Below are 60,948 nucleotides of genomic sequence, written 5' to 3'. Positions count from 1 at the left end.
AGAAAGAGCATTAGGATCTCTCACCTCCACACCCACCTAATCCAAATGTCTCTGCTCTATTGGTTTCATTCTGTTTCCTTTTCACACAAGGTTTCGTTGGAATAAAATATGCTGAGGTTAAGAAAACAGCATGACAAACTTTCAATCAGGAGTCTTCTTTCGCAGATGAGGAAACTGAACCCTTAACAGGGCCTTGCACAGGAGGACTCAACTCGTGAATAAAGCCAAGCCACGGGCCGACCATGCTGACAGCCATGGCCAGAACTACATGGGGAGCATAATCCAGCCTGGCCTTGTCTGGCTGATCTCTTCACGTGCACAGTGAGGAGCGTGGATGTGAACACTGTGGAGCAGTGGAAGAGTGCGTGCAGTAAATGGAGTCAAGACATTGGAGCATCTGGGAGAATGTACCCAGGCGTGATGCTGCAGCTCCCGCATCCCATCCTACTCCTCTCTTCCTTGCACCCCAAAGGGATCCACATCTGCTTGTCCAGGGCCCTTAAGAATTTCCCGCCTTCACCATCAAAAACGATGAGTTTGTGTCCTTGGTAGGGACATGGATGAACCTGGAAACCATCATTTTCAGCAAACTGACACAAGAGCAGAAAATCAAACACCGCATGTTCTCACTCATAGGTGGGTGTTGAACAGTGAGAACACATGGACACAGGGAGGGGAGCACTACACACTGGGGTCTGTTGGGGGGAAATAGGGGAGGGACAGCAAGGGGTGTGGAGTTGTGGAGAGATAGCATGGGGAGAAATACCAGATATAGGTGAAGGGGAGGAAGGCAACAAATCACACTGCCACGTGTGTACCTATGCAACAATCTTGCATGTTCTTCACATGTACCCCAAAACCTAAAATGCAATAAAAAATAAATAAATAAATAAATAAAATGAATTTCCTGGATTCATTTCTACATCCCCTGGTGGTGAGGCTTACATGGTGGGATCAAAGCTGCCCCTGCTGCCCAGGACCCTCTCCTTGCTGTAGACCACAGTTTGCTGGGGAGAACATTGCTCCCAGTAGAGATAGCACAGCACAGCCAGCAGCCGCTGTGGGTAGAGCTCCTGGACTGCCCACCTGGCACACAGACCCTGAAAGCATGGCACGTTAGGCACAGGATGCCAGGGGGTAAGCAGCATCAAGTGGGCCAGGATCTCTCACACTGAAAGCCCAGCTGCAGTCCCACCCTGTCCTCCCAATGGGCACAACTCACTGTGACTCAGGCTGTAAGACACATCCAAAGACTGAAAAGCCACAGCTCATCGCCAGGAAGCCAGGGCACATACATGCAACCTGCTTTCCCTTCTGCGAACTGGATATTAAACAGCAAAAGGGGCCAGTTCGAAACGTTCAGCCGAAGATGCTGTGTGACATGCTTTTGTCCACACCAATGCCAGGCGGCCAGATCTCCCCCTTTCCCATCTCCCATGGGACTGCACCAGGCCGCCAAGAAAATGAGGCCTGCCCTGAAATCAGAGGAGAGAAAAGGCTGATGACTGCTTGTCAGTGTCCTCGTTCAAAGGATGATATTGCTCCCTGCCCTTTCTCCAACACACAGTTCTTAGATACCTCGTACAAAAACAAGGTGAGTCACAGCACGGGTGATTCTAACGTAAACCCGCTGCTCAGTGCCCTTACCCACCACCTGCTTAACCTCTCCAAGGTCAAACTGAGGGACTGTGTTAACTTCTCTCCCCGGGTCCACAAGGGGCGTGGTTTCAAAGGCGGGAATTTCCCAGCACCATACCTCTATTCACTCCCCCATCCGGGAGCCTGGAGTTCTTTGTCTAACTTTCCCACGCGCAGGAAGGTGGACAGACCAGGTGAACTTCCTTTGTTTAAAAAGATTGCCAAAAGCCTTTGAAGAAGAGGCATGATGAGGAAGGCAGGAGAGAAGAGTATATCTCCCCAGTTACACCTTAGGGGCTGGGAGAAATACAGGGAGACCTGGTGCTTGTTAAGTCTCTCCCCTCAGACTCTCCCTCTCTAGACCCATGTTGGGAAGGACAGTTTTTGGTTATTCTGTCTACCCCAGTGGCAGTTAAAGTGGTGGGAATTGACTCGTGGATTCATCACACGCGGCTGAAGCCTTGGACACCTGGAGAAATCAAGGGCCCTCCACTCCTCAGCCTGAAGTTCCAGGAGACGACCCTTTGTACACCTGCGAGCCATCAGAGGATTTACGTTTGCTCTTCTGACAAGATCCCCAGGAAAGCCGCTGCTCATGAGTCTAAGTTACATCCTGGCATTAACAGGACTATCACTGTTGACTCTGCCAACTCCGATTATGTCTTTCATAGTGGGGAAGGGGAAGCTGGAATGATAGGAAAACTTGGTGCTGGCATTGGAGAAGTTACTACCTCTACTCAGTTTTAATATAAGCGATCTCGGGAGTTAATAACATGAGAAGGTTGCTAATTCCCTCTGCAGAGGGAGCTCACTCTGCAGAAACAGCTTAACTCTTTAGCTGCCATAGCTCTTCAAGGTAGGAGGGCCCCAAATCTGCTAACAGCCAAGAGAGAAGAAACCTGTCTCTTTCTAGGAGGAAATGCTGCTACTTTATAAACCAATCAGGTATTGTCTTAAACAAAATTAAAGAACTCAGGGATCAATCAAACACAGGGCTAAAAACCTTCAAGAAACAGTATTGTGGAGCTTGATTAACAACTGGCTGTCCTGGCTCAATCCCTTCCTAGGTTTATAACCATTCTGTAGTCGTTGGTCTCTGGTCTTCTCATCTTTAACCTTCGTGTCACGTTCTTTTTTTCTAGAATTAAAACCGTAAAGCTACAAGTGATCCTGCAAATGGAACCCCAGATGTCCTTGGCTCATAAACTCTATCGTGGATCTCTGGATCAACTTGCACCCCTGAGAAGCTCCCCTCTAGTGGAAAGCTCAACTGCAGCGTCCCTTCTATGCCCCCATTCAGCAGGAAGTAAAGAGTGGTCAATGACTGTGACCAAACAGCAGTTAAACTTTCCTGTTCAGAGGGGCACTGACGGACTATGTTAATTTCTCTTCCCCCATCCACAAAGGACATGGTTTCAAAAGCAAGAACTTCCCAGTGCCATACCTCTATCCACCCCCCACCCCATCTGGGAGCCTAGAGTTCTTTGTCTGACTTTCCCACGTGGAAAGGTAGACAGCCCAGGTGAGCTTCCTTTGTTTAAAAAGACTGCCAAAAGCCTTGGGAGGAGGGGCGCTATTGCAAGCCAGGCAGCCAATCCCACATCAGAGTCAAAGACCAATCACTCCAGAGGAAGTTTGGAAAGCTCCTCTCACTGGACAAGGACTTGAATGGGGTGGAGTAACTCCCAGGTTAAAATCCCCCCTACTCCCTTACCTATACAGACTCCATCTCTGAATCCCCTCCCACAATAGCATGGGAGCTCGTGCTTTCTCTCTCTACTTCTCTCTGCCTAATAAATCACGTTCGGCAAAACTCTTTGGGTCCGATATTTACTTGAATGAGCCCACTGCACCTCCAGGACCTTTTCCCCCATTCCTGGGGCAGGGGAGGCCAAGAACCTGGGTCACTCCATTACAGAAGGAAAAAAAAAATGTTAAGGGCAACGATTGAGAAAGGTCAGGTTACCCACAAAGGGAAGCCCATCAGACTAAGAGTGCATTTTTCAGCAGAAACACTTACAAGCCAGAAGAGAATGGGGGCCCATATTCAACATTCTTTTTTTACCTTAAAAACATTTTTTATTATAAAGTTCGGAGGTACATGTAAAGAACATAAAGGTTTGTTACATAGGTATACATGTGACATGGTGGTTTGCTGCATCCATCACCCCATTATCTACATTAGTTATTTCTCCTAATGCTATCCTTTTCCTCTCCCCCCAACTGTCCTGCTATCCCTCCCCTATCCCTCCACCCCTCAACAGGCCCTAGTATGAGATGCTCCCCTCCCTCTGTCCATGTGTTCTCATTGTTCAACTCCCATTTACTGTTCTTGTGTTAGTTTGCTGAGAATGATGGTTTCCAGCTTCATCCATGTCCTTGCAAAGAAGATAAACTCATTCGTTTCTATGGCTACATAGAATTGTTACTTCCAATTATGTGATCAATTTTAGAATAGGTGGGATGGAGTGCTGAGAAGAATGCATATCTCTGGATTGGGGGAGGGGAGTTCTGTAAATGTCTATTAGGTTCGCTTGGTCCAGATCTGAGTTCAAGTCCTGGATATCTTTGTTAATTTTTTTTTTTTTTTTTTAGACGGAGTTTCGCTCTTGTTACCCAGGCTGGAATGCAATGGCGTGATCTTGGCTCACCGCAACCTCCGCCTCCTGGGTTCAGGCAATTCTCCTGCCTCAGCCTCCTGAGTAGCTGGGATTACAGGCACGTGCCACCATGCCCAGCTAGTTTTTTGTATTTTTAGTAGAGACGGGGTTTCACCATGTTGACCAGGATGGTCTTGATCTCTCGACCTCGTGATCCGCCCGCCTCGGCCTCCCAAAGTGCTGGGATTACAGGCTTGAGCCACCGCGCCCGGCCTGTTAATTTTTTATCACATTGATCTGTCTAATATTGACAATGGGGTGTTAAATTCACCCACTCTTATTGTGTGGGACTCTACGTCTCTTTGCTGGTCTTTAAGAACTTGCTTTATGTGTCTGGTTGCTCCTGCATTGAGTGCATATATATTTAGGATAATTATCTCTTCCTATTGCATTGATTCCTTTACCATTATGTAATGCCCTTCTTTGTCTCTTTTGATTTTTGTTAAAGTCTTTTTTTTATCAGAGACTAGGATTGCAACCCCTGCTTTTTATTGCTTTCCATTTGCTTAGTAAGTCTTCCTCCATCCCTTTATTTTGAGCCATGTGTGTCTTTGCACATGAGATGGGTCTCCTGAACACAGCACACCAATGGGTCTTTACTCTTTATCCAGTTTGCCAGTCTGTATCTTTTAATTGGGGGATTTGGTCCATTTACATTTAAGGTTAATACTGCTATGTGTGAATTTAATCCCACCATTATGATGCTTGCTCATTGTTTTTCCCATTAGTTGATGCAGTTTCTCCATAATGCTGATGATCTTTACAATTTTGTATGTTTTTGCAGAGGCTAGTACTGGTTGTTCCTTTCCATGTTTAGTACTTCCTTCAGGAGCTCTTGCAAGGCAGGTCTGTGGTGACAAAATCTCTCAGCATTTGCTTGTTTGTAAGGGATTTCATTTCTCTTTACTCATGAAGCTTAGTTTGGCTGGATATGAAATTCTAGGTTGAAAGTTCTTTTCTTTAAGAATGTTGAATATCAGCCCCAACTCTCTTCTGGCTTGTAGGGTTTCTGCCAGGAGATCCCTTGTGAGTCTGATGGGCTTCCTTTGTGGGTAACCCTACCTATCTCTCTGGCTGCTCTTAGCATTTTTTCCTTTATTTCAACCCTGGTGAATTTGTTGATTATGTGTTTATGTGATGGAGAGAATGAATGCAAGCTGGAAAACACTCTTCAGGGTATTATCCAGGAAAACTTCCCCAACCTAGCAAGGAAGGCCAACATTCAAGTCCAGAAAATACAGAGAATACCACAAAGATATTCCTCAAGAAGAGCAACCCTAAGGCACATAATCATGAGATTCACCAGGATTGAAATGAAGGAAAAAATGCTAAGGGCAGCCAGAGAGAAAGGTCAGGTTACCCACAAAAGGAAGTCCATCAGACTCACAGCAGATCTCTCTGCAGAAACCCTACAAGCCAGAAGAGAGTGGGGGCCAATATTCAACCCTTAAAGAAAAGAACTTTCAACTTAGAATCTCATATCCAACCAAACTAAGCTTCATAAGTGAAGGAGAAATAAAATCCTTTACAAACAAGTAATTGTTGAGAGATTTTGTCACCACCAAGCCTGCCTGACAAGGGCTCCTGAAAGAAGCACTAAACATGGAAAGGAACAACCAGTACCAGCCTCTGCAAAAATGTACCAAATGGGAAAGAGTATTGACACAATGAAGAAACTGCATCAACTAATGGGCAAAACAACCAGCTAGCATCTGGCAGGTTCAAATTCACACATAACAATATTAAACTTAAAGGTAAATGGGATAAATATCCCAATCAAAAAACACAGACTGGCAAATTGGATAAAAAGTCAAAACCTATCAGTGCACTCTATCCAGGAAACCCATCTCAGGTGCAAGAACACACATAGGCTCAGAATAAAGGAATGGAGGGAGATTTACTAAGCAAATGGAGAGCAAAAAAAAAAAAAAAGCAGGAGCTGCAAGCCTAGTCTCTGATGAAATGGACTTTAAACCAACAAAAATCAAAAGAGACAAAGAAGGCATTACATAACGGTAGAAGGATCAATGCAACAAGAAGAACTAACGACCCTAAATATATACACACCCAATACAGGAGCACCCAGATACATAAAGCAAGTTCTTAAGGACCTACAAAGAGACTTAGACTCCCACACAATAATAGTGGGAGACTTTAACACTCCACTGTCAATATTAGACAGAACAACGAGACAGAAAATTAAAAAGGATATCCAGGTATTGAACTCAGATCTGGACCAAGCAAACCTAATAGAAATCTACAGAACTCTCCACCCCAAATCCACAGACTATATATTCTTCTCAGCACCATGCCACACCTACTCTAAAACTGACAACATAATTGGAAGTAAATCACTCCTCAGCAAATGCAAAAGAACGGAAATCATAACAAACAGTCTCTCAGACCACAATGCAGTCAAATTAGAACTCGAGATTAAGAAACTCACTCATAACGACACAACTTCATGGAAACTGAACAACTGGCTCTTGAATGTTGACTGGATAAACAACGAAATGAAGGCAGAAATAAAGATGTTCTTTGAAACCAATGAGAACAAAGACACAATATACCAGAATCTCTGGGACACATTTAAAGCAGTGTCTAGAGGGAAATTTATAGCAATGAATGCCCACATGAGAAGTGAGGAAAGATCTAAAGTTGACACCCTATCATCAAAATTGAAAGACCTAGAGGAGGAAGATCAAAAAACTCAAAAGCTAGCAGAAGACAAGAAATACCTAAGATCAGAGCAGGGCTGAAGGAGACAGAGACACAAAAAACCCTTCAAAAAATCAGTAAATCCAGAAGCTGACAATCAGAGATTACTACAAACAATTCTATGCATATAAACCAGTAAATCTGGAAGAAATTGATAAATTTCTAGACACTTGTACACTCCCAAGCCTAAACCAGGAAGAAGTTGAAACACTGAATAGACCAATAACAAGGGCTGAAGTTGAGGCAGCAATTAGTAGCCTACCTATAGAAAAAGCCCAGGTTCTGCGGTGGCTCAAGCCTGTAATCCCAGCACCTTGGGAGGCCGAGGCGGGCGGATCACAAGGTCAAGAGATCGAGACCATCCTGGTCCACATGGTGAAACCCCATCTCCATTAAAAATACAAAAAATTAGCTGGGAATGGTGGGGCGTGCCTGTAATCCCAGCTACTCAGGAGGCTAAGGCAGGAGGATTGCCTGAATCCAGGAGGTGGAGGTTGCGGTAAGCTGAGATCGCACCATTGCACTCCAGCCTGGGTAACAAGAGCGAAACTCCGTCTCAAAAAAAAAAAAAAAAAAAAAGAAAAAGAAACAAAGAAAAAGAAAAAGCCCAGGTCCAGATGGGTTCACAACTAAATTCTACCAGACATAAAGAGGAGCTGGTACACTCCTTCTGAAACTGTTCCAAACATTCCAAAAAGAGGGAATCCTTCCTAAATCATTTTGTGAGACCAACAACATCCCAATACAAAAACCCGGCAGAGACTCAACAAACAAAAGAAAACTTTAGGCCAGTACCCATGATGAACATAGATGTAAAAATCTTCAATAAAATACTGGCAAACTGATTGCAACAGCACATCAAAAAGCTTATCCATCACGATCAAGTAGGCTTCATACTGAGGATGCAAGCCTGGTTTAACATATGCAAGTCTATAAACGTAATCCACCACATAAACAGAACCAAAGACAAAAACCACATGATTATCTCAATAGATGCAGAGGCGGCCTTGGACAAAATTCAGCAGCCCTTTATGCTAAAAACCCTCAATAAACTAGGTATCAGTGGAACGTATCTCAAAATAATAAAAGCTATTTGTGACAAACCCACAGCCAATATCATACTGAATGGGCAAAAACTAGAGTCATTCCCTTTGAAATCTGGCACTAAACAAGGATGCCCTCTCTCACCACTCCTATTCAATATAGTACTGGAAGTTCTAGAGAGCAATCAGGCAAGAAAAAGAAATAACAGATATTCAATTAGGAAAGGAGGAAGTCAAATTATCTCTATTTGCAGATGACATGGTTGTATATTTAGAAGACCCCATCGTCTCTGCCCAAAATCTCCTTAAACTGATAAGCAACTTCAGCAAAGTCTTAGGATACAAAATCAATGTGCAAAAATCACAAATATTCCTATACACCAATAACAGACTTAAAGAGAGCCAAATCAAGAATGAACTGCCATTCACAATTGCTACAAAGAGAATAAAATACCTAGGAATACAACTAACAAAGAATGTAAAGGACATTTTCAAGGAGAACTGCAAACCACTGCTAAAGGAAATAAGAGAGGACACAAACAGATGGAAAAACATTCCATGCTCATAGTTAGGAATAATCAATATTGTGAAAATGGCCATGCTGCCCAAAGTAATTTATAGATTCAGTGCTATCCCCATCAAGCTACCTATGACCCTCTTCACAGAACTGGAAAAAACCACCTTAAACTTCATATGGAACCAAAAGAGAGCATGCATAGCCAAGACAATCCTAAGCAAAAAGAACAGAGCTGGAGGCATCACGCTGCCTGACTTCAAACTAAACTACAAGGCTACAGTAATCAAAACAGCATGGTACTGGTATCAAAACAGACATATAGAGCAATGAAACAGACCAGAGGCCTCAGAGGCAATGCCACATATCTGCAACCATCTGATCTTTGACAAACCTGACAAAAACAAGCAATGGGGAAAGGATTCCCTGTTTAATAAATGATGTTGGTAATCCCAGCACTTTGGGAGGCCGAGGCGGGTGGATCACGAGGTCAAGAGATCGAGACCATCCTGGTCAACATGGTGAAACCCCGTCTCTACTAAAGGTGCAAAAAATTAGCTGGGCATGGTGGCGCGTGCCTGTAATCCCAGCTACTCCAGAGGCTGAGGCAGGAGAATTGCCTGAACCCAGGAGGCGGAGGTTGCGGTGAGCCGAGATCGCGCCATTGCACTCCAGCCTGGGTAACAAGAGCGAAACTCCGTCTCAAAAAAAATAAATAAATAAATAAATGATATTGGGAAAACTGGCTAGCCATGTGCAGAAAGCAAACTGGACCCCTTCCTGACACCTTACACTAAATTTGACTCCAGATGGATCAAAGACTTAAACATAAGACCTAACACCATAAAAACTCCAGAAGAAAACCTAGGCAAAACCATTCATGACATAGGCATAGACAAGGACTTCATGACTAAAACACCAAAAGCATTCACAACAGAAGCCAAAATAGACAAATGGGATCTAATTAAACTGCAGCGCTTCTGTACAGCAAAAGAAACAGTCATTAGAGTGCACCGGCAACCAACAGAAGGGGAAGAAATTTTGGAATCTACCCATCTGAGAAAGGCCTACTATCCGAAATCTACAAAAAGCTAAAACATATTTACAAGAAAAAAACAAACAAACCCATTCAAAAGTGGGCAAAGGACATGAACAGACACTTTTTAAAAGAAGACATGTATGAGGCCAACAAACATATGAAAAAATGTTCATCATCACTGGTCATTAGAAATATGCAAATCAAAACCGCAATGGAATATAACATATACACCATGGAATACTATGCAGTCATGAAAAACGATGAGTTTGTGTCCTTTGTAGGGACATGGATGAACCTGGAAACCATCATTCTCAGCAAACTGACACAAGAACAGAAAATCAAACACCGCATGTTCTCACTCACAGGCGGGTGTTGAACAATGAGAACACATGGACACAGGGAGGGGAGCACTACACACTGGGGTCTGTTGGGGAAAGTAGGGGAGGGACAGTGGGGATTGGGGAGTTGGGGAGGGATAACATGAGGAGAAATGCCAGATATAGGTGATGGGGAGGAAGGCAGCAAACCACACTGCCACGTGTGTACCTAGGCAACAATCTTGCATGTCCTTGACATGGACCCCAAAACCTAAAATGCAATTTAAAAAATTAAAAACATTTAAAAAGGCGTCCGGCCGCTTCTCTCTGCTGGTCGCAGACCGCCAAGGAGGCGCTGCCCCAAGTTTTGACATTTCGGCGGCGGAGGCGCGCGCGGGCACCCTCTGGCCGAAGGCTCCTGCGTTGGCCCACGCTCCAGGGCCCCTTAGTCTCGCCTCGCCGCGCCCTCCAGCCCTCGCTCGCCCGCCCGGCTGCCGCAGCCCGGAGGAGGCAAACCGGCTCACAGAGAGCACCTAGCGGTGCACTTAGGTTGGGGCGGGGTCCCCCTCCCAAGTTCTTGGAATCAGCGACACGCTCTGGCCTGGCTGCCGGGCTTAAGCCCTCCGGGACCAAAGACACAAGCTCGAGTTTCCTCTGAGAAAAGAAAGCGCCCAAGAATGTGGGGGAGAAACTCCCCTGTAATTAGGATCACCAGAATGTTATGGAACAGTTCAATCCTGGGCCTCGAAATTGAATAAACCCAGGGAAGAACTATGAGAAAGCCGTAAATGCTATGATCGCGGCAGGAGAAGTGGCCAAGATTGGTGAGATTGCCACCGGGTCCCCCGTGTCGACTGAACTGGGCCATGTCCTCATAGAGATTTCAAGCACCCACAAGAAACTCAACGAGAGTCTTGATGAAAATTTTTTAAAAATCCACAGAGAGATTATCCATGAGCTGGAGAAGAAGATAGAGCTCGACGTGAAATATATGAAAGCAACTCTAAAAACGTACCAAACAGAACACAAGAGTAAATTAGAGCCTTTGGAGAAAACCCAAGCTGAGTTGAAGAAGATCAGAAGGAAAAGCCGAGGAGGACGAAACGCACTCAAATATGAACACGAAGAAATCGAGTACGTGGAGACCGTTCCTTCTCGTCAGGGTGAAATCCAGAAATTGATTGCAGATGGTGGCAAAGCTCTGCTTGAAGAGAAGAGGCGCTTCTGCTTTCTGGTTGACCAGCACGGCAGCTTTGCAAACCACGTACATTATTATCACTTACAGTCTGCAGAACTACTGAATTCCAAGCTGCCTCGGTGGCAGGAGACCTGCGTTGATGCCATCAAAGTGCCAGAGAAAATCATGAATATGATCGAAGACATAAAGACCGCAGCCTCTACCCCCGTGTCCGGGACACCTCGGCCTTCGCCCATGATCGAGAGAAGCGATGTGGTTAGGGAAGATCACGACACCCTTTCTAAATGCTCACCGAAGATGCCCCCCTCTCCTTCAGGCCGAGCGTATTACCAGTCCTTTGATCGATATGTTTAATAACCCAGCAACGGCCACACCAAAATCAGAAAGGATAAATAATTCAACAGATGCTTCCGAAGATCCCACTTCACAAAGATCAGTTTCGGTTGCAACTGGACTGAACATGATGAAAAGGCAGAAAGTGAAGACCATCTTCCCGCACTCTGTGGGTGCCAACAAGACCTTACTCAGCTTTGCACGGGGAGACGTCATCACGCTACTCATCCCCGAGGAGGAGGATGGCTGGCTGTACGGAGAACATGAGACGTCCAAGGCGAGGGGCTGGTTCCCGTCGTCATACACCAAGTTGCTAGAAGAAAATGAGACGGTGTATATGTGCCACATTTTCCCTGTCCAGTCTATAATCGATGGGCATTTGGGTTGGTTCCAGGTCTTTGCCGTTGTTGTAAACAGTGCTGCAATGAACATTCGTGTGCATGTGTCCTTATAGTAGAACGATTTATAATCCTTTGGATATATACCCAGTAATGGGAACGATGAGTTCGTGTCCTTTGTAGGGACATGGATGAACCTGGAAACCATCATTCTCAGCAAACTGACACAAGAGCAGAAAATCAAACACCGCATGTTCTCACTCATAGGCGGGTGTTGAACAATGAAAACACATGGACACAGGGAGGGGAGCACTACACACTGGGGTCTGTTGGGGAGAAATAGGGGAGGGACAGCGGGGGGTGGGGATTTGGGGAGGGATAGCATGGGGAGAAATGCCAGATATAGGTGATGGGGAGGAAGGCAGCAAACCACACTGCCACGTGTGTACCTATGCAACTATCTTGCATGTTCTTCACCCAAAACCTAAAATGCAATTTTAAAAAAATGAGATGGAAGCCATGACTGTGCCCACGCCAAGCCCCGAGCCCGTGAGAAGCATCAGCACCGTGAGCTTGGCTGAGAGCAGCAGTGCGGTCATCCCCCACCCGACTGCCTGGAATGCTTGTCCCTGGGGGCAGCTGCCGACAAGGGGACAGACGCGGCCAGCGCTACATCCACCTTCAAGTCGCCGACGTCCAAGCCAGAGACCGTGGCTCCTAACGATGCCAACGGGACTAGGAAGCCACCTTTTCTCAGCGGAGAAAACCCCTTTGCCACCGTGAAGGTCCGCCCGACCATGCCGACTGATCGCTCGGCACCCATCACTCGATGAGAAGACAGCCAAGGACCCTCCCGGGCCTCTCCTGTTCCCCCTTTCGGAACGACGGCCACGTCCTGTCTGCCTCGCGCTGTCAGTAAGCTTCAACGCAGGGGCCTGACTCCAGTGTCGCCTGCCTGAGCAAATCATGCTTCTGTATCACATAGTTGGGTTGACATGTTTCTGCCTTTAAGATAAATGAGTCATAGTCTAATAACCAACTCAATCGTTTAAAATATTTTCTTCTTACTCTGTTCAAGAAGCAGTGAACATGATTTCAATCTTTACTGTATTTTTTAATGAATTTTTTTCCTTAATAAAGCCAGAATAAGGGATTTTTAAAAATCAAGAATAAAAATAAGGAAAGAGACATTGAAGAAGGTAGGAAGGACAGTCTTTCGCTGTCTACAATGCCCACCCCCAGCCTCAGGCAACACAGCACGGAGAGAAAATCTGTGTATTTGGGGGAAGGAGCCGGAAGTGAGTGTGAGACTTTGCATTGGAGCTCAGTGGCATCTTGTCACAGTGGAACTCAACATCAGGGAGCATTCTGCCAGTGCCCATTTAGACCAGCACCGGGCCAGAGGGGACTCCTTCATCCCAAAGAAAGGAAACTGAGTTCCAGCCAGCTTCACCACAGCCTGACTACAATGGCCTGGTGCCCTTAATAAATTCAAGTGGCAGTCAGCCCACAGTGACTGCAGTCTTTGGGCAAAGCTTGGTGCTGCACTGGTCTTGGAGACAGTGGCCTTGGAATATGACCCAATGTGACACCAGCTGCGGTGGCCATGGGAGTGCCTACGTCACCTCTCAACTCAACTCCAGACAGAGAGTAGATGGAGAGACCCCTTCCACTTTGGGAAAGAAGACGGAGGAATATCGAGTACTTTGGCAACTCAGGTATCTGTTGAGCCACAGTAAAATAAAGCACCAGGCAGATTCCTGAGGACCTCACTTCCAAGCCTTTCCTCCTGAATCGCATTTCTAAGCCCACCCAGGCCAAAAGTGAATCCACTGTTCTGATGGGACACACTCATCCATAGCAGAATTCCCCACCTGCTGACTAAAGTAGCCTTGGGTCTTCAGTAAACGTCGGTGGTAGGCAGGTGGTAGTGTCTGCAGACCTTGGGTGAACCCAAGCACTGTGTTGGTCTAGGAGGCCATTGGCCTCAGGTGTGACTCAGTGTGATGCCAGCTGTGGTGGCCATGAGAGTGCCTGAATGATACCTCCCACATCTCCGGGCAGCCCAGCATAGAAAGAGACTCATGCTCCGGAGAAACTGAAGGAAGACAGCAGGAGACTCCACCTGGGAACCCAGGGAATTCTCTTTTATCTTCCCCAAGTCCACGAAGTCTGTGTATCTGAGTTTGCAAAAATCATAGTGTTCTGGCCGGACGTGGTGACTGACTCCTGTAATCCCAGCACTTTGGGAGGCCAAGGCAGGCAGATCACCTGAGGTCAGGAGTTCAAGACCAGCCTGACCAACATGGTGAAATCCTGTCTCCACTAAAAACACAAAAATTAGCCCAGCATGGTGGAGTACACCTATAATCCCAGCTACTCGAGGGACTGAGGCAGGAGAATTGCTTGAACCCAGGAGGCAGAGGTTGCAGTGAGCTGTGAGCTGAGATCGCGCCATTACACTCCAGCCTGGGCAACAGAGTGAGGCTCCGTTTCAAAAAAAAAAAAAATTGTAGCATTCTGGGGCTTATGGTGCCCCCTCGTGCTGAGAGGCTACCATGACCACAGATTTAGGTAACAACACTCAATCCTCTTTGAATTCTCTTATTTATTTATTTATTTATTTATTTATTTATTTATTTATTTATTTTTGAGACGGAGTTTCGCTCTTGTTACCCAGGCTGGAGTGCAATGGCTCGATCTCGGCTCACCGCAACCTCCGCCTCCTGGGTTCAGGCAATTCTCCTGCCTCAGCCTCCTGAGTAGCTGGGATTACAGGCACGCGCCACCATGCCCAGTTAAATGTTTTGTATTTTTAGTAGAGATGGGTTTTCACCACGTTGACCAGGATGGTCTCGATCTCTTGACCTCGTGATCCACCTGCCTCGGCCTCCCAAAGTGCTGGGATTACAGGCTTGAGCCACCGCGCCCGGCCTTGAATTAAGTTTAGGGTTACACGTGCAGGTTTGTTACAGTGATAAGCCTGTGTCCTGGGGGATTGTCCAACAGCTTATTTCGTCGCCCAGTTATTAAGCCTAGCACCCATTAGTTATTTTTCCTGATCCTCTCCTTCCTCCCACCTTTCACCTTCCAAAAAACCCAGTGTGTTTTGTTCCCCTCTATGTGTCCACATGTTCTCGTCATTTAGCTCCCGCTTATAAGTGAGAACGTATGGCATTTGGTTTTCTGTTCCTGCCTTAGTTTGCTAAGGATAATGGCCTCCAGCTCCGTCCCTGTTCCTACAAAGGACATAGTCTCACTGCACAGAATTCCTTGGTGTATATATATTACATTTTCTTTATCCAGTCTTCCATTGATGGCCATTTAGGTTGATTCCAAGACTTTGCTATTGGGAATAGTGTTGCAATGAGCACACACGTGCATGTGTCTTTACAACAGAATGACTTACAGTAATGGCATTGCTGATTCAACTGGTATTTCTGTCTTTAAGGTCTTTGAGGAATCACCACATTGTCTTCCACAATGGTTGAACTAATTTACACTCCCACCAACAGCATTCTTTTCTCTCCACCATCTTGCCAGTATCTGTTTTTTTTGTTTTTTTTTTTTTTTTACTTTTTAATAATCGTTTTGACTGATGTGACATAGTATCTCATCGTGGTTCTAATTCGCGTTTCTCTACCCATTAGTGATATCGAGTTTTTTTTCATATGCATGTTGGCTGCATGTATGTCTTCTATTGAAAAGTGTTTGTTCTCGTCTTTGACCAGTCTTTAATGGGGTTGTTTTCTTCTTGTAAATTTAAGTTTCTTACAGAGGCTGGATGTTACACCTTTGTTAGATGCATAGTTTGCAAACATTTTCTCCCATTCTGTAGGTTGTCTGTTTACTGTCTTGATAGTTGATTTTGCCGTGAAGAAGCTCTTCGGCTAGATCCAATTTGTCAGTTTTTGTTTGTATTGCAATTGCTTTTGGCTTCATCATAAAATCTTTGCCCTGCCCATGTCCCGAACTGTATTACCTAGGTTGTCTTACAGGGTTTTGTTTTTTTAAGTTTTAGGTTTTACATTATTCAAACCAAATAAGGAAAAATATATAGTGCTGTATACGCAAATGGAAACACTGTCAAATAAAAGACATTATAATATACTTAGGAAACTCTAGAAAAAATTAGGAAGCCCATTTAGAAATTAATAGAATCAAGAAAAAAATAGTTAACACATACTCAAATCAGTAATATTCTTAATTATTTATTTAATTCCCTTGAAAGTCTCATATACACCATTAAGTAGTCACATTCACAACCTTAACTTTCATAAATTCAGCAGCAGTCTTAGGAACACTAGGAGAAGAAGAACTCCATAGAAATGCAACTGTAATAGTCAATGAGGGAGGTGAATTTCTGCTCCATTCAATAGTCCAGGTCTTCATCAAGGTATCTTCAAGGCTGAACTAAAACCATAAATAGAAAAATGTCATTTTCCTCTTCAGATGCATGTAAGAATTCATTATATTATAACACAGAGACAGACTCACTTATGTTAAAATTATACTACTTTCCTGATAAGAAACCTTAAATGCTTGTTTTTTTTTTTTTAACTTCCGTGTGCATGAGAATTACTTTTATTCCATGGAAATACAGAGAAATTAACAAATGTCATTTTTAGAAGCTGGCAAGATGGCCGAATAGAAACAGCTCCAGTCTGCAGCTCCCAGTGAGATCAAAGCAAAAGGTGGGTGATTTCTGTATTTCCAACTGAGTGTGGTGCCTGGAACCCCAGGGAGACAGAACCATTCAGTCCCCTTTAAAGGTGGCTAAAGCCAGGAAGCCAAGTGGTCTTACTCAGCGGGTCCCACTCCCACTGAGCATAGCAAGCTATGAGCCACTGGCTTGAAACTCTGCTAGCACAGCCGTCTGACGTCAACCTCGGACAATCAAGCTTGGTGGGGGAGGGATGGCTGCCATTACTGAGACTTGAGTAGGTGGTTTTTGCCTGAGAGTGCTGAGGAGAGTAGGGGGTCCTGGCAGAGAATTGTCCCAGCACAGCAAGGGAGCTCTGCTGGGGACACACTGCCTCCTCAGGTGGATCCATCACCATACTCCCCATGCCTCCAGACTGGGAGAGACCTCCCAACAGGAATCAACAGACACCTCATATAGTAGAGCTCTGGCTGGCATCAGGCCAGTGCCCCTCTGGGATGAAGCATCCACAGGAAGGAACAGGCAGAAATCTTTGCTGTTCTGCAGCCTCCACTGGTGACATCCAGGCAAATAGAGTCTGGAGTGGGCCACCAGCAAACTGCAGCAGACCTGCCACAGAGAGGCCTGACTGGTAGAAAGAAAACTAACAAACAGAAAGCAATAACATCAACATCAACAAAAAGGAATGCACACAAAAACCCCAACCAAAGGTCATCACCTCAAACATCGGAGGTAGATAAATCGATGAAGACAGAAAAAAAGCTGTGCCTAAGTGCTAAAAATTCCAAAAACCAGAACGGCTCTTCTTCCAAATGGTCACGACTCTCCAGCAAGGGCAAGAAACCGTGCAGAAAATGAGTTGGATGAATTGACAGAAGTAGGCTTCAGAAAATGGATAATAACAAACTCCTCCAAGCTGAAGGAGCACGTTCTAACCCAATGCGAGGAAGCTAAGAACTTTGAAAAGGGTTACGGGAACTGCTAAGTAGAATAACTAGTTTACAGAAGAAACTAAATGACCTGATGGAGCTGAAAAACACAGCATGAGAACTTTCTGAATCATACGCAAGTATCAATAGCTGAATTAATCAAGTGGAAGAAAGAATATTAAAGACTGAAGAACAACTTACTGAAAAAAGGCATGAAGACAAGATCAGAGAAAAAAGAATGAAAACAAACAAACAAAGCCTCCAAGAAATGTGGGACTATGCGAAAAGACTGAACCTATGATTGATTGGTGTACCTAAGAGTGACAAGGAGAATAGAACGAAGTTGGAAAATACACTTCAGGATACTATCCAGAAGACTTTCTCCAAACTAGCAAGACAGGCCAACATTCAAATTCAGGAAATACAGAGAACACCACAAAGATACTCCTCAAGAAGAGCAACCCCAAGACCCATAATCATCAGATTCACCAAGGTTGACATGAAGGAAAAAATGTTAAGGGCAGCCAGAAAGCTTCCTTGCATTGGGTTAGAACATGCTCCTTTAGCTTGGAGGAGTTTGTTATTACCCATTTTCTGAAGCCTACTTCTGTCAATTCATCAGACTCATTTTCTGCAGTTTCGTGCCCTTGCTGGATAGGAGTTGTGATCATTTGGAAGGTCAGATTACCTACAAAGGGAAGCCCATCAGACTAACAGCAAATCTTTCTGCAGACACCATACAAGCCAGATGAGAGTGGGGGCCAATATTCAACATTCTCAAAGAAAAAAATTTCAATCCAAAGTTTCATATCCAGCCAAACTAAGCTTCATAAGGAAATGAGAAATAAGATCCCATACAGACAAGCAAATGCTGAGGGATTTTGTCACCACCAGGTCTGCCTTACAAGAGCTCCTGAAGAAAGCACTGAATATGGAAAGGAAAAACCAGTACCAGCCACTGCAAGAACAAACCAAAATATAAAAGCCAATGACACTATGAAGAAACTGCATCAACTAATGAGCAAAATAACCAGCTAGCATCTTGATGACAGGATCAAATTCACACATAACAATATTAACTTTAAATGTAAATGGGCTAAATGCCCCCAATTAAAAGATACAGACTGGCAAATTGGATAAAGAGTTAAGACTCATCAGTGTGCTGTATTCAGAAGACCCATGTCACATTCAAAAACACACATAGGCTCAAAATAAATGGATGGAGACTTAACAAGCAAATGGAAAGAAAAAAAAAAAGCTAAGGTGGCAATCCTAGTCTCTGATAAAACAGACTTTAAATCAACAAAGATGAAAAAAGACAAAGAAGGGCATTACATAATGGTAAAGGGATCAATGCAACAAGAAGAGATAACTACCCTAAATATATATGCACCCAATACAGGAGCACCCAGTTCATAAAACAAGACCTTAGAGACCTACAAAAAGACTTAGACTACCACACAATAATAGTGGGAAACTTCAATACCCCATTGTCAATATCAGATGGATCAATGAGGCAGAAAATTAACAGCTCTGGACCAAATGGACCTAATAGACATCTACAAAACTCTCCACCCCAAATCAACAGAATATACATTCTTCTCAGCACCACATAGCACTTTTTCTAAAATCGACCTCGTAATTGGAAGCAAAATACTCCTCAGCAAATGTGAAAGAATGGAAAGCATAACAAAGTCTCAGACCACAGTGCCATCAAATTAGAACTCAAGACTAAGAAACTCACTCAACAACAACAAAAACACACACACGAAAAAAAGAAAAAAAAGAAACTCACTCAAAACCACACAACTGCATGGAAACTGAACCACCTGCTCCTGAATGACTACTGGGTAAATAACAAAATTAAGGCAGAAATAATGAAGTTCTTTGAAACCAATAAGAACAAAGACACAACATACCAGAATCTCTGGGGCACAGCTGAAGCAGTGTTAAGAGCGAAATTTATAGCACTAAATGTACATATCAGAAAGCAGGAAATATCTAAAATCAACATCCTAACATTACAATTAAAAGAACTAGAGAAGCAAGAGCAAACAAATTCAAAAGCTAGCAGAAGACAAGAAATAACTAAGATCAGCAGAACTAAACTAAATAGAGACAGAAAAAAAACCTTCAAAAAATCAATCAATCCAGGAGTTGATTTTTTGAAAAGACAAAATAGACTGCTAGCCAGACTAATAAAGAATAGAAGAGAGAATAATCAAATAGATACAATAAAAATTGATAAAGGGGATATCACCACTGATCCCAGAATTAGAAATTACCACCAGAGAATACTACAAACACATCTACACAAATAAGCTAAGAAATCTAGAAGAAATAGATAAATTCCTCAACACATACACCCTCCCAAGACTAAACCAGGAAGAAGTAGAATCTCTGAATAGAAGAATAACAAGTTATGAAATTGAGGAAGTAATTAATAGCCTACCATCCAAAACAAACAAACAAACAAAGCCTAGGACCAGATGAATTCACAACCAAATTTTGCCAGAAATACAAAGAAAAGCTAATACCATTCCTCTGAAACTATTTCCAAATTAGAAAGGGACGGACTCCTCCCTGACTCATGTTATGAGGCCAGCATCATCCTGATACCAAAACCTGGAAGAGACACACACAAAAAAAGGAAATTTCAGGCCAATATCTCTAATGAACACTGATGGGAAAATCCTTAATAAAATACTTGCAAACTGAATCCAGCAGCACATCAAAAAGCTTATCTACCTTGATCAAGTTGGTTTCATCCCTGGGATGCAAGACTGGTTCAAAATACACAAGTCAATAAATGTAATCCATCATATAAACAGAACCACAGACCAAAACGACATGATTATCTCAATAGATACAGAAAAGGCCTTCGATAAAATTCAACACCTTTTCATGCTAAAAACTCTCAATAAACTAGGTATTGATGGAACATATCTCAAAATAATAAAAGCTATTTATGACAAACCCATGGCCAATATCATACTGAATGGGCAAAAGCTGGAAGCATTCCTTTTGAAAACTGGCACAAGACAAGGATGCCCTCTCTCACCACTCCTATTCAACAGAGTATATTGGAAGTTTTGGTCGGGGCAATCAGGCAAGAGAAGGAAATAAAGGGTATTCAGATAGAAAAAGAGGAACTGAAATTACCTCTGTTTATGGATGACATGCTTGTATATTTAGAAAACCCCATTGTCTCAGTCCAAAATCTCCTTAAGCTGATAAGCAACTTCAGCAAAGTCTCAGGATACAAAAATCAATGTGCAGAAATCACAAGCATTTCTGTATACCAATAATAGATAAGCAAAGAATCAAATCATGAGTGAACTCCCATTCACACTTGCTACAGAAAGAATAACATACCTAGAAATACAACTTACAAGGGATATAAAGGACCTCTTCAAGGAGAACTACAAACCAGTGCTCAAGGAAATAAATGAGGACACAAACAAATGAAAAAAACATTCCATGCTTATAGTTAAAAAGAGTCAATATTGTTAAAATGGCCATTTTGCCCAAAATTATTTACAGATTCAATGCTGTCTCCATCAAGCTACCATTGACTTTCTTCACAGAATTAGAAAAAAACTACTTTAAATTTCATATGGAACCAAAAAAGAGACTGTATAGCCAATATGATCCTAAGCAAAAAGTACAAAGCTGGAGGCATCACGCTACCTGACTTCAAACTATACTACAAGGCTACAATAACCAAAACAGCATGGTATTGGTACCCAAACAGTTATAGACCAATGGAACAGAACAGGGGCCTCAGAAATAACACCACACATCTACAGCCATCTGGTCTTCAACAAACCTGACAAAAACAAACAATGGGGAAAAAGATTCCCTATTTAATAAATGGTGCTGGGAGGATTGGCTAGCCATATACAGAAAACAAACTGGACCCCTTCCTTACACCTTATACAAAAACTAACTCAAGATGCATTAAAGAATTAAACATAACACCTAAAACCACAAAAATATGAGAAGAAAATCTAGACAATAGCACTCAGTACATAGGCATGGGCAAAGACTTCAAGACTAAAAACTGAAAGGAATTGCAACAAAAGCAACATTTGACAAATGGGACCTAATTAATCTAAAGAGCTTCTACACAGCAAAAGAAACTATCATCAGAGTGAACAGGCAACCTACAGAATGGGAGAAAATGTTTGCAATCTATGCATCTGACAAGTCTAGCATCCAGAATCTACAAGGAACTTAAACAAATTTATAAGAAAAAAACAATCCCATCAAAAAGTGGGAATATGAACAGACACTTCTCAAGAAAAGACACTTACGTTGTCAACAAACATATGTGAAAAAGCTTATCATCACTGATCATTAGAGAAATGCACATCAAAACTGCGATGAGATACCATCTCATGCTAGTTAGAACGGCGATCATTAAACCGTCAGGAAACAACAGATGGTGAATAGAATGTAGAGAAATAGGAATGCTTTTACACTGTTGGTGGCAGTGTAAATTGGTTCAGCCATTGTGGAAGACAACACAGCAATTCCTCAAGGATCTAGAACCAGAAATACCATTTGGCCCAGCAATCCCATTACTGGGTATATACCCAAAGAACTATAAATAATTCTATGATAAAGACACATGCACGTGTATGTTTATTGCAGCACCATTTACAATAGCAAAGACATGGAACCAACTTAAATGCCCATCAAAAATAGACTGGATAAAGAAAATGTGGCACATATGCACCATGGAATACCACCCAACCATAAAAAAGGATGAGTTCATGTCCTTTGAAGGGACATGGATGACGCTGGAAACCATCATTCTCAGCAGACTAACACAAGAACAGAAAACCAAACACTACTTGTTCTCACTCATTAGTGGGAGTTGAACAATGAGAAACAACACATGGACACAGGGAGGGGAACATCATACACCAGGGCCTGGGAGGGGGTGGGTGGTAAAGGCGGGGAGAGCTTTAGGACAAATATCTTATGCATGTGGGGCTCAAAACCTAGATGATGTCTTGATAGGTGCAGCAAACCACATGAAACAAACCTGCCTGTTCTGCACATGTATCCGTAACTTAAAGTCAAAGTTTTTAAAAAAAGAAACAGTATTTTCAAAATCACCCTTGTGATTCTGAAGCAGTTATTAAGCAGTGATTACTCCTTAAGGAAAAAGTAGTTCGATTATTATTTATCACATCAGAAAACATTCACATGCTTTGGATTATAAATCTAAACTTATTCATAGTTCTTATTTTACAACACTGCTAGAATATTTAGCTTCTTTATGCACATATAAATGCATAATTTTATAGATGTAAACATTATATTTAATTATAGCCGACATAGAAATAGAATCATGTTGTCATATTGTATAGGTGATTTTTCCTTTTTTGATTGGATAAATCATAATTTTTCCAGCCACTACTCCATCAAGCAGCAATCACTTTGTTTCTAGGTTTTTGCCACTATCAACAACATTGCAAAAAGGAATCTTCGTATATTTGTCATTACATACTAGTGACTTTATTGGTATTGGAAGAAATTCTCAGAGATAGAATTGTTGGGTCAAAGGATCTGTGAAGCTTTGAAAATAATTGTTCCTGTATGAGGCGGTTTTTTGGTTACGCAGTCGCCTGGAAGCCGCTTGATAAGGCTGTCTGCGGAGGCCGGGCTGCGCTCACTCCGGCTTGGCCCGGCTGCTGGGTGGTCTTCCTCTGGGTTTGGTTTACACTGGTGAGGTTAGACCCGCCTTCCCAATGGCGGGCGTCATTCCTCCCACCAAGCTCCATCTTCCCGGCTGGAGTTCGAACTGATGAGCTGGCTGCAAAACTCTAGCAAGACGGCTTCCGTTTGCTGGACTTTGCGGGGTGGGACCTGCCAAGCCCTATCTCCGATTTCCCTGCTTTCAACTCTCCCTTTGTTGCCTGATTCCTTTCTCCAAAGGTTACCGTATCTCACACTTCCAAGAGCAGTGTTTGAAATGACCTTTTTCTCTGTATTCCCACCAGTAAGCAATATTAATGATATTTTATATTTTTGTTAGTCTGTTTTGTGTAACGTGATACCTCGTTGTTAATTATAATTTCAGTCCTCCGGGACACTTAAAAATATCTGTCATTTGAAATTCATTTTGTGCAAATTGTCTTTTCCTAACTTTTCCCAATTATCCATTGGATGTTACACATACACATACATACAATTTACATTCACATATATTAACCCTTTTGTGCTCTGTACAGTTTATAAGAACTCCATGTATACGTGTGTGTATGTAGTATATAAAATTGGCTCTGCATTTTAGAGATGTTCACAATTTACATTTTGTATACTTTGTCTCATCTATATTCCTTATATGCCATAAATAATATTTCTATAAGAAATACTTTTTCTGCATTTCATTTCTAGATGTAGTTGTCCCCAAATTGTCATTTTAAAAACAGAGAATGTATCCAGCAACACATCTCACAATCTTTTTCTTTTGATGTATAGCTTAACTGTACATCTGGTTCACATTTTAAATTTTTTCTCTTTTGTGTTTTTCTCACGAAAGCAAGTTGTAAAATGCAATTCTAATCATCTTGTCTCATCTGAAACTTTCAAAGCTCTTCACCACCTCAACAGACCCCAAAATGAAATATGAACATAAAATACAGCAGGTAAGACCATTCATTATAGGGCTCTCTGCGGCCTTTTCAGCTTAGATTCTCACCACCTATTTCTCTCCACATGACCTCTTCAGATTGCCACCTATAGACTATGATATCTTTTATTAAACAATCATGTCTTTGCCAATAGTATCTTTTATCTCTGTCGCTTGAGTGCTCAAGGTACTACTTGTTACCATAAATATGTTCAATATGCGTACTTGAATAAAAAACTTATAGTTCCCTAAAGGCGTGGTTCTTTTTTCTGCCTCTAGTTTGCACATACTGTGTCCTTTCTTTGGAATTGTCTATTTTTCAGTCATCTTTAAAGTTTACCTTAAATATCACATCATCTTACAGCAACCCCAAATTTTCTTAGGCAAACTTTCTGCATTCTTGTAGTGTCTTGAATAATCATTGCCATAGCATGTATTATACAATGCAGATGAATAGTATGTCTTATCTTTTTCCTTAAATGATACCTGTAATGTCTTCAAAAGATTTATTTACATTTGTTTACTCAGTTTCTCCTTAGCTCTATGGATGTGTTATTATTGCTTACTATATATGTGTGTATGTATAATTAAGAGATGAATGAGTTATTTTATAATAAACTTTTACATATTCTCAATATAGATATATACGTATACAAACATATGCACATAAGCATATAAAACACGTATACATACATTCTTTCTTTCTAATGCCAGAGGAGTTTTCAGTACTCAAAAGAAATGTAGCTGTTTTGAACAATGACTAATAAATTCTCATCACTCACCTCATCAGGTTATAAATTCCCATTCTCCTTTTCAGTGTGCCTCCGAATGGCCTTCTTTTTCATTCCAGAAATAGGAAGAAATTTAGACACAGAAATTAGTTCAGCAGCATTGAAATCAGCTGACTCATTGGAATTTTCTGAAAGGAAGAAAATAATTACTGGGAAATAAACCAGACCTCTCCTCAAGTAACTGTGAGCCTCTTTGAACAACTAAAAACACTAGCCACAGGCATGTGTGATTTAGAGGGCAGATAGAGTCTCTCCTATGCCTTTCCTTAAATATGCTTCCTGACAAAGTAACAGTACATGTTTCTTATACTTTAAATATGATCCCTGACACAGTAGCAGATGCATAATTCTTTGGATTGAAGAAGTGAGGAAGCCCCCTCTCAGAAGGTCAGGGACCCTTCATGGATAAAGACAATAGATTTTTAGATATTTTTTCCAACTCAGTAAATTTATGCTGCCTAGAGGCAGAATTAGTGCATCCATGCTAAATTGAAGTTCAAGGACAAAGCAGCATGCTGTGATGAAAAGTAAGCCCAGTCCTGTGGATTTTGATGGTTTCTCATGCAATAAAGATATGGAAAGTTTAAGCTTTTCGACTTTTAGGGAAAATATAATGAATATCAAGCTATAGAAAAAAAGTAACCGGAAATGGAAATGCAAGAAACTGTGAAAAACGTACTTAGGTCAGAGGATACAAAGTAGCAGATATGTAGGATGAACAAACAGTCTAGAGGTCTAATGTACAACGTGAGAATTATAGGTACTAAAATTGTACTGTATATAGGATTCGGGGCAAGTCAGGAGGTTTTAGCTGCTCTTGCCACAAGAAAAACACACAAAAAGTAACTATGTCAGATGATAGATGTGTTCATTTGCTTCGCTTTAGTAAGCTTTTTACTGTCTATATACATCCCATAAAATCTTGTTGGATACTTTAAATATACACAACAAAATTTGTTATTTTATCTTTATTTATTTTTTTTTTTTTTTGAGACAGAGTTTTGCTATTGTTACCCAGGCTGGAGTGCAATGGTGCGATCTCGGCTCACCGCAACCTCCGCCTCCTGGGTTCAGGCAATTCTCCTGCCTCAGCCTCCTGAGTAGCTAGGATTACAGGCACGTGCCACCATGCCCAGCTAGTTTTTTTGTATTTTAAGTAGAGACGGGGTTTCACCATGTTGACCAGGATGGTCTCGATCTCTTGACCTCGTGATCCACCCGCCTCGGCCTCCCAAAGTGCTGGGATTACAGGCGTGAGCCACCGCGCCCGGCAACAAAATTTATTTAAAGAAAAAAGTTAAACTGTCACTTATGACAATCTTTTGTAAGATTAATATAGATTAATATCTGTTTTAATAAAAGGAGGACCAGCTCAGAATATTCTGCCGCATGGTTTTTTGCATGCCTCTGTCAGAAATAATCACAAGCCTGTGAAGCTAAAGGCCTCCCTATGATTGCAATTTTGGTATTCACTAAGAATAATTTTCAGTCATTCTTGTCCCTTCTGTGCATCTAAGCTTCCTACTACAGTTTTAGATTTTTTAAACTGTTTATCAAAGTAAAATGTCTCGGCCTCAATTGAGGCCACTGGTCTGAGCCCCAGGGCGATAGACCCTCCAAGAACCTACAGACCTGAGGAATTAATTAAGTCCAGATCATCTGCATTCAGGCAAGAATTCATCTCCCGGTATTGAATTTGGTGGACAACATTCTCTCCTCTTGAGGAAACTGACAACAGAGATCGTAGGTTAGAGATCAGCCATCACAACGAAAATGTTCTTTCCTGTCTGTGTGCTTTTTCCCAGCGCTGCAAACATACCTCGTCTTTATGCATGCTATTGTTTCTACCCCATTCTACCGCACGCTCTTCCCGTATAATGCCACACACTCAAATGAAATAGGCACAAGGCTCAATCGTCCCCACTGCCATTGTCGTACTGTAACAACCCACTTTTCTTCCCCAAGTAAGCCAGCAGTCTTCCATAACTCACCGGAGCTTTGCTTAAGTCTCTCTAAAAGTCTTCTCTCTCCCCTCCGTTCTCACTGTGATTTTAGTACCTTTCATTTCTCACCTCAACTGTTAGAAAATGCCATCCCTGTCAGTCACGTGGTTTTCCTTGAATCCTTCATACATCCTGTTGCCAAAAGAGCTTCCCAAAAGACCTCTGACCATGTCACCCCCCTACATAATACTCTTTAATGACTATGAATCTTACTGTGAAACATAAGAACTTCGTAATTTGTGCCTTTTCTCTTCAGACTAAGCAGCCTCTCTCTCCTTGCACTCAACTTTTACTCCCCCCGCCCCACGGAAAAAAAAAAAAAAACAACAAGAAATGCTTCATCCTTTAGGCTTCTCTACACTTGCACATCTTCTTTTCTAGAATGTTCCTCACCCAATTCTCTGAGCCTCTATGTTCCAAATTAGTCTCCCAAGCCTCTTTGAAGCTTCCAGCAACGCCCCTCCCCTTTCAGTTAATTACTCCCTTCTCTGTGGCCGGTTTGTTCCTTATTCCTATTAATGCATAAGTAGAATGCTACATTGTAGTGTATTTGTGTACGTATGTATCTCTTCCACTAGACTTGAAGCTCCACCAAGATGTATTGCCCATGTCTGTATCTTCAGAGCCTAATACCTTGCTCAACAGAACAGCGAAATTTCTAATACGGCGATTGATTCCAGTAAGAGAAAATAACTGTTGAGGCAAAATGTCATCCTAAACAATATATAAGATACTCATTCTGAACTTTCAATTCTATAATGCTCTAATTAAGCATGTAGATAGAGCACAAGAATCATCAATGCAACCTAAAGCCCCATTTCTCCTCAGAAATCGTATTCCCTCTATTTAAAAAAAGAAAAAAAAAATCTGTAGAAATAGGGCTCCATGTGTTGTCAAGGCTGGTCTTGAACTCCTGGACTCAAGTGATCCTCCTGCCTTGGCCTCCCAAAGTGCTGGGATTACAGGTGTGAGCCACCATGCCTGGCCCTTCCCTCTATTTTGAGAAACAGCTCAAACTTCTTTTAGATTCCATCTTTCTGGCCATTAGACTTGAGTCTAGTATTTTTTTTTCTTCCCAAGAACTACCTTATCCTGTAGACACATTAGATAAACCCTAATTTGACTCAAACCTGCAAGCCGCTGTCTTTGTCTTCGCTTTCGAGTCAAGAAGAATAATGTGACGAAGATGACCAACAGAACAGCCCCAAGGATCCCGAATGCAATAAGGGATGGCTGACGGGATGAGTGACCTAAGTAAATATCAAGAGATCGGATTATGTCTTATCGAAAATACCAAGGTCCCTAGTCACTGACTCTCTCTCTTAGGTCAAATACAGGATCTCTTACGTAAATATCAAATCCGCAGAACCTCTTCCGACCTAAAATTTCTAAACAACAACAACAAAAATACTATGTATGCAGATAATTAGTCCCATGATCATTAACGCCATACTATACCTGTTGTGGCCTTTTGTGGGTTTTTGTGCTCTGAAATATCTGTAGGAGAAAAGAGAAAGAGGCTTAATTCTTTGAGTGATATATAGCACAAACATTTTCATTTCCTCCTCTGAACTCTTAGTCCGTCTCAACCAAGTAAGTAACTCTTTCCCATCTAAAACTAGAGTCTTCTAGTCTTTTTTTCTCTGCACAATGGATATAGGTCATACGCTTTTCCTTGGTCAAGGCCAGTATATAACAATTGTTTTCATCATTCTTTCAGTAGAGACAGTATGCTTTTCTAATGAGAATCCCAAACAGATCCCTGTGTTGATAAGTCTGGTTTTTTACACAACACACATCACTGCCCAACCCCGCTTTGCTGCCAGAGATTACAAGCTCAATCCAGGCTTCTGGCACTTACTTGTACAATTCACTGCAGCGTCTTCCTTGTGCCCACATTCACTGTGGCCCCAGCGTCTGGCAGGACAATCCCACAAGGAAGACTCATTCCCTTTGCACTTGACTTCATTGAGCCATATGGGTCCAGTCCCCTGACCAAACTCTGCTTCTTTGAATGCCTTCAAAGCTGGACCACAGCCAAGTTGTTGACACACCACGTGAGCATCGTCCAAGTCCCAGGAATCATCACACACCGTCCCCCAGGAGCCCCCATGCCAGATCTCCACACGCCCGGAACAGGAAGTAGGTCCTTCTTGAAGTCTTATCTTGTCTGAAAAATCAGAGACATGTAGGCTATTTCTAAGATTTCTAAAAGCTTCGAAGAGTTCACAGGGGAAAATAGAGATTTGAAACTTAAAAAATAAAAACGATTTAAAATGTTACTGAATGTGCATTTTTAAATTTCTATTTTTACAAAATTTATCTTTTATGAGAGGACTTGTCATTTCAGCAAACTAGGTGTATTTCATCCTGCATGTAAGATACATGGTGTGACTCAGTAAATGTTAAATGATTAAAGTTAACATTATAAATATGTGATGTCAGTTTCTTTCAAGTAGACAAGATCTTGGGAAATTGCCAGGTTGATAGAAATCTTACATTTCAAGAAGATGTCGAGTGTAGAAATACTTCAGGACTGATCTTTCTGACTGCTTTTCTCCTTATATTAGTGTAACGAGATAATATTTGAAAAATGGGAAAGGTAAAGTAGACCATTCCACAGTCAAATATTAAATTACATATTCTCTCCTCCTCAGACAAGGCAATTGAGAAAATCTTTCCAGCAGACCATGGGAAGTATGATCTCCTTTGGAATAATAATCACTGGTCCTGAATATCTACAGGTCAAATTAAATAAAATCAACTACACCATCCAAGTAGAATAGATATTACCCACAGGTTGCCCATCCTTGCTTAATTAGATCTAACACCTTAAGCCAGTATGCGAATAGAAAAATAAAATCCAATGTGCCTTATCAGAAGATGAGAGTGGGGCTGCAGAATGGAATTTTCATATGGGTTAATGGATACTCACTGTCACATGTGATCCAGGTCTCCTCCAAGGGGTTGGCCAGTCTCTGCTCCCATGGAGATGACAGGCATTGCCACAGTGTGTCGGGTCCTTTTGGGCACTGAACATTGTCCACCCACATGGGAATGGATGTTGCCTTGTCTAAAGAGGCAGCATTGATTTTCCCTCTGTCTGCACAGCCCAGCTGCCTGCACACCACACTTACAGTGGTTTCAGACATGCCACTCCTACCAACACTGCCCCAGGCTCCATGGTAAAAAACTTCCAAACGCCCTGCACAGGCTTCTCTGCTGGCTTCACTGGTCAGTCTCAGAGACATGAACTCTGCAGCGAAACACAGAATCAGTAGTTTTGCATCTTTCCTGAAGATTTACAGACTCCTTCCCTTTACCTTGATGTAAGAATGGCTTTAAAAATACGTATAATATGTCAGTTACTAATAATTCTTTAGTAACTTCTGCATAAGTTCATAGATGCTATTAAAATAAGAGTGTTTATTCTACAAATATATTACAGTTTTTTAGTGTGAGGTTTTGTACTCAGGGACCTCTTTAGATTACGCTCAGTGATTCTAAGAGGCTTTCCAGATCTCAAAGGCTCAGAGCCTGTTTCAATTACATAGTTTGGATTTTTTTTTCCCCAAAAATACTCTGGTGGTGGTGGTCATTTTGCAACTGTCTTTGACAGTTAAAATTGTTAGACACTTCGGAACTAAAATCAATGTTGTGAGTACATGTCTTAAAATGACATAGTTCATTTGCTGACACTTCAGTTTTGCGGTGCATGCCTTCTACCAGACTCATGTCATTAAAATAGGAATGAATCACTTCTGGCATACAGAGTTTTTCACTTCCTTAAGTTACTGACTCATAGTACTGTTTCTCCCTATATATTATGAAATAGTACATTTTTAAATTTCAGAACGTTTTCTAAAACTCCTCATGTATACAAAGCAAGGGCAGTCATCTCATGTTAATTTTTGTTTCTATGACAAGTAAACTCATTTATCTGCCATGAAAAATTGCTTGTGCATGGTAATTATCTTTTTTTTAATTAATTGATTAATTAATTTTTTTTTTTTTTAAAGATGGGGTTTCACCGTGTTGGTCAGGCTGGTCTTGAACTCCCAACCTCAGGTGATCCACCCGCCTTGGCCTCCAAACTGCTTGGATTACAGGCGTGAGCCACCACGCCCGGCCGGCGGTAATTATCTCTTTTTCCTGTAGAATGATGCACCATGTGTATTTCTTCTTGTCCCGTTAAATCTGCTTCTTTATTAATACCGTAATTATCAAGAGGTGCCATTGGATCGCTATCTAATATCCAGCTCCAAACAGATCTATTAAAAACCTTCCTTATGAACTCCGTTGTCATCTTCATTATCTACAAGACCATGTCTGGTCTTTTCTCTTTACAATATCACGGCACGTTGCGCATGGGGCAGCAATGACACATCGAACTCGAGCTTCCGGTATCCTGACTCCTGCGCTCATTCCTTTCGGACGTGCTTTTCAGGAAAGTCTTTCGGATGAATATCCCTCACGACCCTTCTTCAGTCCTTTCTCTGTGGAACTGTGACCAGAGGTTATCCGCATGACTTACCTGAGCAGATGACTCCCGCGTCCTCCTTGTGCCTGCAATTCTGCTGCCCCCAGCCGTGTGAACGGCACTGCCAGATGCGGGATTCTTTTCCACTGCATTTCATCTCGTCCAGCCAGATGGGCCCCGTTCCTTCCCCAAAATAAGCAGAACCCGTGGCATTCACGGCCTCCCCGCAGCCCAGCTGTCTGCACACGACATGAGCGTCACTCAGGTCCCAGCTGTCATCACAGATGGTGCCCCAGGAGCCCTCATGATAGATCTCTACTCTCCCGGCGCAGCGACCTCCTCCGTTTACCAGGCGAAGCTGACCACTCTCTGCAAAGAGAAATGGAAGTGTTAATAACAAGCATTCCAAAGGATGGAGGGATGCGTGTTATTCATATCTTCATAGATGGGTCACAGAGTCTCACCTATGCAGGGCACAGCGCTTTCTTCTGGAGTGGTAGGCCCTGTCGGGCCCAAGGATGATGAATTGCATGGGGACAGCGTTTGGGACTGGTTCCCTGCAAACACCAAAGTACTCAGTCATATGAGATGCAAAAGGTTGGAGGGGTCAGATGGCACGTTATCTGCATGAGTGAGGACAAAGAGCTTAGAGAGAGGGGGGAGGGTGGACGATCAACAAGTTTGAAATAAATCAGGTGCTTTGAGATGGGCTTGGCACACAGTAAGCATTGGACACCTATGACTCCATCAAAATGAGGTTTGCTCACTCTCTGAAAAGACAAATGAGGTCAATATTCTGAAGCATGAATTCGTATTCATTCTTCTCACGACCCTTCAGAACGAATCACTGCCTTTCACTTTTGTTCTTCATCCCCTATGTACAACTGCTCTTAATTCACTGGCTGCCCTTCATTCTCTTACCTGAGCAGATCACGGAGGCCACTTGCCCGGAAGGACATAGCGAAGCACCCAGAGCAGTTACAGGACAATCTCCTATGTGCCGCTCAGTCCCAGTGCAGTAAAACATGTGCCTCCAGACCTGACCATTTCCTTTTCCAAAACGTGCTCCTTTTGGGGTAGAAAGGGCGACTCCACATTTAAGCTGCTGGCAAAGAACGTGGGCATCTTCTATGTCCCAGTGAGAGTTGCAGAGGGATCCCCAGGCCCCAAGGGTTTTGAGCTCCACTCTGCCCTCGCATGGGGTCTTTCCATTCACCAAGCGAATTTCCGTGTATCCTGCAAGGAGACACGGCTTTAGAAAAAGTCAGCTGTGACTCCCTCACCCTGTCCCTTTCACAGGATGGGAACCGATTCAAGATGTTATCTGGGTCTTACTTGAGCAGACTACTCCAACATCCCTGCTGTGGCTACAGGTTCCGTCTGGGCGGGATGCTACGGGGCAGAGTGAAAGATGGGACTCGTGTCCCTCACACTGGAATTCTTCAGCCCAGATCTGTCCAGTTCCCTCCCCAAAGTGAGCTCCGCCCAGGATAGAGACAACTGTGCCACACTGCAATTCCCTGCATAGCACACTGGCGGCTTCCAGAGAGAAATCAGAATCACAGACGGAGCCCCACGAGTCGCCATGCTTCACTTCGACACGTCCAGAACAGGGGATGTCCCCTCCAACCAGTCGGGGTTCCCTGTGGGCTGAAAAATAAATATCATTTCAGTGGGAGACAACATGACTCCCAGATTTCCATTCACGATGAGGGTGAGGAAGGCGGTGAGAAGTGGGAAATGGAGACCAGAGTGTGTTCAGTGATTTCTTACACTCGTTTGTCTTGGCTTTTCCGCCTGGAGTTGGGTATGGATAATTCTAGAATTATCCATATGCTACCTCCCTATGCCTAGCTGAACTCGTCCATCTGGGAGGATTCTGAGAATTTACCTTGTGCAGTCGACCATCCTCAGAGCCAATGATGACTCTGTTCTTCAAACGTGTTGCTTAATTAATTCATAATAACATTAGAGAGCACAAACAATATATATATACTATCTCTATCTCAGTCTTGCACTCGTTCCTCCAGGTGCTGCAGTCTGGGGTTTGCTCAACCTTTTTGAATTGTTGTATGTAAAGTTTTTTCAATATACTGCTAATTTTCAAAATGAACATCAGACTTCTTCCTTTTGACGCCTGTTACACTTGGTATACGTGACCCTTCTTTCTCCCATTTTCTCTTCCCTTTCTGACGGTGCTTTAGGAAAATCTGTCATGTATTCCTTGAGTCAAGGGTCTGTCCCTAACCTTCTCATCTGCTCAATGGACATGTCTCAACTGCCAATCAATATGTTTTCATCTATACTTTTTTCTTTAATTTTAGATTCACAAACACACCTGCTTGGACATGTGGAATTTACAGTATTCAAAGTTGAAGGAATTCTTGTATGACAAGTCCACTATAGTATTTACTTAATTAGTGCTATCTAGACCAAATTAGAATCACCTAAATTGAACCCCTTTATTTCGCCACAAATAGCGGTAATAATGATAGTAGTGAACATTGAGTATCTATTATATTATAATATAATAATGACAGTAGTGAACATTGAGCATCTATTATATTATATATATGGCATTCCAATGAGCATTTAACAAACATTATTTCGTTTAATCCTTAAAACTGCCTTAGGAGATAATTATTAATATAATTCTGATTTTATAGACAAGGAATCTAAAACATAGAGAGGTGGGGTGTAGTGATTTGCTAAGGTCGCACAGCAAATTACTTCAGAATTAGTAAGGGGACAGAATTTGAAGTCAGACTGTATTCCAGAGCCTACAGTGTTGACCCTCGCAATACATTACACACATAGAAAACCACCCTATCTCTCGGTCCTCCAGTGTATTTCTTCTTCCCCATATTTATTGCTATTTATTGTCATAAGGTGATTTGTCATCATCTGTCAGGCAGACCTCTACAACAGCTTCCTAAATTGTTGCCTTTCTCCAAGAAATTTATGCCATGATTATAAATATATATCAATAAATTTCAAATATCTTCATGTGATGTTTTATCTTTCGATGACTTAGTTTCCTTACAATTTATGCAATAATCTCTTACATGATTTCATATAATTATGTATACATTAATTAATCCAAAAGTATCATTGTAATGGCTTATAATGTAAGTCGTCTGACTCTCCTTTAGACATTTGAGGACGGGTGGGTTAAAAAGACTGCCGACCGGGCGTGGTGGCTCAAGCCTGTAATCCCAGCACTTTGGGAGGCCGAGACGGGTGGATCACGAGGTCAGGAGACCATCCTGGTCAACATGGTGAAACCCCGTCTCTACTAAAAATACAAAAAATTAGCTGGACATGGTGGCGCGTGCCTGTAATCCCAGCTACTCAGGAGGCTGAGGCAGGAGAATTGCCTGAACCCAGGAGGCGGAGGTTGCAGTGAGCCGAGATTGCGCCATTGCCTGGGTAACAAGAGCGAAACTCCATCTCAAAAAAAAAAAAAAAAAAAAAGAGACTGCCACAAAGTTCAGTCTGTCAGTGAAGATAGATAATACTAAAAACAATCATTATAATCGTATTAGCTGACGTGTTTTTATAGCTCACTGTGTAATTCCTGTGAGGTGGGTCCTATCACTATGCCCATTTTTCTTCTGAGCAAACTGCAGCATGAAGAGCTTTCATAGACTCCCTAATTTCATCCGGCAACTAAAAGGTAAAATAAGGAGAGATGATAAACACTAATTCCTTCGCATACTCGCTGACCTTATCTGAGGGACTGTCCTGCCACCTAGCCCCAGCCAGAGTTCAGTCTTGGTGGAGCTGAGGGCAGCAGGATTCGGGAGGGAAGGGAGCCAAAGGATGGACAGCTTGTCTTTTTTTTTTTTTTTTTTTTTTTCTTTGAATAAATGTCACTCTTTGAGGCAAAAGAAGGAACCATGAAGACCGGGCATGGTGGCTCACGCCTGCAATCCAAGCACTTTGGAGGCCAAGGCAGGAGGATCACCTGAGCTTGGGAGTTCAAGACCAGCCTGACCAACATGGTGGGAAAAAAAAAAAAAAAAAAAAAAAGAAGGAACCATGAAAAAAAAAAACCCAGCACCTATTACTTTATCAACCAAATCTGATGCTCCAGCCTAAATATGCTTGGGCATGCCGTAATTTTCATGCATCTGTGCCTATGTAGAAACTTTTCTCTCTACTTAAAATGTATTTCCCTACCTTATGTACCTAGGAAAAGGCTACTTCTTTTCTGTTCAACTTCTTACAAACAGCCTTCTCCTCCATGACCACAATCCTTAAAGACTGTTTCACACACTGTGTATTTGGCAAACTCCTTATCTTTTTCCAAAACCCAATTTAGATTTATGGTACTCTCTCCTACATAGCCTAAATCAGAGTGGATGACTCCTTTATTTGCTAGTTTTTATATCTAATACATATTTCTATTTTTGGATTCATCACTATTAAAATATGTCTATCTGCAGTAAACTGTGTTTGCGGAGGAGATGTCACCGAAGAATTATAAGTAACTTACTGCAGCTGACATTTAAAATACAAAGAAAAGACACACCAGAAATAATAAATGGAATTTATATTATGAAGGTGCTCTTTGTCAAGTTAAGAAACACAACCATCAAGATAAGTGAGTTTCTTTGAAAATACTCAGAGGCAGTATAAATTACCTAAGAGGTAAAAACTATTTCTTTTAACTCATTTTTTAAAGAAATGAAGAAAATGCAGTTGAAAACTAGACCTTCTAAAGATCTTAAGTTGTTTACAGATATCTATCGAATATCAACAATTTTTGTAATCTCTTGATGTTACTATCACCTCGATATAGACACACCACCAGCTCTTGCCATTCTGCATACTCTGATGTCCTTTCTTCTCTCATAAACCTATCACCTTATAATAAAAAGTCTTAGAAAATGTTTTGCATGTGACATATTCTGTACTACAGCAATACATAATACCTTAATATGTCAAAGTTTCACCAGTTATCCATTAAATCTGCAAAAACAAATCCCTATCCAAATTCAAGATGAAAAAACATGTCACTTTCTGAACATAGCTCAGAGTTTAAAGTCGGTAACACCTCTACGACATAATTAATGACCCTTGAGTTGGATGGTTCTTCATTTCTTCTTTTTGAATCTTTATTCAAGCATGAAATTTCTCTTAAGATATCATTAAGTAGTATTCATATGATCCCAATCCCTTTTGGATGCCCTAAATCTTTAAGTAAAGGCATAGGTCGACACAAACTCTGATTTCTTGTAAAATCTCACTCTTTCGTTTGGATCCACCTTGAACAAAATAAAGTAAAAGAAAACCAGTAAAAAACAAACAAACAAACAAAAAAAAACCACTTTCTTTTCCATTGTCAAAACGCAATTAAGCATTTAAAAACAAGTCCTGGGCCAGGCGTGGTGGCTCAAGCCTGTAATCCCAGCACTTTGGGGGGCCGAGGCAGGTGGATCACGAGGTCAAGAGATCGAGACCATCCTGGTCAACATGGTGAAACCCCGTCTCTACTAAAAATACAAAAAATTAGCTGGGCATGGTGGCACGTGCCTGTAGTCCCAGCTACTCAGGAGGCTGAGGCAGGAGAATTGCCTGAACCCAGGAGGCGGAGGTTGTGGTGAGCCGAGATCGCGCCATGGCACTCCAGCCTGGGTAACAAGAGCAAAACTCCCTCTCAAAAAATAAAAAATAAATAAATAAATAAAATAAAAACAAGTCCCTTCTATAAATATTCTCTTGTTTTCTTTGTCCTAATATATTTGAGTCAGGGCAGAGAAGGAAGTCTCCCACTCAGAAAGTGACTTGGAGACTCCACCCTTAGCCTTTATTTTGTGAATCTGCTAGTAACATATTAATCTATCCTACAGGTTGCTTTCCTTATATTATTACTCTTTAGACATGGTTAGAATATTGGAAATTTATCTCTTCAATGGATTTTTTTCCTGCTAATCTATGACTGTGCTTTTATATAAAAACCATTAAGTAAATGTCTGCACCTGGATTTAGCGACATTGATCAACAACTTCAGTTTTCCTCTGGCATAAGCAAACAAATCTGTTTTTCTTTCTTTCTCTAGAAAAATGAATAGCCAATAAGACATAATTAACTAGAATTATTTCCTTTTGTTTACTGATAAAATATACAATATGATTTAAAGAAGCATTAATGTATTTTCAACATTTAATGCTTTTCAGACTCTAAGGAAATATAGATCATCATAATGTCAGAATTATTTCTCAATCCTAAGTTAAAATACAGCACAGCTCAAATGAACTGTTGCTTAAGGTCAGATGTCCTCTACAGTACATATACAGATAACACAAAATGTTTGAGATTCAAAGTAATTTTGTGACCAAAATTTCCTAGGCCTTTCTCTGTCAACAATGTATCTTAAATTGTTTCCAGTTGTGGTGCTTAGTTGAATTCTTCTGGTTCTTTTCAGCTATATAGCCCTGTGCCATATAAAAGTTAAAGAATTTAAACAGATTATCAAATTCGTAGCTTGAATTTGGCAGGCACAGAGACAGCATGTCCGTCATTGAAAGAGACTGCATGCCATCACGGAAAGCGTCAAGTAAATAAAGAAACAAAATTACAAACTCTATTACTAACAAAATACGTAAAACGCTAAAAACCAATGCCCCCAACATAGGTCAAAGAACTTCCAAAACCTACAGAAATATAACACAAGGGTTTGCAAAAGGAAGCAAAAAGGGCACATGGCAAATAGCAAATAAAAATACAGCTCTGTGAAGCAAGGAACCCATCTTAAGTGGCAAATTTATGTTATTTATGATTTCCCTTATATGCAGCTAAATAGAATCAAATAATTCAGAACATGTTGCCATAACTAAGGGATTCTAGTAATGCAACCTAAAATATGGGTGTGGTTGAATGGAGTTGATGGGCAGAATGGACTAATGACTGAGATATGAGAGGCTGAAAAGCTAATGAGTCTTATTACACATGGTAAAAGTTTTGGGCAAACCTCACTTTGAAAAGAAAACCATGTGCTCGCTGAAGCTTCAAAAATGCAGTTTGATGGGCCGGGCGCGGTGTCTCACGCCTGTAATCCCAGCACTTTGGGAGGCCGAGGCGGGTGGATCACGAGGTCAAGAGATCGAGACCATCCCGGTCCACATGGTGAAACCCCGTCTCTACTAACAATACAAAAAATTAGCCGAGCATGGTGGCACGTGCCTGTAATCCCAGCTACTCAGGAGGCTGAGGCAGGAGAATTGCCTGAACCCAGGAGGCGGAGGTTGCGGTGAGCCGAGATCGCGCCATTGCACTCCAGCCTGGGTAACAAGAGCGAAACTCCGTCTCAAAAAACAAAAACAAAAAACAAAAAACAAAAAAACAAAAATGCAGTTTGGCCAGGGCAGTGGCTCATGCCTATAATCCCAGCACTTTGAGACGCCAAGGCAGGCAGATTACCTGAGGTCAGGCGTTCGAGACCACCCTGGCCAACATGGTAAAACCCCATCTCTGCTAAAAATGCAAAAATTAGCCAGGTGTGGAGGCGGGTGCCTGTAATCACAGCTACTCTGGAGGACGAGGCAGGAGAATTGCTTGAATGTGGGAGGCAGGAGTTGCAGTGATCTGAGATCGTGCCACTGCACTCCTGCCTGGGTGACTGAGCAAGACTCTGTCTTAAGCCGAGGAGAGTGGATCACGAGGTCGAGAGATCGAGACCATCCTGGTCAACACGGTGAAACCCCGTCTCTACTAAAAATCTAAAAAATTAGCTGGGCATGGTGGTGCATGCCTGTAATCCCAGCTACTCAGAAGGCTGAGGCAGGAGAATTGCCTGAACCCAGGAGGCGGAGGTTGCGCGGTGAGCCAAGATCGCGCCATTGCACTCCAGCCTGGGTAACAAGAGCGAAACTCTGTCTCAAAAAAAAAAAAAAGAAAAGAAAAAAACAAAATGCAGAATTTATTGGGCAAAGTAGAAGAAAAGAACTACAAATAAAAATCAGAGTCTTCACATGACGTGGATCCTCCTTGCCAATTTTAGCATTTACAAGAGAGATGAGGAATTCAGACTATAAGTAGTCAGAATGCAAGCAGAAATAGGAGGAAAAATATCCATTTTATAAGGAGGTATGGTCTGCCTGCAGGTGTTGTATATAGTTAATCAAGAGTCCTATAATTTGGAATTGAAGAATTGAAGAAAAAACTCTAAGTATCCTGTCCCCCAAACTGAGGTGGTGGTAAAACCGTAGCCTTATCAGAAGATGAAATTGATGCTCCGGATAGAAAGACAATGAGTCTAACAGGAAAGACAGAATTTAGGTCTTGTCCTTCCTCCCAAATCCACAGTTTCAAATGGCCTTAAGGCAGTGGTCAATAATTAAAGAGAAGGGCTAGTCACAGCATAGATCAAAGTGTATTCATATGCTCTTGGACTATAGTTACTTTCACATGGCATTGGATTATAAAGCAAGTAGACCAGAAGCTTAGAAACTTTGGAAAGAACTTTTCTGTTGAATTTGAGGGTAGCTGACATCAGCCCTTGATTAGTCAATCTTTAAAGTAATCCCAAGGTCCCTAAAACAATATTAGCAGAAAGTGGGTTGTGAAAGTTGCGTTGTCGTTAGATAGAAATACTCTCCAAACCAAACTAGGATGTGATGATGAAGAATAATGCACCAGGAAGAACTGCCCTGAGAGCAACACGGGGCGGTGAAGGACAATGTGCAGAAGACACCTTCTCAGATGACACATTGTCTACTAGATGGCTTTCCAAGGAACTCACTGAGCTGCAGGGTGGCTCGTTCTTCCTGTCCAGTAGGATTTAGTAATTATTGCAGCAAATCTATTCTGGGTGTTTCTTGATGACAACAGAGCCGCCAAAACAGCCTTAAACTGCTTACCTATTTGACTAATTTTAAATGAGAAAAAGTAAACACTGCCTTTCTTCAGCCACTATTATTTGTTTCTCTTTAGATACAGCAGAACTTAATGCTAATCAATGTGAAATACAATTAATAATATACAAACCTTTGTAAATTAGAAGGAAAACCTATAACCTAAAATATTTGTATTAGTAAATCGGAAGAAATAAAACTTAAGATTCAACTCAAGAAGTTAGGAGCCAAAAAGAAATCCAACTTTAAGAAATCTGAAGAGAATTATTAGAAAGAAAAGTAAATTTTAATGAATTAGAAAGCAAATAAAGGTAACATTAAGTTTTTAAAATTCAAATGACTATTTTTTTAAAAAAATTAGCCAAAAGAATGGCAAATTTTGTCAGGTAAAAGAAATTAAAAGAGTAAATGAATACACGTGGCAAGAAGTGATAAGAAGAGAAATGTTATAGACACAGAAGTAATTTCAGGAAGCTCTTCAAATACTACTGTGAATTATGATCAAGAAATTTTACTAAATGAATATTTAAGGTACAAACAATTTCTAAAACATGACACCATTTGCATAATAAAAGTGAATGATAGCTATATATAGATTTGCTTGTATCTTCTTGTATTTACATGAAATATCTCAAATAATATACAAATATTCCAAACACACAAATTGTCTGTGAGGAAAAGAATTGGGTTGTAGTGGCGGAAGAGTATATACTTTTTTATTTTAAAGTTTAAACCATATGATTATATTACCTAGTCAAGGATATTTTTCAAAAAGCAATATGGCAGTTTAAATTTATGTCTTAAATGATTGCCTTTTTTCAATCGGAGAATAATTTCCACTTAGCTAAAGGTAAACGCAGTTTGTAACGTCAGGGAAATGCCCCTTGCTGCATGCATAGGTTGAGAGATATCTGGAGCCACACTGTTGGTTAGAGGAAGTACAGTATATGCCAATTTTCATGCTACGAGGTCGCTACATGTTTAATGGTTTCCTCGTATACCAGGTCTTCTAAAACCTTTTTGTTGCATGAATAAAAGTTACATTTACTTTAGAGTGATTTTAAAAAGCATCGCTTTTTAACAAAGTTAGCATTTGTATAAATATGATTAGCATAAAATACTAAAGATTATCCACAAACCTAACCAGTTCGCAAATCATTTTTGAGCTTTTTGAAGAGGTTGCCGTGAAATAGCCACAGGTTTTCAAAAAGAAGAAAATTCTTTCACAGTAAAATAGAGGGAGCTAAAGGTTATGTCAGTTTATCCAACAGCTATTTTTTAAATCTTTTGGTGACATCCTGTGAAAAAAGTATGGAATTCTATTTTTTAAATTTTAATCCTCCTTAATCTCTTATACCTCTATTGATTTAAAAATTACTCAAAACCCAAAGTGAGCAAAACCCAAGCACTTCTATCCAAAGTACAACATGGATTGTAAACTTAATCTGACTCTCACAGTGGAATCTGTGTAGCTATTTTCTGGTTTCTTAAAAGTGATCTAGTCATAAGGATCAATGTTTCTTTTGAATTTCAAAGGTATTACTGGAAATTTACACCCCTCTTTTTTTTTTTTTTTTTTTTTGGAGACGGAGTTTTGCTCTTGTTACCCAGGCTGGAGTGCAATGGCACGATCTCGGCTCACCGCAACCTCCGCCTCCTGGGTTCAAGCAATTCTCCTGCCTCAGCCTCCTGAGTAGCTGGGATTACAGGCACGCGCCACCATGCCCAGCTAATTTACACCCCTCTTCTTAACAAGTTGATTGCAAGTCATACCTGAGCAGGTAATTTTGGCTTCTTCATAGTGATCACAGTTAAGTCCACCCCACTGCCAGTTCTTGCGGTCCCAAATCGAAGTTTCGTTTCCATTATAGCTGCTTAGGAACAGCCATGTGCTTGTCGCCTGGATTTTGGAGTACACTTGATAGGATGTTTTCAGGGCAGATCCACATCCCAGCTGCCTGCAAATCACATTAGCCTCCTTCAGTCCCCAGCCTCTGTCACACACCTTCCCTAATAGTCTCTGAATCTCCACCTCAACTGTCCCAGCACAGCGGCTGCCTCCACCTCTAAGTCTTAGTTCCAGATCTGATCCATCTGCAAAAGAAACATGAACTTAAATCATTGATACGTATGGAGGTTAGCTTTCAATTTTTGTTTGTCTTTCGTTTTCTCTGATACCGATACATTGGAAATTATGGCTTACCGATTTTCTGACTTTTTAAGAAACAATAATATAGGCCATAAATTTTTGTTAGAAATGGGACTATAGTTTCAAGAGTTTATAAAAATCATCAGTGGCAGAAAAAATATGAGCAATTTAGCTTTAAAAGAGATTCCTCAAAAAGTGGGCAAAGGATATGAACAGACACTTCTAAGAAGACATTTATTTATGTGGCCAAGAAACACATGAAAAAAAGCTCATCATCACTTGTCATTAGAGAAATACAAATCAAAACCACAATGAGATACCATCTCATGCCAGTTAGAATGGTGATCATTAAAAAGTCTGGAAACGACAGATGTTGGCAAGGATGTGGAGAAATAGGAAAACTTTTACACTGTTGGTGGGAGTGCAATTTAGTTCAACTATTGTGGAGTGGAAGACAGTGTGGTGATTCCTCAAGGATCTAGAACCAGAAATACCATTTGACCCAGCAATGCCATTACTGGATACATACTCAAAGGATTATAAATCATTCTACTATAAAGACACATGCACAGGTATGTTTACTGAAGCAATATTTACAATCGCAAAGACTTGGAACCAACCCAAATGCCCATCAATAATAAACTGGATAAAGAAAATGTGGCACATATACACCATGGAATACTATGCAGCCACAAAAAAAGGATGAATTCACGTCTTTTGCAGGCACATGGATGAAGCTGGAAATCATCATCCTCGAAAACTAACACAAGAACAGAAAACCAAATACCACATGTTCTCACTCATAAGTGGGAGTTGAACCGTGAGAACACATGGACACAGGGAGGGGAACATCACATACCAGGGTCTGTTGGCGGGGTGGGGGGAAAGGGGAGGGAGAGCATTAGGACAAATACCCAATGCATGTGAGGCTTAAAACCTAGATGACAGGTTGATAGGAGCAGGAGACCTCCGTGGCACATGTATACCTATGTAACAAACCTGCACATTCAGCAAATGTGCTCCAGAACCTAAAGTAAAAAAAATAAGTAAATAAAAAAAATTTTTAGGCCGCGCATGGTGGCTCAAGCCTGTAATCCCAGCACTTTGGGAGGCCGAGGCGGGTGGATCACAAGGTCAAGAGATCGAGACCATCCTGGTCAACATGGTGAAACCCCGTCTCTACTAAAAAATACAAAAAATTGGCTGGGCATGGTGGCGCATGCCTGTAATCCCAGCTACTCAGGAGGCTGAGGCAGGAGAATCGCCTGAACCCAGGAGGCGGAGGTTGCGGTGAGCCGAGATCGCGCCATTGCACTCCAGCCTGGGTAACAAGAGCGAAACTCCGTCTCAAAAAAAAAAAAATTCAAAAAGAGAGTCCTATGAATTTTTGTCTCTCTGAGCTCCAGGTAGATTCTGAGTTTGAAACATGCTCCATAACAGCAGTCTGAATAATTATTACAGAGAATAACATTACACAACCCTCCAAACTCGTTGCATAAAGAACATGTCAAAGATTACAAGTATTAAAAAAAAAAAATTCCAGCAAGGAATTTCCTAGTCATTTCTACTTCTTACATCTATTCTTACTCCTAAGGTGTGTAGGGCTGTCTCTTTCTGCTTTTCTTTTTGTTCAGTTTTTTTGTTTTGGTTTGGTTTTAACTTACCAGAACATGTCACACCAGCATCTTCAATGTGATTGCAATAATGCTTTCCCCATTCGTGGTGTTTACATTCCCAGATAGCAGATTCATGTCCCTGGCAAGAAACACTGTCAAGCCAGATGTGTCCCGATCCCTCACTGGCATTAACTCGGCCAACAGCGGTGATGGCAGTTGGACATCCCAGTTGCTTGCATGCCACAGCAGCATCATTAGTATCCCAGCCATCATCACATATTGTCCCCCATTCTCCTTGGAATCTCACTTCTAATCTTCCAGAACATTTATTGACTCCACCTATCAGTCTCAAGCTCAGATCTGCTCCATCTGTAAAAAAGACACACAACAGGTCTGGGATAAGGAAGCAAGAACAAGAGACTGTAAATAACTGTACCTGAGATGAATTAAAGAAAAAGGGAGAGATATAAGTAGAGACAGAGAAAACTGTGACGTTCACCACTGGAAATCATTCAAGATGGGAGAAGGAGTGGATCAGGCAGGAAGATGGGACTTTCCAGTGTAGACAGCACATACTACAGGAAGTGTTCCTAACGGGAGATCCAAGCGCTGAGTCTCATCTGGAGACCTGCTTATTTGACCACCATAGAGTTCTTCTTAGAACTGTTTACTTTTCCTGGTTAAAATATATTTGCATGTGTTCAGGTGGCACCCACATCCTTCGGTTTGCCTCCATACTTAGCACTCCCTTTTGCCTCTGACTGTGCTCTCCATTGATACTACCTAGTCTGTGTTGTATACCTGAACCTTTTCTGACCACTTCCTTAGATTAAAAGCAGAGCAACTTTGGGAGGCCGAGGCGGGTGGATCACGAGGTTAAGAGATTAAGACCATCCTAGTCAACATGGTGAAACCCTGTCTCTACTAAAAAATACAAAACATTAGCTGGGCATGGTGGCGCGTGCCTGTAATCCCAGCTACCCAGGAGGCTGAGGCAGGAGAATTGCCTGAACCCAGGAGGCGGAGGTTGCGGTGAGCCAAGATCGCGCCATTGCACTCCAGCCTGGGTAACAAGAGCGAAACTCCGTCTCAAAAAAAAAAAAAAAAGCAGAGCAAAGAGAAAGAAGACTTCATTACTAAAATTATTGCCTTCCTCAAATAAATATTCTTCAAAGGACGGACATGAATTCTGAAGAATATTCTGTAATCAAATTCCTCTGGCAGTCCAGTTTTCACTCCCACAGTATTATTGATTGTGATTCCTCAGCATGTGCTGACTGGGAGCCTAGAGAAATTTTGATGGGTAAAAAAGAATGGAAGGTACAGCCTGTGTTTTTTCTACTCCAATTCTTCACATTCTGCAGCTAATAAAATCTGTCTTTCCTTAGGAGTTCCATTCATTATGGTTCAGGCTATAGCTGATTACATTGTTCAGTAAGAAAAAGACTGTTCAAGACATGGAGATAGAGCTAGAACCCAGATGACGTTGTTCAAAACCTGAATCCAACCATGCATGAAGCTAACTATACCCTCTGGATTTCCCAGTTTGGGAAGCCAGTATTCTCTTCTTTTTAAATGAATTTGAATCGATGTTCCTTTATTTGCAGAGAGAGAGAGAGAGAGAGAGAGAGAGGGAGAGAGAGAGGAGAGAGAGAGACCTGGTGAAGATAGGGATTTTTTGCTCTTACTTTCCTAAGTGTTCTCTGGGGTTCAGGACACAATCTCCTTTCATACTAAGAATTCAACTGAAAAACGAAGAGTGGTATCCCTGTACACAAAAACCCACCATCCCTGCCCCCAGTCTGAGTATACAATGTGAAAGTCTCTAGACAGATACAATGCATGTTAGTATAAGTAAAGTTTTAGCGGGAAACCAGTGTCTATTTTTTTTTTTCGAGACGGAGTTTCGCTCTTGTTACCCAGGCTGGAGTGCAATGGCGCGATCTTGGCTCACCGCAACCTCCGCCTCCTGGGTTCAGGCAATTCTCCTGCCTCAGCCTCCCGAGTAGCTGGGATTACAGGCACGTGCCACCATGCCCAGCTAATTTTTTTGTATTTTTAGTAGAGACGGGGTTTCACCATGTTGACCAAGGATGGTCTCGATCTCTTGACCTCGTGATCCACCCGCCTCGGCCTCCCAAAGTGCTGGGATTACAGGCGTGAGCCACCGCACCCGGCACCAATATCAATTTTTAAAAAGTGATTTGATTCTGTGAACTTGAAAAATGATTTGGGAAGCAGTGGGTTAATGCAGCGAAAAAGGAAGCTTTTGTGGGTTAGAGGACAGCTGGAGTGGTTTTCTCTTGAAACTCCCTCATAGAGCAAAATTTCCTAGCAAAGCCCTTCCGTCCTTCCTTTTTCCTCTTTCTTTTTGGTCTCTCCCTTTATTTATGGGCTTTTCTTAAACACGTTCTTCTTTTCTTATGATCTGGATCTCAGTTTCACCTTCTTCCCTAACCTATTTCTCCTAATTTCAGTCAAGGTATAAAGTCCGCAGGTATCAGAACTGAAACTGGAAGTGAAGAGTTCAGGCTCTGAAGATGCATTACCCGTTACTTTTGTCCCCTCCTGGAGAACAGAATGAGCCAAGATCAGTCCTTACTTGAACAAATCACTCCAGCATCCTCAGCATGATCACAGTTATGCTTTCCCCATCCTTGATGTTTGCAGTTCCAGAGAGTTGACTCATTTCCATTGCATACAAGATCATCAAACCAGATTGGTCCAGAGCCTTCTCCAAAATGAGCTGAACCAGAGAAACTGATAGCACTTCCACATTCAAGTTGTTTGCAAACCACAGATGCATGATCCATGTTGAAGTTATCATCACACACTGTTCCCCACTGTCCCTGGAATTTGATCTCTATTCTTCCGGAACACTTGTTGCCTCCATTCATCAGCCTCATCTCCAAATCGGATCCATCTGGAGCAGAGAAAAGACCAGAGTTCAGAAATGACATTCATTTAGAAGTTATTTTAGAAAATAAGTTTCCTCTGGAAACTTGGGATTTGATGTTGTCCTTAAAATGGTGCCTGATTATAGATGTTGCCCAGCTCCACGCAGTGGAGAACTTTCATATGATACAGTCTAGGAAGCAATTAGGATTTTTATCTATAACTACTCACAAAGGAAAATGTTTTACAAATTAAAAGTTTTTAAACTTTCTCTTTTGTTTTGTTTTGTTTCCTTCCATTACTAGGACAGATGTAAATACTCTTTAAATAGAAATAGATGAATTTGGCCGGGCGCGGTGGCTCACGCCTGTAATCCCAGCACTTTGGGAGGCTGAGGCGGGTGGATCACAAGGTCAAGAGATTGAGACCATCCTGGTCAACGTGGTGAAACCCCGTCTCTACTAAAAATACAAAAAAATTAGCTGGGCATGGTGGTGTGTGCCTGTAATCCCAGCTACTCGGGAGGCTGAGGAGGGAGAATTGCCTGAACCCAGGAGATGGAGGTTGCGGTGAGCCGAGATCGCGCCATTGCACTCCAGCCTGGGTAACAAGAGCGAAACTCCGTCTCAAAAAAAAAAAACAAGAAAGAAAAAGAAATAGATGAATTTGACTCAAGGTATATATTTTAAAAAAGAAAAAAAGAAAATTAGCCCATACAACAAGGAAGTAAAAATGACAAACCGGTCATCAGTTGATCATTTAATTTTAGCTTTTCCCTATTATAAATAGTTCAAAACATGATGATTGACTAAAGTTGAATTTGAAATCAGAAAAGAAAAAGCAAAGACAAAAATGCACAAACAAGCATAATAGTTTGCAAAAAATACCTTGTGGTATACCAAATTCTTAAAAATTAAGGGAAAAATTGATCAAAATATTCATTTTTTACCAATTTCCCGTTTGAACCAAAGCCTTTTTTTTCCTCCCCAAAGCATCTGGTACCAATTTTTTAATCAGCAAGTAGCTTTTTCATGAAGAAATTTCTCACTATACACAATCCCGTAGATTCTCTACAAGGTCTAAAATACCCAAGGAAAGAAAATTTTGGATAAAATTTTGAGATGCTCGAAAAAAAAAAAAAAAAACCTCTTTGTGGTTGAAGAAAATGTTTAGATGCTCTTCTTGAAAAAAGGAGTTTAATTTTAAGAGGTCTAAACACCAGACAAAGACCACTACGTAACAAGAATTTTTATTACGAGCAAATAATAGCAATGAATTAGAATAAGAATTCACAGTTAATATGCTGTTCTAATTGCATCACATATACTATCTTAGTCCTCACAACAATTTTAGGCATTATATGCTATTATCACTATCCCCACTTCAAGGATAAGTAAACTGAGGTTAAATAATTGGCACAGGGTCAAATACCTAGAAACTAATAGAGACAGGATATAGGACAAAAAGCAGTCTAGCTAGCACCAGAGTCTCTTGATTCTTAGGCTGTATCTCCTCAGTGCATGTAATAATAACATAATCTCCCAAGAGGTCGAGGCTCTGAGGATGGAGCATTAATTAGGGAGGAGACTCTCAGAAATGAAGACTCTGTAACCACATGAAATTAGTGGGTCTTTGAATGGCTGTTGGTTCTTTTCTATTATTATGCTCCAGTTAAAGCTTTAGGTGTGTAAATTCAAAAAGCAAATTGATTAACTCCCCTGGTAGTTATAAAACAACAAGAAACAAGAGCTGAAAGCACTACACTGATGTTTCAGCTAAACAGCCAGTTCTCTAGACCTTAGTAATTATGGTAAGAGCCCGGTAAAATTTATGATAATTTTAAACTTTGTTGTAAATATTACTTTTTTTATTCCCCATTCCACACCTCCCATAGTAATTAAAAATAAAAGGAAAGGAGGAGGAGAAGGAAGAGGAAGAGAAGGAGAACTGAGTCACCAAGAGGACTGAGCCACGAGGCTCTTCAGCACTTGTTACATACCAAACAGTGTACCGGTAGTTTTACATATGTTATATCGTTAAGTCCTCAGAAACTGAAATTTAGAGAGATTTGACAACTTGCACAAAATCATATGATACATGCTTTCGCTATGTGAGAATTTATTTCAGCATTTTTCTAGATACTCCTGTGGGTTTCTCTTATCACATCATGATGTCTGGATAGAGATAAGTCCTTTCTAGACCATCTTATGGAAGAGATAGTCTCTACAGGCTGCTGGGAGGTGAGAGGGTTACATAAAAATTAATGAAACAAACAAGGAGAAATGGAGAGCCCAAGAATCTGAATTGGGTCAGAAACATGCCCTTGGGATTTGTCAGCAGAAAGGTCTGACACATGACTTTCTCAGTTATTGTGGCGTCAATTGCAATAAAAACACATGAAAACGTTTTGTAAATTAAAACCACGATGTAAATAAAATGAAAAGCATTGTACACCGGATCAAGCAATTATACTTTCAAAGAATCCTTCCTACAACAAGAAATGATGCATTAATGCTAGAAATAGTCGTTTTTTGATTCACTAAATAGATTCTCAGTTAATGGACAAAAGGGTAATAATTTGTAGGTCAACACATCAAAACACGTCAGTTGGAAGGAAAACAAGGAAATAACTTAGATATCATGATATTTTTATGATTCAGGAGTAGGAGGTTACAGTAAGCTTACTGAATATAAAATTTAAGCCAACACTTCTTGGCCTTTTGTCTAAGATTGTGGATAAAATTGAAGCCGGTCACTTCCTCATTAATCACAGCACTCAGAATTTTTTTTAATTAAAAAAAATGAGCTTGTGTTTTATGGTTTTCTAGCAATGGATTGAATAATTTTATACATGAACTAGATTGTTTACAGGAAAGTGGTTTTTTCTAGGTTTTAACCCATCTACATATTTCTTTCCCACCAAGGATTTTGTGTGGAGCCTTTGACTAATGCAAGTCTTACCTGAGCAGGTCACTCCAGCATCTTGTTGGTGAGTACAGTTACTATGCTTTCCCCATCCATCATGTTTGCAGTCCCAAAGAGCTGACTCATTCCCACGACAAGAAACATGATCCATCCAAATGCGTCCAGAACCTGCACTGGAATTAGCCCATCCAGCGGCTTTGATGGTAGTTGGACATCCCAGCTGCTTACAAATCACAGAGACTGCTTCCATACTCCAGCCATTATTGCACACCGTTCCCCACTCCTCTTGGACTTTCACTTCCACTCTCCCACTACACCTGTTTTCACCGTCAGTTAGCCTCAGCTCCTTGTCTGTTCCTCCTGCAACAATGGATTAAGACAGTAATTGGCCAAGGTTGCAAAGAGTAGGTAGAAAATTACGTGATTTATTTAATCCTTCAAAGTCAGATTTGAAAAACCCTCCTAGTCCTACCCATGGTAAAATAGAAAAATGACATTTCACAGGCATTCAAATATAAGTGTTAGCAGCACTGGCTTTAAATTAGGCAGTGCTATATAACCAGTAAAGGTAAGTAACACAATTGTGTTTAATATATTTATTTTATGGCTGGATCGTCTTAATAATGGCAATTTATATAATTTCCATGAGACATTTTTGAGTTAAATCAGCTGCTACAAAGTGTTACACGAATGAGCTTTACAAGTTTCTCCAGAATCCTAAGATTAATAGAAAGAAGGCTGATAGAGAATTTACGAAGAGGAAAAGACTAGTTGTAAGAAATTTAACCCTTATTTCATACACATATGCAAAATAGCATCAATCTTAAAAACACTAGTTGAAATCTGACTGAAATTTACCCACTTAAATAAAAATTAAGATGGAGATATTTTCCTGTTATTTTCTGCCATAAAATAAACCTCTTTGTACTCTGCTTCCACCCACAGATGATAGATGATCTCAGTTGCCTCCTTGGCATATTTTAGCTTTATTTAGGAATCTGGTGGTCCCACCAACCTGGCATCTCTCAAAACATTTTTAGATCAATTTTGGCATTTGAATTTACTAATGTGTTCCCCAAACTCACTTTTGTTCTAATAATTCTGAAGTTTCTCCTCCATTGTATTCTTTCCTATTTTTCAGCTCAACATTATTTCCAATCTTTGAGTAAAATTCATTTTTCTCCTGTGAGTTTATTTTCTTTGGGAAGGAACCATGCTAATATTTTGGTGTTGCATGGTTGTATTTTTATTGTGTGCTTGTATAATATCTAATCCTTTGAATGCACACCTAGTTTTTAGATGCCACTCGGCCTTCAGAAAAATTGTTTGCTTTTTAACCATTCCTTGTCAGAATGGGCTAAGGCTGTAAGTAAAATTTGACAAAGTACTCACCACGAGAACTGGTGAAAAAACAGGCACTGAGAAGTAAAACCACAGCGATAGTGAAGGGACTCAAGTTGACAAAATGTCTTCTGAAGTCTGTGAAAAAAGAAAGAAGGCAAAAGTAGCATCTTCCCAAAAAGAGACTTTGGAGAAGATAGATGGGTTTCAAAGGTTAATTAACAAAGAAGGTCAAACCAAGACAGAAAACCCTTCCTTCTAAATTGCAAGGCCAGGAGGAAACATTCATACCCAGGATCATATAGTTTCTGCAAATAGCTTTGAAAACGTTCATGTTTATAGGCAACCTAGATGTAAGGGATGAGAAGTTTGGTGGTGGAAATAAGAATCGCAAAGGCAACCTTAAAATCTGGAAAATGGAAACAGTCAGTATCAGTGAAACTTAGCAGTGGACAATTCTCCCAGCGGGCACAGGGAAGCTCTCCTGAGACTTGTGTATTCCCTAACCACCTCTGTATTCCTTGACAGATGCCCCCATCTTCAAGTCTACCGGAGCCACACTGACAGAGGATAAGTTCCGTGAGTAAGTGCATTATATCTACCATGTTTACCATAATTCCATCAGTACCTGGCTTGATGATTGCCAAATAGTAGCTAGCTGAACAATCCCTTGATGGAATAAAATGGTGACGTTCATATCTGAAAAACCCAAATATTAGATCTTATCATCTCTACCTATATCATTATCACCTGATACACTCTTTAATGCTGTTATTCCCCCCATATCTTCTTGTTACTTTAACGCAACACTAATTTGAAACTAAAAATGCTAAATGGTTTTAACATGTCCACATACGTCTTAAAGTAGATAACTCACTTATCAGAGTAGGTAACCTTCTTTATGTAATTAACTCTCTATCAATATTCATTTCTGCAAATTCCATCTTTTCTAACAACTGTTTTTTTCATACTCAATACATTTCAGTTAACTTTAGTTCATGACTTAATTTTACCTCAGCAGTTTTACGAAATGAATGCCAACTCTGATTCCTATATCACATCTTCAATTTTGAATTGCTGGCAGATCAAAGGTGCTGCCATATAAGCCTATGTGCTTTTTTCACTCCTTACTCTCCTGATGCCACTTTTAAATCACATCCATTAACTGTCGTAATGATTCTATACCCCATTAAAGAGGAAATGTGGAATAAATGAGAAGCTTTTACCAGCAGATCCAGAGTCTTCAAGTAGCATCATTCTGAGTTTGTTCATTCCAAAGTTTTACAACTTCAGTGATTCCCTAAATCTTCTTGTGTTATTCCATAGAAATGTTCTTCTAAAGGAAAGGACTAAGAATTCTAAAAATCACTTCACTCTCATGAAAATGAAAAGCCCACATATAGAGGTGGAGTCAACCCAAAAAGGGAAGTCATTGAAAGAGCTGAGGTTCCATTTCATACTCATGTTCCCTTCACTATGTGACATGAAACAACCAAAGGAAATTGGGAAACACTTCACACAGATTTCGAAAAATTTTATGCTGCTGTTGCTGAACTAAATATTTTACATTTTTGAACTTCATTTTGGGCAAATATATAAGACACACACAAAAGTAGTAATTGTTATGTAGAAAAATTGTTAAAAAACTAAAGCAAAACAGGCAAAGCATAATTAAATCATTAATGTTTTATTGTATCCACTTTTAATATTATTTCCATAATCAAATGTGTCTAATGAGTCATTTTCTGTAAGTCGTTGAGACACAGCATTTGTCATTTCTTTTCTAATGGGATCAAATACACCAAGAGAATTAGCCAAGACTATTACTGATTTTACAAATGGTGAAACAAAAATTAACAAAACATGGTTTCAGCTCTATTTAACTCAGATTCAAGTAAGAGAAACACATATGATGACAATAATAAACATAGAGTTAAGGCGCAGGGTTAAAAACAATGGACAAATTAGTCCTACCGACTGAGAGAAAAGCATGAACAGTCAGGAAATTCTTTTCTCTAAGGAGAGGCTTCAATTGTATCTTAAAAGATGAGAAGAATCTTGCCAAAGGGACAAATGATAAAGGAGTTTAAGACACAAGAAATAGCACACACAGATGAATATTTGTGTATAAAACATACAAGCTCACAAGAACTGCTAATAGTAGAATACATACTGTCAGGTGTTAGCGATGGGCCTGAAATGGGGAATTAAAGGTGCATCTCCAGCCTTCCACAGAGACAGTCACCAGAACCCAGGCAACAAAGGCACCCTGACTTTCTTCCATTTCTTGGGCCTGCCAAATCTTTCCCTGCCCCGTGGTATGTCATACACATTGTTCCTTCTGTGTTCACTGCCTCCCTACCAGTACCTTTCTCTGAGCTAACTCTTATTCCCATAGACTTTATTTCTCAGTAAACATCACTTCACCAGGAGAAGTAACTCTACCCCTGAATGACCCCAGAAAATACGCACTCATGATGGCCTGTACTTATAAGGATTGTCAATCATACTTTTTGTATTTATTGTTTATCTTCCTTGCTAGTCTTAAGATATCAGGATAGGAACTACCTTTTTTTCAAAAAAACGTCTACCTGCCCCTGTCGGAGGGGAGGTACTCAATATTACCTGTTTTGTTGCTGTTGTTGATAATGTTGTATTATTGCCGAGGTAAAGAAGGGATACATAAAGAGGAGTTTTATATACCATTTTAAAGAATTATAATTTTACACTGTAGGCAAGTAATGGCATCAAATAGTTTGAAACATGAACATTAAAGTGCTTTGCCTTTTACATATCTCATCTTGGTGGTGATGTTGAGGATGATTTGTGGCCAGGCTAACAATGGAAATCAGAGCAAGAGTCAATGCAGAGAGCCGGGTGTGGTGGCTCACGCCTGTAATCCCAGCACTTTGAGAGGCCGAGGTGGGTGAATCACTAGGTCAAGAGATCGAGACCAGCCTGGTCAACATGGTGAAACCCTGTCTCTACTAAAAATACAAAAAATTAGCTGGGCATGGCGGCGTGTGCCTGTAATCCCAGCTACTCAGGAGGCTGAGGCAGGAGAATTGCCTGAACCCAGGAGACGGAGGTTGCAGTGAGCCGAGATGGAGCTATTGCACTCCAGCCTGGGTAACAAGAGCCAAAAAAAAAAAAAAAAGAGTAAATGCAGAGAAAGCGGAATATTATAGCAAAAATCTAGTAGCATAAGAGCCCAATTGAAAAGTTACAGTAGAAGAATGGAAGAAATAGATTGGTGAAAAATTAAAAAGCTAGGTGAACAAGACATCGTTGCTTCTATTCAAAATGAAGAAATGGGAAGTGTGTTTACCTTGCCACCTGAAACAACAAATAAACAAACCAAACATGTAGCAATGATGTTCAAGACACTGAAAATCAGGCAGCGAGAATAGTTGTTGCCTGGATCTCAAGGATAGTGATCATGAGAGATGAGAAGCTAAGCTGAGTTTACTGCCTTGAGATAGTTTCCAGGGTACCATGGAATAGGAAACCCAAAGAATGAGCAGAGGATTCCCAGAGTTGGGGAGAAGAAGCTGAGAATCCTGGAGACTAAGGTGGCTAGAATTCACAGGAAATAGTCTCATAGAGGAGATAGTTGCAGGAAGAGAGAGAGAGAGAGAAGAGAGGAAGAGAGAGTAGGGAGGAGGGGAGGAGATAGACCTGCATATCTGTAGAGTCCCCTTTGAGTATTTAGCTGAGTGTTGGTAAATGCATGCATGTGGGGAAATTACCTGAGCCTGGGGAAAGAATGATAAAGGATTAGAGTTACACAAAGGGCCAGGAAAAGTGACTGTTCATATAGAAAACTCACAATCCATGGGGTATTGGGCAGAGTTCACAGGTGAGTCTTAGCACAGAGGTGGGAAATTAGTCCTAGCTACTTGTTGACTGGATCCCACCTAACAAATTTTAAAGGCAAGACCCAAAGCATCAAATTGTTTCTAAGAACATAACAGCATCCTAGACTAAATCTTAAGAATACCTAAAGGAAGAAAAATGATTTAAAAGTCAGCAAGGTTTAGTTTACAGTGTCTGGAATTAAACAAAATATTACTTAGTGCTGCGGTCTGAATGTGTGTGTCTCCTCAAAACTTAATGCTGTGGTCTGAATGGGTGTGTCTCCTCAAAACTCATATGTTGAGAGCCGCAGCTCCGGATCTCGTCTTCACTGCTCTGTGTCCTCTGCTCCTAGACACCTAGCTTGTGTGGCCCTGTGACCTGCAAGTATTTGAGATCCACAGCCACAACGCCAGGATCCCCTGGAAGCCTAGAAATGGAACTGTTGACATTTAGGGATGTGGCCATAGAATTCTCTCTGGAGGAGTGGCAATGCCTGGACACTGCACAGCAGAATTTATAAAGGAATGGTATGTTAGAGAACTACAGAAACCTGGCCTTCCTGGGCAGGCAAGCAACCTCATCAAGCAGCTCCCTGATGCCACAGCCAGGTAAATCCACAAAGATGGGAAAAAAACAGCACAAAAAAGATAAAACCATCAAAGACCAGAACACCTCTTCTCCTTCAAGGCATCACAACTCCTCAACAACACAGGATCACAACTTGACCGAGGAGTGCGACGAATTGACAGAAACAGGCTTCAGAAGGTGGCTAATAACAAACATTTCTGAGCTAAAGGAACATGTTCTAACTCAATGCAAAGAAACCAAAAACCTTGAAAAAAGGTTAGACAAAATGCTAATTGGAATAACCAGCTTAGAGAAGATCATAAACGACTTGATGGAGTTGAAAAACACAGCACAAGAACTACATGAAGCAAACACAAGTTTTAATAGCCAGATCGATCAAGGAGAAGAAAGGATATCAGAGACTGAAGATCAACTCAATGAAATAAAAAGAGAAGGCAAGACAAGAGAAAAAAGAGTGAAAAGAAATGAACAAAGCCGCCGGGTGCGGTGGCTCAAGCCTGTAATCCCAGCACTTTGGGAAGCCGAGGCAGGTGGATCACGAGGTCAAGGGATCGAGACCATCCTGGTCAACATGGTGAAACCCCGTCTCTACTAAAAATACAAAAAATTAGCTGGGCATGGTGGCGTGTGCCTGTAATCCCAGCTATTCAGGAGGCTGAGGCAGGAGAATTGCCTGAACCCAGGAGGCAGAGGTTGTGGTGAGCCGAGATTGCGCCATTGCGCTCCAGCCTGGGTAACAAGAGCGAAAACTCCGTCTCAAAAAAAAAAAAAAAAAAAAAAGAAATGAACAAAGCCTCCAAGAAATATGGGATTATGTGAAAAGACCTAATCTACACTTGATCGGTGTACCTGAATATGACAGAGAGAATGAATCCAAGCTGGAAAACACGCTCCAGGATATTATCCAGGAGAACTTCCCAAGCCTAGGAAGGTGTCCAAATTTCAAATCCAAGAAATACAGAGAACTCCCCAAAGATATTCTTCAAGAAGAGCAACCCCAAGGCACATAATCATCAGATTCACCAGGGTTGAAATGAAGGAAAAAATGCTAAGGGCGGCCAGAGAAAAAGGTCAGGCCACCCACAGAGGGAAGCCCATCAGACTCACAGCAGATCTCTCTGCAGAAACCCAACAAGCCAGAAGAGAGTGGGGGCCAATATTCAACATCCTTAAAGAAAAGAACTTTCAACCCAGAATCTCATATCCAGCCAAACTAAGCTTCGTAAGTGAAGGAGAAATAAAATCCTTTACAGGCAAGCAATTACTGAGGGATTTTGTCACCACCAGATCTGCCCTACAAGAGCTCCTGAAAGAAACACTAAGCATGGAAAGGAACAAGTACCAGTCACTGCAAAAGCAAACCAGTTAGCAAAGATCAAAAATGCAATGAAGAAAATGAGTCAACTAATGGGAAAGAAAACCAGTCAGTAACAAAATGGCAGAATCAAATCCACACATAGTAGTATTAACATTGAATATAAATGGCCTAAACACCCCAATCAAAAGACACAGACTGGCAAATTGGATAAAGAGTCAGAACCCATCAGTGTGCTGTATTCAGGAAACCCATCTCATGTGCAAAGACACACGTAGACTCAAAATTAAGGAATGGAAGAAGATTTACCAAGCAAATGGAGAAGAAAAAAAAGCAGGCGTTGCAATCCTAGTCTGATCAAATGGACTTCAAACCAACAAAGATCAAAAGCGACAAAGAAGGACACTACATAATGGTAAAAGGATCAATCCAACGGCAAGAGCTAAGTATCCTAAATACATATGCCCCCAACACAGGAGCACCCGGATACGTAAAGCAAGTTCTTAACAACCTAAAATGAGATTTAGCCTCCCACACAATAATAGTGGGAGACTTCAACACTCCACAGTCAATATTAGACAGATCAATGAGACAGAAAATTAACAAGGATATCCAGGACTTGAATGCAGAGCTGGACCAAGTGGACCTAATATACATATACAGAACGCTCCACCCCAAATCCACAGAATATACATTTTTCTCAGCACCACATTGTACATACTCTAAAATTGATAAAATTGACCACATCATTGGAAGCAAATCACTCCTCAGCAAATGCAGAAGAACAGAAATCATAACAAACAGTCTATCAGAGCACAGCGCAGTCAGACTAGGACTCAGGATCAAGAAACACATGCAAACCCGCACAACCACTTGGAAACTGAACAACCTGTTTCTGAGTGTCGACTGGAAACTCTGTCTCAAAAAAAAAGAAATATTAGACTTCCATAGAATCAACCCAAATGCCCACCAATGATAGACCGGACAAAGAAAATGTGGTACATGTACACCATGGAATACTACGCAGCCATAAAAAATGAGTTTGTGTCCTTTGTAGGGACTTGGATGAATCTGGAAACCATCATTCTCAGCAAACTAACACAAGAACAGAAAGCCAAACACCATATGTTCCCACTCATAGGTGGGTGTTGAACAACGAGAACACACGGACTCAGGGAGAGGAGCATCACACACTAGGGGCAGTTGAGGGGGGTAGGGAGAGACAGCCAGGGGGTGGGGAGGGAGGGGAGGGTGGGGAGGGATAACATGGGGAGAAATGCCAGATATAGTATGCACCTAAAGTAAATAAATTAATTTAAAAAAATACAAAATAGCCGGACATGGTGGTGCCTGCCTGTAATCTCAGCTACTCGGGAAGCTGAGGCAGGAGAATTGCTTGAACCTGGGAGGTGGAGGTTGTAGTGGGCCGAGAGATCATGCCACTGCACTCTAGCCTGGGCAACAGAGTAAGAGTCTGTCAAAAAAAAAAAAAAAAAAAAAAGGCACTTTTTATTTTTGAGATGGGGTCTTGCTACATACCCTGGGCAAGTCTTAGTGTTTTGACCAGAAGCAATTCTCCAACTTTAATGTACCGCGTAGCTATTATTACAGGTGTGAACCATGATGCCTGGTTCTCTCATAAAGGGATGTTTGTCAGGAATCAGTGACAGATTTTCTTGGTGTCAGAAGATAAGCAAATAGGGCACCCTTTACTTTCTTGTCTTAATGTCACTGTCCATAGGAAGTTTTACTTTTTATTTTCTACTTCAAATTTGTCTGTCATTTTAGATTCAGACATTTAGGGCAATATACTAGAATTTACATGTTGTGCCTGAATTAAATTAGATAATTTGTATGCAGGTAGGCAAAAAGGAATTATAAAATTTTAAACTGCTTCTGTTAGCCTATATCTAAAGAATATGATTTATTCCCCAAATGTTTGTTTTTTATATGATACTCTTACCATATTCTGCTAAATGTGTGTGTGTGTGTGTGTGTGTGTGTGTGTGTGTGTGTGTGTGTTTGCATACATATACAGTATAGAATTTAGCAATGTAAGGCTATTCTTTGCTTCTAAACTTAGATTATAGTAGCTTTATTTTGTGTAAAAATGGCACATATTTAAACTTAAAAATTGACACTAGTTTCTTTTAAATGCTTATCTAGTCAAGTTTCTCATTAGCATCTCCTATATCTGATTGTAGTACATTTTCCCTGAAATCTTATTGCTATACAATAGATGCCAGTAATTTAACGCTCCTGCCTTCCACAAATGCACAGTGACAGTCAAACACTGCAGTTATCTAGACAAAATGTTTCTATTTATTTTTTTGAGATGGAGTTGTGCAGGCTGGAGTGTAGTGGCGGGATCTAGGCTCACCACAACCTCCGCCTCCCAAGTTCAAGCGATTCTCCTGCCTCAGCCTCCCAAGTAGCTGGGATTACAGGCATGTGTCACCACACCCAGCTAATTTTGTATTTTTAGTAGAGACGATTATTTGAAGTACAGTTATAATATTATAAAATAATAGGTGTATCCTCGTTTTCCACCGACAGCCTAGCTAATTTTTGGTGGAGATGGGGTTTCACCATGTTGGTCAGGCTTCTGTCAGAAACCTGGCCTGAAGTGATCCACCTGCCTCGGCCTCCCAATGTGTTGAGATTACACCCGTAAGCCACAGCGGCCGGTAATTATACATCATTACAAGGTAGTGATTTACAATTGCTTAGAGCTTACCTGGTTAGCCCAGGCCTATCTTTTTCAAATCTGTGCTGAAATTGCACCTGCTTGGTTACAGTATCTTTTTTTTTTTTTTTTTTTTTTGAGACGGAGTTTTGCTCTTGTTTCCCAGGCTGGAGTGCAATGGCGCGATCTCTGCTCACTGCAACCTCTGCCTCCCAAGCGATTCTCCTGCCTTTCAAGTAGCTGGGATTACAGGTGTGCGCCGCCACACCCGGCTGATTTTGTGTTTTTAGTAGAGAAGGAGTCTCACCATGTTGGTCAGGCTGGTCTTGAACTTCTCACCTCAAGTGATCCACCTGCCTCTGCCTCCCAAAGTGCTGGGATCACAGGCGTAAGCTACTAGGCCCAGCCCAACCCAGTTTTCTTTCTTGTTTTCTAAAAACGAGAACTGCTCCATTCCTGAACTCCAGTAAGCTGAAACTAGATGAATTTTACGGAATAAGTCTCATGCTTGATGCTTGGGTCACAAAAAAGTTACCAAACCACCCAATTCCGTAATTCCATCTACAAACCAGGATGAGAAGCTGATGTTTCCCTGCTGTCAACAGCTTCTCTGAAGGTTTCGCAATAAGACTGTACGTCATAATGAGACCCTTACCTGTCTTAATGCCCACCTTTTTTGCTTGAGAAGATAACGGTTACTTGATTTATTCAATTCATTGTTTTAAGCCTGGATTCATGGGCTCAAAACCATCATGCAAACTCGGATTATCATATTAGTATGAATTTTACTTCATATTTTCCCTTTTAAAACTTCTTATCTGTTACTTGTCAATTTTTTTTTTCCAAAGTACAATTCCTGGCAAAATAATACTGGCCTAACACTTTGAGATAATAACAAAAAAGTATGAAATAGACAAAATTAAACTTTATAATGGACTTCATCCAGGTAGACAGCCTGGGAGTCATTTCCTTCAAAACTCCCTGGTTGCTCAAATGTTACTAAAAGGATTTTGATACTGTTAGCCTCCATTTACTCCCTCCAATGTGAGATTAGATCAGCAACTGAGAACAGGTTCATCCCAGCACTGAGGGACATCAAAACCTAACTAAAAGCCAGGCACTGTGCCTCATGCCTGTAATTCCAGCACTTTCGGAGGCTGAGGCAGGATCACCTGAGGTTGGGAGTTTGAGATCAGCCTGATCAACATGGTGAAACCCCGTCTTTACTAAAAGTACAAAAACAGCCATGTGTGGTGGTACATGCTTGTAATTCCAGCTACTTGGGAGGCTGAGGCAGGAGAATTGCTTGAACCTGGGAGGTGGAGATTGCAGTGAGCCGAGATCGTGCCATTATGCTCCAATCTGGGCAACAAGAGTGAAACTCTGCCTCAAAAAGAAAAAAAGAAA

General features: G+C 41.2%; 2 protein-coding genes across 3 annotated transcripts; one reads left to right on the top strand and one right to left on the bottom strand.

The window, feature by feature from the left end:
- Positions 1 to 1,207: 1,207 nt before the first annotated feature.
- On the top strand, positions 1,208 to 12,631 carry LOC101038534 (BAR/IMD domain-containing adapter protein 2-like 1). The gene is given in 8 exon segments (XM_074403477.1): positions 1,208 to 1,610; positions 2,045 to 2,378; positions 2,781 to 2,944; positions 10,270 to 10,464; positions 10,640 to 11,454; positions 11,456 to 11,791; positions 12,309 to 12,393; positions 12,396 to 12,631. Coding segments are annotated over 8 exon segments (2,568 nt in total).
- Positions 12,632 to 15,993: 3,362 nt separating this feature from the next.
- On the bottom strand, positions 15,994 to 52,490 carry CD163 (CD163 molecule). Of its 2 annotated transcripts, none has more exons than XM_010332939.3 (17): positions 52,321 to 52,490; positions 51,146 to 51,232; positions 49,790 to 50,113; positions 46,536 to 46,856; positions 43,982 to 44,302; positions 41,942 to 42,262; positions 32,646 to 32,960; positions 32,232 to 32,546; positions 31,775 to 31,867; positions 31,365 to 31,679; positions 29,766 to 30,086; positions 28,692 to 29,000; positions 28,289 to 28,327; positions 27,961 to 28,080; positions 26,460 to 26,555; positions 24,819 to 24,955; positions 15,994 to 16,211 (listed from the first exon to the last, which is right to left on the bottom strand). In XM_010332939.3, exons 1-16 carry the CDS (start codon positions 52,364 to 52,366, stop codon positions 24,828 to 24,830), a joined length of 3,471 nt encoding a protein of 1,156 aa, XP_010331241.2. In that variant the 5' UTR covers positions 52,367 to 52,490; the 3' UTR covers positions 15,994 to 16,211; positions 24,819 to 24,827. The 2 variants fall into 2 exon arrangements, with proteins under 2 accessions (XP_010331241.2, XP_010331240.2); XM_010332938.3 differs by having other exon boundaries at positions 24,819 to 24,872; positions 52,321 to 52,489.
- Between the last annotated feature and the right edge of the window lie 8,458 nt (positions 52,491 to 60,948).

This window comes from Saimiri boliviensis, chromosome 7 (assembly GCF_048565385.1).
Source record: "Saimiri boliviensis isolate mSaiBol1 chromosome 7, mSaiBol1.pri, whole genome shotgun sequence".
NCBI lineage: Eukaryota > Metazoa > Chordata > Mammalia > Primates > Cebidae > Saimiri > Saimiri boliviensis.
The sequence above is the reverse complement of the archived record's forward strand: the minus strand, read 5'-3'. Positions and strand labels throughout refer to the sequence as shown.

What these genes read in the sequence shown, in the direction of transcription:
- CD163 (XM_010332939.3), bottom strand. Translation starts at nt 52,366, where the DNA reads ATGAACAAACTCAGAATGATGCTACTTGAAGACTCTGGATCTGCTG. An exon ending in TGTTGGAGTAGTCTGCTCAA is followed by an intron (nt 32,547 to 32,645) that starts GTAAGACCCAGA and finishes GTCTCCTTGCAG; the next exon opens with GATACACGGAAATTCGCTTG. An exon ending in AAGCGCTGTGCCCTGCATAG is followed by an intron (nt 31,680 to 31,774) that starts GTGAGACTCTGT and finishes TTCTCTTTGCAG; the next exon opens with AGAGTGGTCAGCTTCGCCTG.